General features: G+C 45.9%; 2 protein-coding genes across 6 annotated transcripts; one reads left to right on the top strand and one right to left on the bottom strand.

Moving 5' to 3' along the window:
- The first annotated feature begins 10,080 nt into the window (after positions 1-10,080).
- Positions 10,081-50,052, top strand: LOC310837242 (uncharacterized protein). Its single transcript, XM_083723457.1, has 17 exons — positions 10,081-10,129; positions 11,733-11,879; positions 12,829-12,909; positions 15,597-15,679; positions 18,223-18,349; positions 20,408-20,488; positions 21,477-21,801; positions 24,583-24,902; positions 26,482-26,661; positions 28,094-28,349; positions 30,474-30,793; positions 32,990-33,169; positions 35,263-35,506; positions 41,103-41,422; positions 43,449-43,628; positions 45,907-46,263; positions 49,620-50,052. Exons 2-17 carry the CDS (start codon positions 11,846-11,848, stop codon positions 49,775-49,777), a joined length of 3,246 nt encoding a protein of 1,081 aa, XP_083579583.1. The 5' UTR covers positions 10,081-10,129; positions 11,733-11,845; the 3' UTR covers positions 49,778-50,052.
- Positions 50,053-54,498: 4,446 nt separating this feature from the next.
- LOC310837484 (uncharacterized protein) lies at positions 54,499-61,391 on the bottom strand. Of its 5 annotated transcripts, none has more exons than XM_083724137.1 (4): positions 61,188-61,346; positions 59,491-59,566; positions 56,788-56,969; positions 55,007-56,692 (listed from the first exon to the last, which is right to left on the bottom strand). In XM_083724137.1, the coding sequence occupies exons 2-4, from the start codon at positions 59,539-59,541 to the stop codon at positions 55,138-55,140; spliced, it is 1,788 nt and encodes a 595-aa protein (XP_083580263.1). In that variant the 5' UTR covers positions 59,542-59,566; positions 61,188-61,346; the 3' UTR covers positions 55,007-55,137. The 5 variants fall into 5 exon arrangements, with proteins under 5 accessions (XP_083580261.1, XP_083580262.1, XP_083580263.1 ...); XM_083724139.1 differs by having other exon boundaries at positions 56,821-56,969; XM_083724138.1 differs by having other exon boundaries at positions 56,788-56,966.
- Between the last annotated feature and the right edge of the window lie 202 nt (positions 61,392-61,593).

The following is a 61,593-nucleotide window of genomic DNA, read 5'->3' as shown; positions in this document are numbered from 1 at the left end:
TTAGAAATATCTAAAAAAAATATATCTGCATGGTGCTTGGGGAACAACTTGCACCTTAATAGCAGCAAGACAAAGGAGATGGTGTTGGACTTTTGGAGGAAGAGAGGAGAACTAGCCCCCCTGTACATCGGGGAGGCTGTGTGGAGAGAGTCTCTTCCTTTAAATTCCATGGGGTTTATCTCAGTGAAGATCTTACTTGGAAAATAAATACAACCCAGGTGGTTAAGAAAGCCCAACAGAGACTCCATCTCCTCAGAGTATTGCGGAAGAAGGATGTCCATCAACATCTGATGATCTCCTTCTACAGGTCGACAATAGAAAGTGTCCTTTCATACTGCATCATGGTGTGGTACCCTGGTTTGACATCATCTGATAGGAAGTGCCTACAGAGGGTGGTGAATACAGCACAAGATATTATGGGCTGTCCCGTGAATCTGCTGGATGAAATAGTGGAAGAACGTTGCCTCAGGAGAGTGAGGAAAATTCTCAGGGATGATTCACACCCTGGCCGGCACTTTCTTGATCTCCTGCCCTTGGACAGAAGATATAGAAGCATGATTAGTCACACCAACAGGGTAAAGAACAGCTTCTATCCATGGGCTGTTAGGCTGCTGAATGAAAAGATATCAATAGGGCAACTGACTTTCGGGTTTGGTGGGTGTGCATCAGTAAACGAGGAGAATTAAGACTAAGAGAGCTGAGTGGGGGGTGCTCCTGTAATCTCACTGTATACAAGTTGTACAAGTGGCAATAAAGTGTAAAGTATAGGTGAGAAAGTCCACTGGGATCAGCTCTTCCCTCCCCCCTGCCCCATGGAGGACTATAGGTCACTTCTAGAGAGTATATACCAAGTTGGTTTCTGAGGGAAGAGCAAAAGCATTGCGTTGGAAGATTCAGGACAGATAAAGTACTTCGCACGGGACAAAGTTAATCTGTGGAACTCACTCCCACAGGAGGTGTGATGGAAGAGGTTAGACATTTCATGGAGGAGCGGGCTATTGATGGCTACTAGAGGGAACTGAGGGGAGAGAGACTTTCTCCTGGTCATCAGGCAATGGCTTTTCCGCCTGCCTTGCCCCTGCGCCCAGCCCAGGCAGCCTTTCCCAGACTATGACTTCGAGAACAGAAGAAGAAGCTGGCAGAGAGAGGAGTTCAGGGATGTTTTTTAAGAAATAATTTTATAAGTTCTAAACAAAACCCCAACTTATTTTATAAGTTCTAAATATGGAAACAATGAGGAGAGGCAGGACTGAGATTTGGAGATATGCTTCAAGGTCCAGACTATGGGAAGTCCCAAAAAAAATAATAATTATAATTCGGATGATAATTTGGCTTTTTTATTTTAGTTTTTTATTTTAATTGGATTATGATTTGATATGTTAATTGGATGTTTTTTTATTGGAAAATTAATAAAAATGATTTAACAACAAAAAAGAAAGAAAGAATTTTATAAGTTCTATGTCCTTGTTTCTCCATTTGATCTTTTTACATGTTTTGCGGCATTTCTTTTTTCTCTCATATATTTTACTTAAATCTTACATTGCTACAATGTTACAATTAAAAGAAAACCATCATTTAACATTTTTGCATTACATTCTGTATATATATATTCAATTATCCTTGATCGATTTCACCCTTTTATATCCCTGTGGTATTTCATGCATTGTGATTTGCAGGTATATTTTCATTGAATAGATTAGTAATTCTTTGCTGTAACTGATAAGCACAAACTGTTTAATTATTATTTGCTGATGCTTAATTTCACTGTTTACTATTGGATTCTAATGGATTATTGAATGTTGCTTTGATTAACAAGTTGTTTATTTTAAAGTTATTGTGACTTTATTGGATCATATTGCTGCTATTAATGTTTTATCATTTTTATATGTGTTGGAAGCCGCCTAGATTGGCTGGAGCAAGCCAGCCAGATGTGTGGGGTATAAACAAACAAACAACAAGCCATGGTGGCTCTGCTCTCCCTGCACGGTCATAAACGCTCCTGCATACCAGTTGCCGCTTGGGCCAGTTCCAGCAAGGCTCTTCCTATGTATTTCCTTCTTTCACAATTCTCTTTTTAAAAATATTATTATATTAATATTAAACAATACATATTCAAACATAGGGGGGGAAAATAGAGTTGACTTCCCCCATTCCCTTCCTTGGTTCTATTGTTTATCATATTGCATATCTATTTTAAATTATAAAATCATTAAAATTACTTATCGTCCAGTCATAATATCTCAAAATCCTTCTAATGTATTAAATGTGTACATTGCTTCTGTATATATGCAGTAAAGTCCTTAAATCTTAATTTAAGAAGATTTAAGAATTTAAATCTTCTTTAAATTCTCTGTCGTCTCTTCCTCTTAGTTTCATTGTCATTTTTGCCATTTCAGCATATTCCATTAATTTCACTTGCCAATCTTCTTTAGATGGGACACCTTTTTCTTTCCAATATTGTGCTAATACAGTGGTACCTCGGGTTAAGTACTTAATTCGTTCGAGAGGTCCGTTCTTAACCTGAAACTGTTCTTAACCTGAAGCACCACTTTAGCTAATGGGGCCTCCTGCTGCCGCTGCTCCGCCAGAGCCCGATTTCTGTACTTATCCTGAAGCAGAGTTCTTAACCTGAAGCATTATTTCTGGGTTAGCAGAGTGTGTCACCTGAAGCGTATGTAACCTGAAGTGTATGTAACCCGAGGTACCACTGTAGTATTTGTGTGGCTGTTGTTGCATATTTGAATAAGAATTTTTGCAGTCTTGGTATATCCACTACTGTAATACCAAGTAGGAAAGCTCCTGGTTTTTTAACAAATGTTATTTTAAACATCTTCTTCAATTCATTATAAATCATTTCCCAGTACTTCTTAGCAATTTTGCAATCCCACCACATATGAAAAAATGTCCCTTCTGCTGATTTACATTTCCAACACTTACTTTCTTTATTCTTATACATTTTTTTCTAATTTTACTGGAGTTAGATATCTGTACATCATTTTCATATAATTTCCTTTAATCGCCACACATGCAGTAAATTTTATTTCAGTCTTCCACCTGTATATTGTGTCCCACATCTTGTGTCCTTCGTTAACAATTCTCAGTGAAGTGTAGGTGGGTTCCCACGAGGCAAGACACAGTGATAACAGCAAGAACCTTTATTGAACTACATAACTGGGAAACAGGGGCAAAGCAACTGCTTATATACAATCCTGAAAGCCTGGGCCACTCCCACTCCCAACGTGATTGGCTGTCTAAACTTCCAAGCTGCGAATCATGACTCAGAGTTCAAGGGCCAACGGCAGAGGCCCAAATCCTGAAATGTTCTGTGATTGGACATCATGTGTTGAATCAGAACACAGGAGCTCAGAATCCTTAGTCCAGACTCAAGCTCAGGCAAGGACAGACCACTGAATACACAACACTCAACACCTTCCCTCTCCTTATCAAATAGAGAAAAGCCTGCAGAGCTTGCCTGAGTGGCTGCAATTCCTACACTGCGGGGGGCTGGACTGGGTGACCATTTAGGTCTCTTCCAGCTGCACAATTTTATGATTCTGCGGTACCGTTTCTCAGTTGAGCAGGGCCTGCACTTCACACGAGGGCAGTGGCGATGGTCACAGAGGCCGGTGGGGAGCAATGCAGCGGCAAAAAGGGTTGAGTAATGTTTGCCAATGGAAGGAGGTATAATAATAATAATAATTTATTATTTATACCCCGCCCATCTGGCTGGGTTTCTCCAGTCACTCTGGGCGGCTTCCAATGGAATATTAAAATACAATAACCTACTAAACATTAAAAGCTTCTCTAAACAGGGCTGCCTTCAGATATCTTCTAAAAATATGGTACAGTGGTGCCCCGCAAGACGAACGCCTTGCAAGACGGAAAACCCGCTAGACGAAAGGGTTTTCCGTTTTGGAGGCGCTTCGCAAAACGAATTTCCCTATGGGCTTGCTTCGCAAGACGAAATGTCTTGCGAGTTCCTGCGGGGTTTTTTCCCTTTTCCCCCCCTTTTCCTAAGCCGCTAAGCCGCTTATCAGCTGATCCGCTAAAAGCCGCTAAACCGCTAATAGCGCTAATCCGCTAAGCTGTCAATGGGCTTGCTTCGCAAGACAAAAAAACTGCTATACGAAGAGCCTCACGGAACGGATTAATTTCGTCTTGCGAGGCACCACTGTAGTTGTTTTTCTCTTTCACATCTGGTAGGAGGGTGTTCCACAGGGCAGGTGCCACTACCGAGAAGGCCCTCTGCCTGGTTCCTTGTAACTTGGCTTCTCGCAATGAGGGAACCGCCAGAAGGCCCTCGGCGCTGGACCTCAGTGTACGGGCAGAACGATGGGGGAAGAGACGCTCCTTCAGGTATACTGGACCGAGGTTGTTTAGGGCTTTAAAGGTCAGCACCAACACTTTGAATTATGCTCGGAAACGTACTGGGAGCCAATGTAGGTCTTCCAGGACTGGTGTTATATGGTCTCGGCAGCCGCTCCCAGTTACCAGTTTAGCTGCCACATTCTGGATTAGTTGTAGTTTCCGGGTCACCTTCAAAGGTAGCCCCACATAGAGCGCATTGCAGTAGTCCAAGTGAGAGATAACTATATCATGCACCAGTCTGGAGAGACAGTCCGCGGGCAGGTAGGGTCTCAGCCTGCGTACCAGATGGAGCTGATACTGCAACAACATGTTAATGGATCATTAGTGCCTTGGCCCAAAGTTAGTAATTGCAAAAAGTCAAAAGGCAACCCCCCCTTCTTTTTTGTTTTTGTTTCTGTGTAGATTCTGTTTGCTTCTTTCAACTGTGTTGGAAGAGATGGAACAATGAAACAAAAGGCAAGAAACGTACGATCTAGGTAAACTTTCTCCGGCGTCAACATCTCTAAACCCAGTTTGAAGTGGCATGCAGTGGCGGAGCTTCCGGGGGGCAAAGAGCAGGCGGGGCGGGCTCCCAGTGCAGGGGGTGCAGCCGTGATGGCACCCTACTGGGATCACGCTGCCGGGGGTGGGGTGCTCCCCCCGCACTCCTCTTCCTCCGCCAGTGGTGGCATGGTTTTTTTATTTTAAAAAATGTATAAAACGCCCACAGATAAACATGCCCTCTGCCCAACTTCCAGGGGCTGAGGAGCAGTTGGCAAGCCTCCCTTCAAAGACAAGACAGTTGGCATAGACGATGAGTAGGCAAACTAAGGCCTGGGGGCTGGATCTGTCCCAATCGCCTTCTAAATTCGGCCCTCAGACGGTCCGGGAATCAGTGTGTTTTTACATGAGTAGAATGTGTGCTTTTATTTAAAATGCATCTCTGGGTTATTTGTGGGGCATAGCACTTTGTTCATTCCCCCCCCCCTCAAATATAGTCCGGCCCCCCACAAGGTCTGAGGGACAGTGGACCAACCCCCTGCTGAAAACGTTTGCTGACCCCTGGCATAGACCTACCTGCTTCCAGTAAAAATGCAGGCAAAGAAAAAGAATTGTTTGCGCAATTTCCTCCGGGAGGTAGCTCAGCCTTCACCCGCTGTCTGGATATATCCCAAGGAACAAAAGGGTAAGCAAATATGAATGGGGCACTTTTTGATTCGGGTTCTTGTGAGGAAAGAGTGTAATCATTTACCCAGCCTGCCTTCCCTCTCTTTGCAAGGCCTTGCAGCTTTGTGTCTCACTGTCCTCAGTCACAGTGAGAATAGGGAAGTGGACTGTATATTATCCACCCTTCACCCTATGGGCGTAGCTGGGGGGGCAGCTGCTCCCCCCCCCCAAAAAAATCAAGTCAATAAATAAAAATACTTAACTAAAAGTAGAAATAATCAGAATATTTGAAATTGAAATGCTCACTGAGATACACCGATCTCCCTCCCTGGTGAGAATTTCCCTAGAAAAAGGCAGTGCTTGCTTTTATTACACGTATAAAAGAAGCCTGCTTCTTGGGAGAAAAGCAATAACTAACCTAGACAGCATCTAGGTTATAAAAAGTAGACACATCACCTTGCCAACAAAGGTCCGTATAATTAAAGCTATGGTTTTCCCAGTAGTGATGTATGGAAGTGAGAGCTGGACCATAAAGAAGGCTGATCGCCGAAGAATGGATGCTTTTGAATTCTGGTGCTGGAGGAGACTCTTGAGAGTCCCATGGACTGCAAGAAGATCAAACCTATCCATTCGGAAGGAAATCAGCCCGGAGTGCTCACTGGAAGGACAGATCCTGAAGCTGAGGCTCCAAGACTTTGGCCACCTCATGAGAAGAGAAGACTCCCTGGAAAAGACCCTGATGTTGGGAAAGATGGAGAAGGGGACGACAGAGGACTAGATGGTTGGACAGTGTTCTCGAAGCCACAAACATGAGTCTGACCAAACTGCGGGAGGCAGTGGAAGACAGGAGTGCCTGGCATGCTCTGGTCCATGGGGTCACGAAGAGTTGGACACGACTAAACAAATAATAATATAATTTATTATTTATACCCTGCCCATCTGGCTGAGTTTCCCTAGCCACTCTGGGCGGCTCCCAATCGAGTGTTAAAAACAATACAGCATTAAAGATTTAAAACCTCCCTAAACAGGGAATGCAAGTAGCATATCGTTTCATCCTTCGTTGAAATGTGTGGGGCGTTCTCTGCAGAATGCCAGAATTTAGGATACTACAGCATTGGGTCTAACTGGCCATTTGCCAATTGTACCGCAAAGCAGTCATTCAGGACCTAGCAGAGTGTAAAGACCCGGCTAAGGTCAACGATGACAGGGGCTTTGCTTACTGAGAAAAACTGCATTGGAAATTGAGAAGGAAGTGTTGAAAAAGATCCTCTCTATTAAATTTAACTTCTTAGGTTTCAAATGACTGAAAATTTTGACAGGGTTTTTTGTCTGAGCACTTAGGGTCAAAAGAAAGTACCGCATTTTTCCATGTATAAGACGCCCCCTATTTTGGGGGGACTCCAAATTAAGAAAGGATGCTGGTGGCGCTGTGGTCTAAACCACTGAGCCTCTTGGGCTTGCCGATCAGGAGGTCGGTGGTTCAAATCCCCACGATGGGGTGAGCTCCCATTGCTCGGTCCCTGCTCCTGCCAACCTGCTCTGGTTCGCTGCTTAGTCCTGCTGGCCACATGACCCGGAAGCTGTACGCCGGCTCCCTCGGCCAATAAAGCGAGATGAGAGCCGCAACCCCAGAGTCGGTCATGACTGGACCTAATGGTCAGGTGTCCCTTTACCTTTATCTAAATTAAGAAAACACCCCTCAGCACTACCTGCGTATAAGACGAGCCTCAATTTCATACCTAATTTTTTGGTTAAAAAACCTACTCTTATACACAGAAAAACACGGGAATTTAAAATAACTGTTGTTGAGAAAATAAATAACCCTGGTTGTGTCCATGCTTCAGCCTAAGGTCCCAGGATGGGTTACAACATTGAAACAACAATCTGAAAACAGTTTAAAACAACTTGCCATCGCAAACATAAGATGGGTCCTGGCTCTGTCAACTCTAGCAGATTCGGAATGAAATGTCACAACAACAGCTGTTCTAAATTACCGTATTTTTTGCACCATAACACGCGCTTTTTTCCTCCTAGAAAGTAAGGGGAAATGTCTGTGCGTGTTATGGAGCGAATGCCTGCGGGTGGTGGGGGAGATCTGCTGCAGTCGTGAGCAGAGGATCCATGGTTCCCCTTCCTTCCCTCCTCCATGGTTACACAGCATGGAGCCACATGGATCCTCAGGATTTTTGCATTGGACTATTCCAAACTCACTGTCAGATCACATGTCTGTGGCCACAGCATGAACCACAAAAATCATATATCCACTATTTCGTTTAGAATATTTTTTTTCTTGTTTTCCTCCTCTAAAAACTACATGCGTGTTATGGTCTGGTGCGTGTTATAGAGCGAAAAATACGGGTACTTCCTTTTCACCCCATGCTCAGAAAAACCTGTCCAAAACTTTTCACAATTTCTACTTAAGTATTTTTATTTGTTTACTTGGATTGGGGGGGGGGAGAGAAGCTTCCCCCTTGCTCCCCCCCCCAATGTCTGGATCAGAATAGAAAGTGAAGGGGGTCAATTCTCTCTACAAAGTTCAGTAACAGGCACTCAGCTAGAAAGAGGCAGTGTGGTGTAGTGGTTAGCCTGACAGTCTAAGACCTGGGAGACCAGGGTTCAAATCTCCACTCTGCCATGAAGTTCATTTGGTGATTCTGGACCTGTCGCCCCCCACATCCGTGGACTGGAAAGTAGTCGATGTAGTAATAATAATAATTTATTATTTGTACCCCGCCCATCTGGCTGGGTTTCCCCAGCCACTCTGGGCAGCTTCCACAGAGACCAAAAATACACTAAAATGTCACACATTAAAAACTTCCCTGAACAGGGCTGCCTTAAGGTGTCTTCTGAATGTCAGGTAGTTGTTTATCTCTTTGACATCTGATGGGAGGGCGTTCCATAGGGCGGGCGCCACTACCAAGAAGGCCCTCTGCCTGATTCCCTGTAACCTCACTTCTCGCAATGAGGAAACCACCAGAAGGCCCTCAGAGCTGGACCTCAGTGTCCGGGCAGAACGATGGGGGTGGAGACGCTCCTTCAGGTATACAAGACCGAGGCCGTTTAGGGCTTTAAAGGTCAGCACCAACACTTTGAATTGTGCTCGGAAATGTATTGGGAGCCAATGTAGGTCTTTCAAGACCGGTGTTATGTGGTCTCGGCAGCCACTTCCAATCACCAGTCTAGCTGCCACATTCTGGATTAATTGTAGTTTCCGGGTCACCTTCAAAGGTAGCCCCACGTAGAGCGCATTGCAGTAGTCCAAGCGGGAGATAACTAGAGCACCAATTTTTATAAAAAGGGATCCAGGGGAGTTGCAATGCTTTCTAAGACCAGTTGGTGGAAACCCCAGAAAAGTGTCTTGTCCCCCCTCCCCGACATTCAAAACCATAGCTGCTTCCTTCTATGTTGATCCATTTCAGCTAGCAGCCACCGGTAGCCCTCTCCCCCATGGATCTGTCGGACCCTCTTTTCAAAGCTATCCAGGCTGCTGACTGTGGCAGTGAGTTCCACAGTTTAAGGTAAAAAAAGGTAAAAGGACCCCCGCTGTGCGGCATGAGTGTGTGCTGCGGAGTGAGGAGTGGGAGGGAAAGTGCATTTTTCTCCCCCAGGAATACCCCTCTAGAAATGCAAGTTATGGCTTTAACGCGTAGCGAATTGAGCTCTGCCTTTTTAAAGAATATATACAGTAGATATATATAACCATGAGATGCTAAGCTATATATAAACACCCTCGCTAAGCATCTCAGGGTTAAAGGGAGAAAGGCGGGCTTCCTAGACAGGCGGCAGCCGGGGCGAGCGGGGGTAGGGGGGGGTGCGTACGCCTTGGAAAAAACACTTTCCCTTCCGGCCCGGCCCCCGCGTGGGAAAGGAGCGTCGGATTTTCCCACGCGTGGCTGCGCTAGCCCCGCCCCATTCCCCGAGAGCGCCCGGTGAGTGCAAAGGGCATTTGGGGGGCAGAGGAAGCCCCCCAGGACAAAGAAAGGGGGCTTGGGGAAAGGGGGGAGAGCCGAGGAATGGAGGACAAAGGCTAGGGAAGGAAGGGGAATGATTTCCGGTACAAGGGCGGCGAGGGGGGGTGGTGGCCGGAATTGGAAATTCCTACCGAGCACCCATATTTTTTTTGGGGGGGTGTCTTTCTTTGCTCCTCGCTGCAGAGCAAAGGAGCCCCCACCCCTCTCCCCCACTCAGGATATTCCTCCCACTCCAGACCAGAAGCAGGATTGCACTGCAAAGCTGCTTCTATACCGAGTCCGAACCTTGGGTCCACCTAGCCCAATACTGTCTGCACAGGCCGGCAGCGGCCCTCCCCGGCTGGCAGGCAGGCAGGCAGGCAAGCAGGGGGTCTCTCTCCCTAAAGATGCCTGGGATTGACAGCGGGACTTCATGCAACTGCTCCGCCTTATATTGAATCAGGCAATTCTAGTCCAGTGCTGCCCACACTGGCTGGCAGCGCCTCTCCAGGCTTTGCAGGCAGGGGGCCATCTCCAGGCCTGCCTGTTCCAGCTGTTGGCAATCGCAGGGGCTGTTTGGCATGTCCCCCCCCCCCTTGGCTTTTGCTAGGCTCTGCAGTTCACCAGACACACGACTCGCAGGGATGAAAGACTACGGTCCTCTGGTGAGCAGAACCCTGCGCAGAAAGGTTGCGGCGTAATTGGGGAAAAGGCAAATAAGAGGCGGCCCACAGGGCATTGAGAAAGCGGGGCAGAGGAAGGCTTTTCCTCTGTCTCTCCTAATGCAAGAACGTGTGGAATGTTGGAAGATTCGGGAGGGAGAGAGAAAAAACACAAAAGTCCTTCTCGGCTTTAAAAAAGATGAGAAAAATTCAGAGGACGAGAGGGCAGTCAATGGCTAGTGGCCAGGATTGCTGTTATCTTCCTTTATGGCCAGAGGCAACGATTCTTCTGGGTACCAGTTGTCTGAAGCCACAGGAGCGGATCCTATCCGTGGTTGGATCCTGTCCATGTTTCTCCCACAGGCATCCACTGTGACAACAGGATGTTGGACTAAATGGGCCATTGACATCATCCTGCAAACTCTTGCTATGTTCTTCTACCTACCATCTTGATATATTTTTACGAAACTGCAGATTAGAACTCTGTAAATGAATAGTAGATAGATAGATAGATAATTTATTACGGTCGGAGGCCAGCTTATAAAACACACTTGTGGGTACAATCCCAGAAGGAAAACAAACATTTAAAACAATGTACAACAATAAATCTAAAATCTAAAAATGTGATAAGCGTATAGAAGCTTAAAACTTTAAGATAAGCTAGGGCAGAGAGATGACTCAGGGAACCGAGTTTGGGGTTTTTCTTAACTAACTAGTTTGGGTCGGAGGATGGTCTGTACACAGAATCTGGCGACCATCCAGGTCATCTTATGATCTTTGCCTAACAGGAAAAGGTCAATGTTTTGCTTTTGCGGGAGTTCAGCGAGCCTCAAAAATAGTAGTTTCCTTTAAAAATATATAGGCCCACCCTTCAATAATGTGCCTTTCCAACACCAGGTGTAAACTTTTTGTTCAGATTCAACTAATGTTTACTCGGCGTAGACCCACTGAAATTAAGGGGTTGAAGTTGGTCATGATTAATCCATTCAGGGGGTGCAAAAGTTAGATGAATGCAAGCCAGATTATACTACTGCTTCTTTATTAGTTAATTTTTTTCTTTACATAAACTAGCAAAGGAATATGGTGGAATGGCTGTATGAAAACATGGCTTTAATATTAAACAAATGTAAGGTTTAGATGCAACGCCAGGGAGTACTTTTTCAGAATGCAAAGATCTGCAGGTGACTAATACTGTTCCTGGCATCCCTGAAATGAAAGAATGTTTTTAGCAGCACCCGAACTTCGGAACTCTCTGCCACTTGACACCAGGCTAGAGCCTTCACTGTACTTTTTTGGGCAGCTGCTGAAAATATTTCCGTTTAGGCGAGCCTTTTCAGAGCCTGCAAAAAATGTCTGTTTTTCAACCTGCTTCCAGCTTATCGTTGGTTTTAATCGTTACTTCCTGAACGTTTTAGATAGTTGCCTTTAAAAACAGTTGTTTTATTCTTTTCGTAAGCTGCTAAATTGTTTTGCCGTGATTCCTGCAAAACAGGGGTTGGAGTGGGTAACCCATCGTGTGTCTCTTCCAGCTCTGCAGTTCTGTGATACGAACACGTCTGCCTGTCTGTTCTGTGTCTGGTGAGAACTGTGTGCTTTTTCCTTTCAGCTTCCTGTTTCCTTAAAGGAGGTGGCTGTTCAATTCACCAAAGAGGAGGAAAAGGAAGAAGCAGAGTGGGTTCTGTCGAGTCCAGTCCAAACAACTCTCTGTACAGGGGAGTCATGCTGAAGAATGATTGGGATGTGGAGTCTCTAGGTAAGAATCCCGTTTCCCCCTCTTCCAATAGGGAGCTGGGCATGTTTAGCCTGGAGAAGAGGAGGTTAAGGGGTGATATGATAGCCATGTTCAAATATATCAAAGGATGTCACATAGAGGAGGGAGAAAGGTTGTTTTCTGCTGCTCCAGAGAAGCGGACACGGAGCAATGGTTCCAAACTACCAGAAAGAAGATTCCACCTAAACATTAGGAGGAACTTCCTGACAGTAAGAGCTGTTTGACAGTGGAATTTGCTGCCAAGGAGTGTGGTGGAGTCTCCTTCTTTGGAGGTCTTTAAGCAGAGGCTTGACAACCATATGTCAGGAGTGCTCTGATGGTGTTTCCTGCTTGGCAGGGGGTTGGACTCGATGGCCCTTGTGGTCTCTTCCAACTCTATGATTCTATGATAGATCAAAACAGCCTTCCTCCATGTTGGATGTTTTGGACTACAACTCCCATCATTTCTTTAAATTTATATTCCACCCTGCTTCCCAAAAGGAGCCCAGGACAGCAAACAGTTCTGTAATTACACTTATACACACACACACACACACACACACACACACACACACGAAATAAAAGCATATTTTAAACACCTGAAAGCTATTTAAAACTTCTGAAAGCTATTGAAAACATATTAAAACATCTAAATACAACACAGTGAAACATCTAATACAAATTTAGGAACAGATGCATCCGAATCATCTGTCTGGGTCTGCCAAAGGAAAAGTTTTCAGCAGGTGTCTGGAAGAAGACTGTAATGATTCCTGCCTAGTAATCAAGGGGCAGGGAGTTCCAATGTACAGGAGCTGCTTCAACAGGGGTGATGGACTAGATGGGACTGATCCAGCAGCCTATTCTCATGCTCTTATGTCTCGGAAGGTAGGTGTTGGGCATCCCAGAGAATCCACAAAAACAGCATGGTTTTTTTTTCCTTTTTCTTTTAAAGAAGGACCTCAGATTCCACGGCCAAACCTCATCTCCTGGTTGAAAGAAGTAGAGGAGCAATTTGTCCGGGACGGATCTGCAGGTAGGGCCTTTTGACGTGCTCTGGGACTCTGTTCGCGTCTGGTTCCCTTGAGAGGCCAAGCTCATTCTGGGGGTTCATTAGGCAAGGAACTGAAAATCACACTGCCTTTAGATAGATCTATGGTGTGGCCAGATATGGAATACAGTGGTACCTCAGGTTAAGTACTTAATTCGTTCCGGAGGTCTGTTCTTAACCTGAATCACCACTTTAGCTAATGGGGCCTCCTGCTGCTCCGCGCCGTCGGAGCACAATTTCTGTTCTTATCCTGAAGCAAGGTTCTTAACCCAAGGTAATATTTCTGGGTTAGTGGAGTCTGTAACCTGAAGCGTCTGTAACCCAAGGTACCACTGTACATTGTGCAGTTCTGGCCTCCTCCCCTCAAAATAATAATAATATATATATATTTATATGTCCTTCCAGTATAATGTCCTGCTTGGGGTTTGTGTGTGTGTTTTATATGTGAAAGATCAGAGGCAACTCGGATAAAATGTTATATGACAAAAGGAGCATGTGGCTGTGCTTTTATGTAGAGCCCAAGTTGTTAGCGGTTCTTCTTAATAAAAGTTAGCCCTTCAGTTGAAACGCTGAAGAAAATGGATATGCGAGAACCATTGCTGGCATCCGATTGTCTCAGAAAACAATGGAGTGCGCCTCAGGGGTGGGGGGGTTGAAGTCAAGTTAGCAGCACTGAAGTGGGGCAAAACAACAACAATAACAACAACAACAATTGTTTATTGTTTATACCTTACCCATCTGACTAGGTTTCCCCAGCCACTCTGAGGAATATTATTATTAATAATAATAAAACATCAAACATTAAAAACTTCCCTAAAAGGGCTGCCTTCAGGTGTCTTCTAAAAGTCAGATAGTTGTTTACTTCCTTGACATCTGATGGGAGGGTGTTCTACAGGATGGGCGCCACTACCAAGAAGGCCCTCTGTCTGGTTACCCATAACCTCACTTCTCGCAAGGAGGGAACCGCCAGAAGGCCCTTGGAGCAGGACCTCAAAAGGACACTGCAGAGTTCATATTATTGAGAAAAGGGCAGCCAGAAAAGTTGCAGCATTTGGGACCTTTTAGCTCAGAGAAAAGGCAAGTGAGAGGTAATAGCTTTATTCAACTATCACAAAGGCTGTCACGTGGAAGATGGAGCAAGCTTGTTTTCTCCTGCTCTGGAGGCAGGATTCGAACCCATGGCTTCAAGTTACCAGAAAGGAGGTTCCGACTAAACATCAGGAAGATCTTTCTGACAGTAAGAGCTGTTCATTAGTGGAATGGTCTCCCTCCGGAAGTTGTGGTCTCTCCTTCATTGGAGATTTTTAAGCGGTGGTTGGGTGGCCATCTGTCATGGATGGTTCAGTAGAGATTCCTGCATTGCAGCGGGTTTGTCAAGGTCCGGTTCATGGGCAATCGAAGTCCCGGCTGGGGACGTCAGGACCGGGGGCAAGATGGTGGGGTGGGAGCAGGAACGGGGGCCCAGGAGTCAGGAAGCCAAGAGTCCGAGGGTCAAGAAGCAGGGAGTCAAGAAGTCGAGGTTCAAAGATCAGGAAGCAAGAAGCCCAAGGCAGAAAGCGTGTTGCTGTGGCAAAGAGCTGAAGGGAAATGCTCTTGCTACCAATCGGCCTCACCTGTGCGGCCACATCTTGCCTCTTCAGAACAAACTTAGGAAGGCCCCAGTCCTGCAAAGTCCTACTGGTCACAGGGCCTGACTCCTGCACTCACTCCAGACAGGTTTGGGCTAGATGACCCCCTCAGGGTCCCTTCCAATTCTACAATTCTGCTATTCTAAGATTATAAAATAAGGGAAGTGGGTGGCGCTGTGGGTTAAACCACAGAGCCTAGGTCTTGCTGATCAGAAGGTTGGCGGTTCGAATCCCCGCAATGGGATGAGCTCCCGTTGCTCGGTCCCTGCTCCTGCCAACCTAGCAGTTCAAAAGCACGTCAAAGTGCAAGTAGATAAATAGGTACCGCTCCGGCAGGAAGGTAAACGGCGTTTCTGTGCACTGCTCTGGTTCACCAGAAGCAGCTTAGTCATGCTAGCCACATGACCCGGAAGCTGTACGCCGGCTCCCTCAGCCAATAAAGCAAGATGAGCGCCGCAACCCCAGAGTCAGCCACGACTGGTCAGGGGTCCCTTTACCTTTTAAGATTATAAGATGGAACATGGCATGGAGAGAGTAGGGGCAGAACCCGGCTTTCCGATCTCCCACAGGTGTCTGGTGGGCCACCGTGAAAACAGGATGTCTATTTTTCATTTATGTATAAATGTTGTAAACCAGTCCGATATTTCTGAAATGAATAGCGTCATACAGTGGTACCTTGGGTTAAGAACTTAATTCGTTCTGGAGGTCCGTTCTTAACCTGAAACTGTTCTTAACCCGAGGTACCACTTTACCTAATGGGGCCTCCTGCTGCCGCTGTGCTATTTCTGTTCTCATCCTGAAGCAAAGTTCTTAACCTGAGGTACTGTTTCTGGGTTAGCGGAGTCTGTAACCTGACGCGTCTGTAACCCGAGGTACAGCTGTATAAATATTTATCTCAGCAAATATACAAATCAAACCAAATTCCGCAGCCTCTCCTCAGGGCAGTTGCGCCTTAAATTGTGTCCTGCAGCAAATAGGGCTTCTCCAGCAAGCGACGCTGAAAATATCTCCGCTGGTGTGCTTTTCTTCTTGTCACCCTGACAGGCAGGGGACAAACGTCACTGGCGCGTTCCGGATCCTTTCCTCCTTGTGGCGAAGTGGAAAGAGCTGCTTTGCACCCAGCGCAGGTAGGGGAAGGATCCACGCTGAGTGGAGGTGATCGTCCGGAGAGGGTTGCTCCTCCCACTTGCCTCAGAGGCGGGGCTATGCAAATAGGTGTTAGGATATTTCCGTTCCACCTTAAAAGGGAGCAGGCTTTGTGAGTCACAGAGTCTGTGTATTTCCTGTTCACAGGATGTTTATGTTTTCTATTGCTTTTGTTTCACTCTCTGTGCCTGAGCATACCGAAGCAGGCAGTCATGTTTTTTCTTTGTTCTGTCCAACGCTGAATAAACTTCTAAATGATACTCTCCTGCGTGCAACTTTCGCTGTGCGAATTCTGCTGATAGTGCGTGCATCAGTTCTGGAATGTGGCAAGCTATTTTCTGGAGCTCATGTCGCTAATTGCTGATTCTGTATCAACGGGAGATCGATGGATGTCCAGAGACGACGTGGGGGCCATGATGGGCCATATCTCCCTGGCAGTATCCCAACAATAGGTTCCTTCGCTCCTTCAGTGGGAGGAGCCTCCCCCAGTTGAGTCCTGCCTGTTTCAAGGCAATGGGACTTCCTACAGCGCTCAAAATTTCAGGGTTTTGCGACCTGGCATGGTCAGTTTGAGATGTGTGCCGAGATGTGAGACTCGAGAGTAAAACTGCAGCCCCATGCGTTGCGCCGCAAGTCACCTGGGTGGCGCCGAGAGTCAAAATGGCACACCATGCGTCGCAAGAGTAAAATTGCTCTAGAAAAAAACCTTCAAAAACCCAACAACGTGGGACTAGACTTTCCATAACCAAGGTTTAAGGCTCCATTTGGCGAACAGCTTACATATCTGAGTTTCTAACACTGGGCTTATGGATGCACGGTGATGTGGGGTAAATAGGGAATCAGTGAAATTCACCTCTTCTCTTCCATGAGGGGCAGTGGGTTGTCAGCACCCGGGGCAAGGCAAGTAATTTGAAGAGTCGGACACGACTAAACGACTAAATAACAACAATTATTATTTATTATTAGTCTTTATACTTCCCTGGGCAATCAGCCGGGAGCTGCTGACAGCATGCAGACAGTCCCACAGGAGGCAGTGATGGCTGCCAAACTTTAAAAGAGGATTAGACAGATTCATGGAGCAACAGAGGCCTCAATGCTTCTGAATACCAGTTGCTGGAAACCGAAGAAAGGGAGAGAGCTGCCATGTCTGGTCCTCCTTGCTGGTTTCCCACAGGCATTTGGTCGGCCACTGTGAGAATAGGATGCTGGACCAGGTGGACCAGTGACCTTATCTGACTGGGACGACTCATTCAAATGGGTGGCATATAAATAAATTATTATTAGGACCCTTGTACCTACGGGACCGCCTCTCCTGATATGCCCCACGGAGGACCTTAAGGTCCATAAATAGCAACACCCTAGAGGTCCCGGGCCCTAAGGAAGTAAGATTAGCCTCAACCAGAGCCAGGGCCTTTTCAACACTGGCCCCGGCCTAGTGGAACGCTGTCTCATGAGACCAGGGCCCTGCAGGATCTGATTTCTTTCCACAGGGCCTGTAAGACAGAGTTGTTCCGCCTGGCCTTTGGCTTGGAATCAACTTAATTCCCTTCCCTCTTTCTTTTTTCCTTTCTCCTTCTGTGATGGAACTCCTATTTGGGGATTTCCCTGGCTTTTTTCTCGCCCACATAGGACCAGTCCAGATAGCTGGCCTTGGTGAAGACTTGAGGTTTTTATCCCCAAAAAAGTTTTTGAATGAGTTTCCACTGAAATGAGGCTGTGTTTTAATGTTTTAATGTTGTATTGTAATCTTGTTTTTTTAAGCTTATCAATTGTTTTTATGTTTGGTGTTAGCCGCCCTGAGCCCGGTCTTGGCTGGGGAGGGCAGGATTTAAATAAATGTTATTATTATTATCATTATTATTATTATCCAGCAAGCTGTTCTTTTGTTTTGTTTTGTTCTTTTGCTTTTCTGCTATTGCTTTGGTGAGTTGTTGTTGTTGTTGTTGTTGTTGTTCCGCCCATCTGACCAGGTTGCCCCAGCCACTCTGGGCAACTTCCAGCGCTATATAGAAATGCCATAAAACACCGTGTCAGGGAACTGCCATTGGAGCCAGAGGCGGAGGGAAGGCTCCAGAGGGATGCCGGAGAGGGTCCCAGTAGGGAGAGAAGCAGCCCATCTGCTGGGGAAGGAAATCAGCGTAGCACCAGTGGAGATGGGGGGCAGAAGGGGGAATCGGACTCTTCGCCGGAGACCAGCGGGGAGAGCATGGGTCCTCCGCTGCCCACACCCTCCCTGCGCGGAAGCCTTCCGCGCAGGGAGAGTAGGCGGAGACTTGGTGTCAAAGAACTTCTTTGCTGGAAGAAGTTGAAGAAACGCCCACTGACGGATCCTGCCAGCGACTGAGACAGCCACGGGTGAGTGGCTGTCCAGACAGAAAGGGTTCGCCCAGGTAGCCCAGCCAGGTGTGGCGACGATTTACGCACGAGCAACCCCTAGAACCATTACACCCCAGATGTTAAAAACATAGAAAAAGCAACCTGGGATAATGGTATATATTGCAGTAATTCTTTCTTCTTCTTTTAGGGTCTGGTGTCCTTTGAGGAGGTGGCTGTGATTTTCACGGACGAGGAGTGGGCTCTGCTGAATCCCGGCCAAAGGGCTCTGTACAAGGAAGTCATGCTGGAGAATTACCAGAATGTGTCCTCTCTGGGTAAGGACCCCATTTCCCCTTTTTGGATAGTCCTCCTGGGATTCTTATAGCTTACTAGTTAGGATGTTTCCAGGGAGTAAGGATGCAGTCAGTGGTCCATTCTGACTAAGCTTAGGCCTCGGGTCTTGCTTGTGGGCTTCCTGACGAAGCATCTCGTTGGCCCCAGTGAGAACAGGATGCTTGACTAGACAAATCTATAGCCTGGTCCAGCTTCATTCCTGACGTGATTCCTTCTGGCCTGGCCAATAAGTCAATGGCTTTTTAAAGTTGTGATGGGGAGTCAGTTGAGAAACCAGACGATGCTACCTGGGTCTCCTTTGTGTGGGATGTATCATCGCTGAAGCAGTCAAACACAACATTTCCTGTTGCCTAGAGTGGACACACAGGGGAATGTTGCTCCAGACAGGGAGGACTTCCTGTCATACCTGCTCTGGAGCCTCCTCCCCCTGTGTGTGACCAGGTAGATGGGCGTGACCCTACCAGACCCTATAAAAGGGCCAGCCACGCAGCCATCTTTGGCTTTTTGGCTCTTCTGCCATCTTCCTCTCTGCTGGCTCTTAGCCAGCCGCACACGGCTCATCCTGACAAAGGACGGAAGCCACGCGGTAGAAAGTCTGAGGACTTCTTTTCTCTACGAATGTAACTGTAACCACAAGACAAAGCCTGTCTTCCGAATACTACTGTGAACTGAATGTAAGTACGGTCATACCTTGGAAGTCGAACGGAATCCATTCCGGAAGTCCTTCGACTTCCGAAACGTTCAGAAACCAAAGCACGGCTTCTGATTGGCTGCAGGAAGCTCCTGCAGCCAATTGGAAGCTGCGGAAGCCCTGTCGGACATCTGGCTTCCTAAAGAACGTTAGAAAAGCGGCACAGTCACTTCCGGGTTTCGATCGTTTGGGAGCCAAAATGTTTGAGAACTAGGCTGTTTGACTTCCAAGGTACGACTGTAAACTTTACTTTTACTTTCATACAAGACTGCCATGTTGTTATTATTTTAAGAGGGAAATAAAACGGGGAAACTTACCAGGAACAATCCAGACTGGATTGCTTAACTTAAATGATTCTAATGAATCCATCAGGTTGCTTCCAGCAATCTGCAAGGGAATGTGTGCTGCTGCTTGCTCACTAGTGTGAGTGAGGACGGATAATAATAATAATAATAATAATAATAATAATAATAATAATAATAAATTTATTTATACCCCGCCCTTCCTGGTTCAAAAACCAGGCTCAGGGCGGCTAACAACAAATTGTAAACAATTATAAAAGCAGCATAAAATACAGTATAAAAATATGAATAAGAATAAAATTCAAAATTCAAAAATCAATTTAGGGGAAATAAGCATTAAATAATCCCCAGGGATAGCTGTCTGAATTGATCCTACTTGGGCCAGTGAGGAGGCCAGGGGAGAATTAGCTGTAGGGTCTCAGAATGGGTAATCTTCATAAAAGGGGAGGGGGAGGGAAGAGAAGGGAAATCAAAGATCAGGCTGAATTCAAATTAAAGGCCAGGCGGAATAGCTCTGTCTTACAGGCCTGACAGAAGGAGGTTAAATCCTGAAGGGCCCCATTATCATGGGACAGAGCATTCCACCAGGTCGGAGCCATCACTGAAAAGGCCCTGGCCCTGGTGGAGGATAGCCTGACTTCCTTAGGGATTTATTTAATCAATAAATCCTCTCCTACCTTCCTCAACATTCTCCTACTTTGGAGGTGGTGGGCTGGTCCAAACAGGAAGTCTGCTCTTCTCTCTGCAAAGGGGAAGGAGAAGTGTGATGCGAACAGAGCTGACTTGTCTTGCTGGGTTCCTGCCTCGCATTGCCAGACGGAGAGCTTGAACTCCCAGCTGAGTTTAATGCCTAAATCAGGGCAGAACGAAAGCAAGGCAAGAGGAATAGATACCCGGCAAGGCGCAAGCTAAGGTGCCGACCCAACAAGCAACACTCCCACCTCACCTTCCTTTTACTATTTATTTGCTTTTTATTGTTTCTGAATAATTTTGCAGCCACGACTACCATAAGTAAGAACTTAATATTTCTCCATTGTCCCTCAAAGAAGGGCCTCTGGTGCCCAAATCTGATCTCGTCTCCTTGCTTGAAGAAAAAGAAGACCTGTGTGGCCAGGAGACCTTGACAGGTAGGTCTGTAGATCTTTTTGAGTCTGTGCATCGGCCAGAAATGGCGGGACGCTCTCAGATAGATATAGGCCTGGGGAAATCCATCTGATAACTGAGGGGTTTCAGAGCAAAGCCTGCCTTTTCAAGCCATCTAAAAGCCTTGAGTTTTACAGATACGCCATTTGAAAGCCTTTTGTGTGTGTGTGTGTGTGTGTGTGTGTTGCTTTTAGCAGGGTCTGCAAGAGGCGGGAACAGCCAGCATCTTGTGGTTCATATTATGTATATTTTTTATACAGTGGGATCTCGGTTGTCGAATGTAATCCGATCCAGAAGACTGTTCAGCTTTCGAAACGTTTGACAACCGAGGCGTTTGACAACTTCTGAGGTGCGTTCGAAAACGGAAGCATTCACTTCCAGATTGTTGGTGTTTGAAAGCCAAAAAGTTTGACTTCCAAAGCGTTCGATGACCGAGGTTCCACTGTACTGTAAATAAAATCAGAGAGCACACACACACACACACACACACACACATATTTACACACTTAATTATCTAGTGTAAACCAATTTGAGATCTTTCAGATAGCAAGCGATCTATACATGGAATAGATAAATATGTGAGTTGAACATTCCCCCAGCCTTTGTGGTCATATCACAGTCCCCATCATCTCCTATTGGCCTGGGAGAGAATAAAGGACAGACAAAAGAGCCAATCAGTTGTGCTGGGGGCTGGATCAAGGCCAGGGGAAAGACCCATTGGTTGGCATTACAAATATTAGCACTTCCTTCGGCTTCCATTTCTTGTCAGGCGCAGCTTTCCTAGCAAGCAACTGTCCTGGCTGAACTGTTTTCCCAATTAATTTTCTATGAACTGCAAATCAACCAGCAGGATCTAATTTGTGGCAGGATTGGCACCCCCAGCAAGACTTGGAAAGCATGTCCAGTCAGAGCCATTTTTATTGTTTATGGAATTGTCCGCACTCATGTCCAGTTTCTCTCTTGGTCTTTCAGCTGGGGATGTTTGGGAGACGGACAGCGAAAGCAAAGCTCCTCCGGCGTCCGAGGAAAGCAAGAATGGCCCAGAGACCGACGTTGGGCCTCAAGGGGCAGCGAAGGAGCAGGAAGGAAATAAAAACAAGGAGAAGAAGACGAAACCCGCTGCTCTCTTGGATAGCGACTGCTATGAAGTTCCGGTCCACCCCAAAACTCGTAGGAGGCAGAGGAAAAAAGAGTGCCCCGCCTGTGGGAAAAGATTCGCTCGTAATTCAACGCTCAACGGCTACACAAAAAGCCGAATAGGAGAGATACCATGTCTGGAGTGCGGGAGCAGACTCAGGTGAGGTTTTCCTTCTAGAGATGCTCAAGGGACCTGTTTCCAGTGGTTATTTTATGTAGATTTGTGGATCAAGCTTTATCTCCTCTCAGGTGGAGCTGCTGAAGGTCACGGTGGTTTCTATGCAGTTTATAATACAGCCATACCTCATGTTACTTTTGCTTCATGTTACGTTTTTTCAGGTTGCGTCCTGCAGTGACCCGGAAGTACTGGAAAGGGTTACTTCCGGGTTTCGCCGCTCGCTCATGCGCAGAAGAGCTAAATCGCGCTTCGTGCATGTGCCAAATCGTGCCGCGCACCTGCGCAGGTATAACGCTTCAGGTTGCAGGCTTTTCATGTTGCGAATGGGCATCCAGAACGGATCCCGTTCACAACCAGAGGTACCACTGTATAAGTCAATCTGTGGTTGGGTTTTTTAATATAACCTCCCCCCACCCCTTAAAACACACACATCGTATTGGGAGTAAAGACAAAAGCATGTATCATACAGATAAATATGCACAAGGTCATGCACATCTTCCATATTATATGCATTATTATTATTATTATTATTACTACTACTACTACTACTACAGTGGTGCCCCGCAAGACGAATGCCTCACAAGACGAAAAACCGGCTAGACGAAAGGGTTTTCCGTTTTTTGAGGCGCTTCGCAAGACGAATTTCCCTATGGGCTTGCTTCGCAAGAAGAAAGCCCATAGGGAAATCTCCGGGGACCTCTTTTAAATGCTGGTGGTGGGGAGCAAAGCCTTTCCCCCCCCCCTCCGGCCATCAGAAAAGGTCCAGGAAGGCCGGCGGGGGCCGAAAGGCTTTGCTCCCCACTGCCAGCATTTTAAAAGCGGTCTGGGATAGCAGGGAAGCGCTTCCCGCTATCCCGGATGGCTTTTGAAGGCAGGCGGGGGGGAGCAAAGCCTTTTGCCCCCCGCCCGCCTTCAGAAGAGGTCCTGGACCTCTTCTGAAGGCTGGCGGGGGGCAAAAGTCTTTGCTCCCCCCTGCCTGCCTTCCCGGGAGAGCGGAGAAACGCAGCGCAGCGTTTCTCCGCTGTCCCGGAGGGCTTTTGAAGGCAGGCGGCAGGGGGGGGGCAAAGACTTTCGCCCCCCACCGGCCTTCAGAAGAGGTCCAGGACCTCTTCTGAACGCCGGCGGGGGGCAAAAGTCTTTGCTCCCCCCTGCCTGCCTTCCCGGGAGAGCGGAGAAACGCAGCGCTGCCTGCCTTCCCGGGAGAGCGGAGAAACGCAGCGCTTTCTCCGCTTTCCCGGACGGCTTTTGAAGGCAGGCGGCGGGGGGGAGCAAAGACTTTCACCCCCACCAGCCTTCAGAAGAGGTCCAGGACCTCTTCTGAACGCCGGCGGGGGGCAAAAGTCTTTGCTCCCCCCTGCCTGCCTTCCCGGGAGATCGGAGAAACGCAGCGCTTTCTCCGCTTTCCCGGACGGCAGCGCTGCCGCCCGCCAGCATTTTAAAAAACCCCGGGACAGCGGAGAAGTCCTCCGCTGTCCCGGGGGTTTTTAAAATGCTGGGGGTGGGAAGAAAAGCCCTTGTCCCCCCCCCAGCCTTCAGAAGAGGTCGGGGGACAGACTGTCCCCGGACCTGGACTGAAGGCGGTTTCCTTAGGAACGCATTGATTGATTTTCAATGCATTCCTATGGGAAACCGTGCTTCACAAGACGAAAAACTCGCAAGACGGAAAAACTTGCGGAACAAATTAATTTCGTCTTGCGAGGCACCACTGTACTACAATTAATGTATTCATGGCCTTCTGAACTGTCTCATAGCAATGTACCCTACTCTCCAACATTTCTCCAATGAAAATAGAGATGTCCTATTCCATCATCATAATTTTATTATTTATACCGCGCCCATCTAACTGGGTTGCCCCAGTCACTTTGGGTGGCTTCCAACAAATTAAGACACACTAAGACATCACCGTCAACAACAACAACAACACTCATCTGACTGGGTTTCCCCAGCAACTCTGGGCAGCTCCTAACAGAATATTGAAAAGACGATAAAACATCAAACATTAAAAGCTTCCCTAAACAGGGCTGCCTACAAAGTCAGATAGTTGTTTATTTCCTTGACATCTGATGCGAGGGCATTCCACAGGGCAGGCGCCACCGCCAAGAAAGCCCTCTGCCTGGTTCCCTGTAACCTCACATTTCGCAGTGAGGGAACCGCCAGAAGGCCCTCAGAGCTCAGCCTCAAACTTCGGGCTGAACGATGGAGGGTGGAGATTCTCCTCCAAACATTAAAAACTTCCCTATACAGGGAAACAATGTATTGCAAACAATATGTAGCAAGAACAGAACAGAACATCACATAAACCGTATAGAATAGTTAACAAATCATCAGTAAAAAATTTGCGGCCTGGAAGTGCTGGAAGTGCTGAATCGCAAGCCGCACGTTCGCAGACCTGCTGCTTCCCGCACAGATCACGTTTGCAACCCAAGTATCCACTGTATTAACAAAACAACTTAAAAAACCAGCACAATTACAGCAAAATTTATATCATGGGATTCACAAAGCACTACAGCATTCATAACCTGTAAAACAATCTTAACAACTATAACAAAAGAGTGACCAAAAATAAACTAAGCACTGTTGAATTCATACACGAACTCTTTTCAGCCCTCATGACTCAGCCATACTAAAGGGTATTCAGTCTCCGCTACCTGCACAAAGGTGAACTGAGCAGGTGCCACAAACTAGCTAGTCTTTGCAAGGGGGTTTATCTTGTTTGTCTATTGCATAACAACCATAGTTTCTTACTCCTGCCCGTTGCCGTAGGTGGACGAGAGAAGAGACCCAGAAAATGCTCTGCATAATAGCACATAGCCCTGGCATAAAGGTGTTCATGAGCAGCAGCTCGGCTACCAACGAAAGATACTGGAGAGCCTTGCAGATCGATATGCTGGCTGAGGGCTACGTCCGGTCCACCTGCCAGCTGCGGGCCAAATGGAAGCGCCTGAAGATCGACTTCTTCAATCAGGGCTTAAAGGCGGCCGACGGAGACGTCCGGGTGAGGCACCCCCCTCCCTTCTATAAAGAAGTGACGTCCATCTGGCTTGCAGCTGGGAAGCCACCGTTCGGGGAACGGAAAAAGCCTGGTAAGTTTTTAAAAGAGGGGGGACCTGATTTGCAGGGTTCCCCCCTTTTTTGCCAATTATTTTGTATTTTCCATATTTTTAACAAATTAATTCAAATTTAACACAAATTTAAAAGTTGACTATCCCCCCCTTTCAAGGTGCTTCTTTTCTGCCCCCGCCCCCCTTTGCTGCTCATAATGAAGTACAGTGGTACCTCGGGTTACATACGCTTCAGGTTACAGACTCAGAAATATTGCTTCAGGTTAAGAACTTTGCTTCAGGATGAGAACAGAAATCGCATGGCGGCGGCGTGGCAGCAGTGGGAGGCCCCATTAGCTAAAGTGGTGCTTCAGGTTAAGAACAGTTTCAGGTTAAGTATGGACCTCCGGAACAAATTAAGTACTTAACCCGAGATACCACTGTACAGTGGTGCCTCGCAAGACGAAAATAATCCGTTCCGCGATTCTCTTCGTCTAGCGGTTTTTTCGTCTTGCGAAGCAAGCCCATTGACAGCTTAGCGGATTAGCGCTGCAGCTGTCAAGCGGCTTCCAGCGATCAGCTGTTAAGCGGCTTATCAGCGGAACAGCTGATAAGCGGCTTAGCGGCTTAAGAAAAGGGCGAAAAAAGCGAAAAAAACCCACGGGGGGATGCAAGATTTTTTTCGTCTTGCGAAGCAACCCCATAGGGAAATTCGTTTTGCGAAGCGCCTCCAAAACGGAAAACCCTTTCGTCTAGCGGGTTTTTCGTCTTGCGAGGCATTCGTCTTGCGGGGCACCACTGTACTTTTTATTTCTAATACTTTCCCCTGCGTTCTATTTCCATCGACTGTGCTTGTTCAATTTCTGCTTAGACTTTTATCTATCTTCCCTGTTAATCAAGTAATCTTCTTTTATCCATCCATATAAATCATTAAATGGAACGTGGGTGGCGCTGTGGGTTAAACCACAGAGCCTAGGGCTTGCCGATCAGAAGGTCGGCGGTTCAAATCCCCATGACGGGGTGAGCTCCCGTTGCTCGGTCCCTGCTCCTGCCAACCTAGCAGCTTGAAAGCACGTCAAGTGCAAGTAGATAAATAGGTACCACTCTGGCGGGAAGGTAAACGGCGTTTCCATACGCTGCTCTGGTTCATCAGAAGCGGCTTAGTCATGCTGGCCACATGACCCGGAAGCTGTATGCCGGCTCCCTTGGCCAGTAAAGCGAGATGAGTGCCGCAACCCCAGACTCGGCCACGACTGGACCTAATGGTCAGGGGTCCCTTTACCCTTTACCTTATAAATCATTAATGTTAATTTTAAATCATATTTCCTCCAACGCAACATTCACCACGTCTTTATACGTTCGCAACATTCTAATTAATAATTCTAATTACAGTGGAACCTCGTTTGTCGAACGTAATCCGTTCCGGAAGACCGTTTGACTTCTGAAACCTTCGACAACCAAGATGTTATGCAGTCCTCTAACCCAAACAAACCTTGATCTCATCCATATTCCTCATCCCAGTATCTTACCTTTCTGTCCTCTGCTAGAATCTGTAAACGGTTGATTTGGCTTGTTCGCTGATTTGACGTTCCACTCATGCTGGATTCTCTCTCAATTTCAGTGGTGGATGTGTGGGAGACGGACAATGAAAGCAATTCCACAAATGGGGAGCCGCCGTTCAGAAGGCCCTGTCACTGGGCAGCGCCAGCCGGGCAGCAGACAGAAGCAGCCCCACCAGCAAGACCTCCCTTACCAACTGTAGGCTCTGAGATCAGTGATACCCAGAGAGTCGCTCCTTTGGGTACTTGTGTCCCAAAATACTTGTTTGTTTTATTTAAGAATCTACAGGCCGAATAAAATGCCGACATGGCAAAACTGGTAGGAAAGCTCAGGAACAAAATCTTCAATAAAGAAAGGGGGCAATTTATGATTTATTTAGGGGAACGCTGTAAGCAGATGAAAACACTAGCAGGATTTTGATAACACTTGTAATGTAGCAAATATCATGGACAATATGGAGAAGTATAAAATATGGATTATGAAATAATATGCAGTAGAAAAGGTTGACAGGGTGTTTAACTAGAAAACTCTCAGGGTCCTTTCCATCTCCACAATTCTATGGTTCCACATTGAAATTGAAATACTTTATTGTCACTTGTACAATATGTATACAGTGAGATTACAGGAGCACCCCCCACTCAGCTCTCTTAGTCTTAATTCCCCTCGTTTACTGACGCACACCCACCAAACCCGAAAGTCAGTTGCCCTGCTGTTATCTTTTCATTCAGCAGCCTAACAGCCCACGGATAGAAGCTGTTTTTAACCCTGTTGGTGCGACTAATCGTGCTTCTATATCTTCTGCCTGAGGGCAGGAGCTCAAGAGAGTGCTGGCCAGGGTGTGAATCATCCCTGAGAATTTTCCTCACTCTCCTGAGGCAACGTTCTTCCGCTATTTCATCCAGCAGATTCACGGGGCAGCCCATAATATCTCGTGCTGTATTCACCACCCTCTGTAGGCACTTCCTATCAGTTGATGTCAAACCAGCATACCACACCGTGATGCAGTATGAAAGGACACTTTCTATTGTTGACCGGTAGAAGGAGATCATCAAATGTTGATTGACATTGTTTCTTTCGCAATATTCTGAGGAGATGGAATCTCTGTTGTTATCTCTATGATAATCATAAGACTAATCTATCAATGAAATTCTGCTCAATGTTGATCCAAAGCAGATTCCAATGTACAGTTAGCAGAGTAAAAACTTGCAAGATTTCCCCAAAATAGACCAATTATATTTCATCCAGCAGAGCTTTACTGCTACTGAAGGCAAACAAGCATAATGGTCACAAATCCAATACATTCAGGATTGGCACTGTCCACAAGAAACCCAGTTGCAGCAGAATTAACTTAAACTTACAATAACTTCTTATAAAACTAAACGTTAACACTAAGCATACTTAGCATTCCACACCAGAAGGAAAAGAGAGAGAAAGTGTAAAACCCAGGCTCCTACTTTTATAGCCAGCATGATCTTGACTGAAAGAGATAACAGACCCAGTTTAAGCCAGCTTCTCTGAAGGAATAACCCAAACATCATGGAGTTTCTTTCACACAGAGAACCTTCCAGAACCCTCTTGTATGAATTAGAAAAGATCTCTACACATCAGATCACTACTTTCTGCACCGAGAAATACAAACTGACATCATCTTCACGTGTTCTCTTTTATTTCAGGAGGGGATGTCTGGGAGACAGACAACGAAACCAAAGCGCACCCAGTGTTTGGGGAAGGCAATAAGTGTCCCGACACAGAAGACGACGCCTGGAATCAGGATGGAATGAAGAAGCAGGAGGGAAGTAAAAACAGTGAGCGGAGTCACGAGCCACTTTCTTGCCCGGACGGCAACTTATGTGAAATTGCGGCGCAGTTACGAGCCCAAAGCAGCCTTCGGAGGGATGGAAGGAAAGAGTGCCCTGCGTGTGGGAAAAGGTTTGCTTGTAAATCAGCATGTTGATACCCATACGGAAAACCTCTGACAGGGAGCCAACAAAGAGAACAGGCCATTTGCAGATTAGAGAACAAACGACACACACAGACTTCTGAAGGTTGATTCTGTCTAGATCAGCAGTTCTCAACCTGTGGGTCCCCAGATGTTGTTGGACTACAACTCCCATCATCCCTGAGCTCTGGCCTTGTTAGCTAGGGATGATGGGAGTTGTAGTCCAACAACATCTGGGGACCCACAGGTTGAGAACTGCTGGTCTAGATGAAGAGGTTGGCTTCTAACTCCCCCTTCACTTGCCCTCTGTGTCAGTCCCCTCCTTCTATCTACGGTGACCTCCAAGGTACCCTCTCAGTTAGGGTTGCCATATGTCCTCCTTTTCCAGGACATGTCCTCTTTTTCTGATCTGGTTGCCATGTGTCCTCTTTTTCCAGGATTAAAATTTCTGTCTGGGCGGATTTTTAAAAATTTGGCAAAATGTCCGGGAGGGGGGGGGGAGTTGTTTAGTTTTTTTGTAACTCAAGAAAAATTGTCTAGTGCATCAGGCTCAGATCTAAGGCCCCTGGCTAAGCTAATTTGCAGCAGAGAATCACAACAGAGCAACACCTTAAACTAACTATATCCTGTATAAATCCCTTCTTTTGTGGCTGAACTGAAAGGCCGCTGGCTCAACTATAAGATCTTTGAGAAGGAGTCTGGGAGGGCAGGAGTTCACATCCCCCTGCCCTTAAGGAGAGTCCATAAAGGTAAAGGGACCCCTGACCATTAGGTCCAGTCGTGGCCGACTCTGGGGTTGCAGCGCTCATCTTGCTTTATTGGCCGAGGGAGCCAGCGTACAGCTTCCGGGTCATGTGGCCAGCATGACTAAGCCGCTTCTGGTGAACCAGAGCAGCTCACGGAAACGCTGTTTACCTTCCCACCAGAATGGTACCTATTAATCTACTTGCACTTTGATGTGCTTTTGAACTGCTAGGTTGGCAGGAGCAGGGACTGAGCAATGGGAGGTTTTCATATTGCATTTTCATACAAAATATTCCAGCTTTGATCCAGACAGTGGTCAGAAAGCTGCTCCTTGACTAATAAGATAGTAAAAAGGTAAAGGTCCAGTCATGGCTGACTCTGGGGCTGCAGCATTCATCTCGCTTTATTGGCCAAGGGAGCCAGCGTACAGCTTCCGGGTCATGTGGCCAGCATGACTAAGCCGCTTCTGGTGAACCAGAGCAGCGCACGGAAACGCCATTCACCTTCCCACCAGAATGGTACCTATTAATCTACTTGCACTTTGATGTGCTTTTGAACTGCTAGGTTGGCAGGAGCAGGGACTGAGCAATGGGAGGTTTTCATATTGCATTTTCATACAAAATATTCCAGCTTTGATCCAGACAGTGGTCAGAAAGCTGCTCCTTGACTAATAAGATAGTAAAAAGGTAAAGGTCCAGTCATGGCTGACTCTGGGGCTGCAGCATTCATCTCGCTTTATTGGCCAAGGGAGCCAGCGTACAGCTTCCGGGTCATGTGGCCAGCATGACTAAGCCGCTTCTGGTGAACCAGAGCAGCGCACGGAAACGCCATTCACCTTCCCACCAGAATGGTACCTATTAATCTACTTGCACTTTGACGTGCTTTCGAACTGCTAGGTTGGCAGGAGCAGGGACTGAGCAATGGGAGGTCACGCGGTCACGGGGATTCAAACTGCTGACCTTCTGATCAGCAAGCCCTAGGCTCTGTGGTTTAACCCACAGCACCACCCGTGAGAGTCCATATGTACATGTTAAGCAGCTTAATAAATTGTTCTGTGCACACTGTGCACAATTGACTTCCTGTAGCCAATCAGAAGCCGCGCTTTGGTTTTCGAACTTTTTGGAAGTCAAACAGACTTCCGGAACGGATTCCGTTCGACTTCCAATGTACAACTGTATATATTTTGTGGTTTTATATTTTGTATTTGTTCTCTGAACTGCCCTGAGACCTCTGGGTTTTGGGCGGTATATAAATTCAATTAACAACAGCCAACTGGACTCCTCAAACCAGCTAGTTTTGTTAGGGAGAGAGAAAGAGCTTCTCCTGCTGCCCTGCTGTATACAATGCCTCACTCTTGCATGTTGCCGTAGGTGGACCAGAGATGAGACCCAAAAGATGCTCTCCATAATAGCTCAGAGCGCCGGCACCAAGGTGTTTATGAGCAGTAGCACGGCTACCAACGAGAAGTACTGGAAGTCCTTGCAGGACAGCATGCATGCCCTGGGATACTCGAGATCCACCTGCCAGCTCCGTGCAAAGTGGAAGCGCCTGAAGATCGACTTTTTCAATCGGGGAATCAAGGCAGCATGTGGACAAATTCGAGTCAAGCATCCTCCTGCCTTCTACAAGGAATTAACTGCGATCTGGATCGCGGCAGGGAAGCCGCCTTTCGGGGAACGCAGAAAGCCTGGTAGGTGTTTATTTGCAGGATATTCTATTTCTGGGTGTGGTTCCCTCCCATATTTCTCTCTTGTTTTATTATATTTTTATTGATTTTTACATATAATTTCCAAAAATAATAAAACATATTTTCATATCTTATACAATGTTTTGGGCATCCATCAACCACATATGAAGATTTTTCAATCTTTATCACTTAATCTACATTTCATTAATTTCCTTATTACTTTTAATAATCCTTAACTAATAATTCTCTTCATAATCTTCTCTGCAATATTTCACATAGTCCTCCTTACAGAACTGTCATGTCATAAAAAGATCCTTCTTTTTCTTTACATTTCCAACATTTATTACTTGTTTTGTACATTTTAGCTAATTTCACCGGTGTAATATACCATCTGTACATCGTTTTCATCACATTTTCTTTCAAGGCATTGCATGCTGTAAATTTTAATCCTTCTTTCCAGTTTTTCCCAGTCTTTTAACTGTATGTTATACCCAAAATCCTTGTCCCAATGTAGGTTTTTCCCATATTTCTCATTCCAGCATTCCGCCTCCTCCCCCCCACAAGCCTATAAGCTCTTACAAGACTACAGAACTTTAGTTGTCGTTCATGCATTGCAGTGGGTTGGACTAGATGACCCTTGGGGTCCCTTCCAAGTCCAATTCTATCATTCTCATGACCCAGGGGTTTATCTAGGCCAGCCTTCGCCAATCTGGGGTCGATGGGAGTTGTAGTTCAATAGATATAACAACACTGAAATACAATGTGTGACTGGAAAAGTTTGGTAAACGGTCACAGAAATCAGACAGCGAGTAATATTCAAACATACAGTCAGCATCAGAAACCCATGAAATGCTCACAGTTGTGTACAGAGATGAAACTATAACTCAAAAGACAGCATATGAGTGGTTTAAGCCCTTCCGTGAAGGGCAGCAAACGATCAAAGATGACCCACGGTCTGGCAGACCGTCAACAAGCAGAATGGCAAAGTTTGTGAGTTATTGATATCGGATTGGCGTTTGTCCATCCAAATGTTGGTGGAAGAATTGCATATTCGGTCTGAAACCGTTACTGAGGTTACTGAGTTGTCCCACCCTCCATATTCTCCCGATCTGGCCCCACCAGATTTTTCTTTTTCCAAAACTGAAATCTGCACTGAAAGGGCACATATTTTCCAACATTTCGCACATCCAAGCTGCTGTGAAGAGGGAACTGAAAGCAGTATGAAAAGAGGACTTCACCAGAAGTTTCCAACAGTTCTACGAACATTGTCAACGGTGCATTGTATCAAAGGGGGGGCCTACTTTGAAGGCCATCACCTCCTGGCAAATAGAAGGGGAAGAAATGGAGGCAGTGAGAGATTTTACTTTCTTGGGCTCCATGATCGCTGCAGGTGGTGACAGCAGTCACGAAATTAAAAGACGCCTGCTCCTTGGGAGAAAGGCAATGGCAAAGCTAGACAGCATCTTAAAAAGCAGAGACATCACCTTGCCAACAAAGGTCCATATAGTTAAAGCCATGGTTTTCCCAGTAGTGATGTATGGAAGTGAGAGCTGGACCATAAAGAAGGCTGATCACCGAAGAATTGATGCTTTTGAATTATGGTGCTGGAGGAGACTCTTGAGAGTCCCATGGACTGCAAGAAGATCAAACGCATCCATTCTGAAGGAAATCAGCCCTGAGTGCTCACTGGAAGGACAGATCCTGAAGCTGAGGCTCCAATACTTTGGCTATCTCATGAGAAGAGAAGACTCCCTGGAAAAGACCCTGATGTTGGGAAAGATTGAGGGCACAAGGAGAAGGGGATGACAGAGGACGAGATGGTTGGACAGTGTTCTTGGAGCTACAAACATTAGTCTGACCAAACTGCGGGAGGCAGTGGAAGACAGGAGTGCCTGGCGTGCTGTGGTCCATGGGGTCACGAAGGGTCGGACACGACTAAACGACTAAACAACAACAAAGCTATGTATGTTTGAACATTTCTCGCTGTCCGATTTCTATAACAACATTGAGGAAAGCCAGATAGCAAAGGTGATGTAGAAAGACCCATCATTTGCTCCATGCGAAGATCTATCTATACCAGGTATGGGGAAGCTTTAGCTCAACAAGAGCACTTTCCCTGGTATCCGGAAACCAGTATTCAGAAAGCCTTAAGGCCTCCAGCCGTGTTTCCACTCATTTTGGTTTCTCTCTCAATTTCAGTGGTGGATGTGTGCGAGACGGACAACGAAAGCAATTCCACAAATGGGGAGCTACCCCCAGTAAGGCCCTGCGACAGGCCAGCAGCCACTAAGCAGCAGCCCAAAGAGGCACCAGCCACCAGGCTTCCCCTGCGGATCGTGGGACCCGAGGTGGTTGATACCGGCGGAGTCGCTCCTTTAGGTACGCCAGTCCCAAGCCATATTTATTTATGCATTTTGCTTAAATGTTTGCAGGCTGCACTTTCATGTAAAATGCCATCCGGCGGAATGCAGTCTAAAAAGACAGTGCTGTGGTAACAACAATAAAAGCATCAAGCACGTCACTAGAAGTGGCAGTCTGCAATTATTCTGGAATTCCCACTGTTCTGTTACGATACAATAATCTTTGTTGTCATTGTCCCATACAGAACAACGAAATTGAAAAAATCTACATCAGACATTCAAAAACCAACCAGCCTGCTATCCCAGCCTGTTTAGCCCCCTAAAAACTCTGATACCCCATAATTAAATACAATATACTCCCATAGATACTACCTTACACTGCATTTAAAACCAAAACCGCGTTTGGATAGAAGCTGTTTCTCAGGTGGCTAGTCCTAGTCTTTATAACCCTGAACCTTTTTCCAGAAGGCAGAAGCTGAAAGAGACCATTTCCGGGGTGCGCACTATCCTGCGCTATCTCTGCAGCTTTCTTATGGCACCTGGAAGCATAGATTTGACCCAAGGTGGGAAGAGTGCACCCAATTATTCTCTCCACAGTCTTTACAACCCTGGACAGCATTGGTTTTTCCCTGACCGTGTTCTTACGTTTCCTTCTCTCTTTTTTTGTCTTTCGTGGAATAACAAACTGGTTTGATGTTGTTGCTGTTGTAAATTTTTATTGAATTTTCAAAAGTTTAAACTATGTACTTCCATACATAGAAGATTTGTATTTTCCCAACTTCCTGCCCCATATTCTATGGTGTTTTAATCCCACCCCACTTCTGCTGCACAGTACCTTCTATTTCTTTTCAACCAGTGTGCCCTGGCACCCCCCGGGGTGCCTTGAAGGATGGTCAGGGGTGCCTTGGGCAACACCCGCCTCTTTCTTTCTTTCCCTCCTCTGATGCCCTCCCTGCATCTCTACCTCCCAAAGGCTTGCACAGCTGTTTGTGGCAGCAGCCCTGGCTATAAGCTCCCCAGGCAAATGGTCCCTCTGGGGCTGGCCAGGGGGTGCTGGGTGCCATGAGCTGAGGCAGCCTCAGAGTAAGCAAGCAAGTGGACGAGGGCACACAGCTCCCAGCCAGCCCTTGCTGTTGGGGATGGACAGACAGGTGTGGGGCCAGGCAGGCAGGTGCTTTGCTAGCCTTTCTTGTGCCTGCTGTGTGTAATGCCTGCCTGGGAGCTGAGTGCCCAGTGCCAAAGGGGAGTCTTTCCACCAGGCAGGCCCGGCGGTGCCCGCTGCTGCTGCTGCTACTGCCTCCCAAGGTGAGTAAGGTGGTGGCCTCATACGCAGCTTTGGCCAGTCTCCGTTGGGCCACTGAGGCTGGGGGCATCCTCTTCCCAGGCTGCTGCGGGGGGTGTGACATGAGGAGACCCCTCTCTTTGGAGCAGGAGGGGCAGCCCAGAGACCAGGAGTGGTGGCGGCAGCTGGCCCCAGAGGACTCCCAAGGAGAGGGGAGAATAATAATAATAATAATAATAATAATAATAATAATAATAATAATATTTTATTTATACCCCGCCCTTCTCGGTTCAAAAACCGGGCTCAGGGCGGCTAACAACAAATTTAAAACACTTAATTATAAAAGCAGTATAAAAACATGAATAACAATAAAAATCAATCATCAATTTGATAATCCCCAGAGCTAGCTATCTGAATTGGTCCTACTCGGGCCAGCGAGGAGGCCAGGGGAGAATTAGATGTGGGATCTCAGAGCGGGTGGCTGAGGGAACAATACACAAGGGAGGGTGTTTGAAAAGGGGTGAGGGGCTGCCGGCAAGGGGGGACATAACTGGGTTTCTGAGCCCCACAGGGGTGCCGCAGAAAGAAGGAAGTTGACCAAGAGAGCCATGGACTCAAAAAGGTTGAAAACCTCTGTCTTGCGCCAATACATCAAAACTGTGTTCCCCAGTTCCTTCTGTTGCTCATGTTTCAAATCCTGCTCACGAAATAGTCCTTTAATGTCCATCTGAATTTGTTAAACCAATGTTTATAGTGTGACGTTGCTTTGATATGCCCTGGAGGATAAATAGATAATCGCAGCAGACACGTTTGCCTCCTCTCTCTTTCAGGAGGGGATGTTTGGGAGACGGACAACGAATGCCAAGCCCATCCGGTGAACGAGGACTGCGCTAGCTGCCCACACACGGAAGAGGACGACTGGGATCAAGATGAAACGAAGAAGCGGGAGGGAAACAGAAGCAACGAGAGTTCTGCTCATGTGTGTGGCAACATCTCCGGAATCGCAGGCCGCTCGCGAGACCAAGCACCGCAAACCCCGGAGGAAGGGGAAGAGTGCCCTGCCTGCTGGAAGAGGTGATTTGCAAGTACAACTGGTTGATATCTATACAGGAACCCAGCTACCGGGAAGGGGAAAATGTATCTGGAGTGTGGAAAGAGCTTTGAGTCAAGGCAACCCACTTTCTTCTAGGGACACGCAAGGAATCTGTTTCCGAAAGGCTCTTATAGAAATTTTGGGGTTAGGATGTTCTTGAGCGTTGTCGCCTCTCAGATAAAGCTGCTCATTGTTGGGCAGGGGGTGGGGTTTACAAAGCAATAGTAATCGAGGAAGCATAGGCAAAAAAATCCCCTCCATATTTAATAAATACACCCAAGACTAAAAAAACGTGCATGTCCCCCTTTGCAGTGCATGCACAAATCCGCCTGTGTTTCTGCATGTGGGATCCTGTTGTCTGCATGACCCTCCACTGCGATTCCATTTAGGAACTGCTTTGCATGAAGTATAGTGGTACCTCGGGTTAAGTACTTAATTCGTTCCAGAGGTCCGTTCTTAACCTGAAACTGTTCTTAACCTGAAGCACCACTTTAGCTAATGGGGCCTCCTGCTGCTGCCGCACCACCGCCGCACAATTTCTGTTCTCATCCTGAAGCAAAGTTCTTAACCTGAAGCACTATTTCTGGGTTAGCGGAGTCTGTAACCTGAAGCGTATGTAACCTGAGGTACCACTGTATCTCAAAGGTAATTTCACAATGAAGGAACGTCAATATTAGCCCAGCGCTCTCACAAACACCCACTCACCCCCTTCATACCCTACGCTATGCAAGTCTTGGGGTGAACAAATGCGTTTTTAACACAGGTCGCTCTCATAACTGTTGGTTGATCTTGGTACTGCGCACACCAGGGTGGGGGCCAGATATGTGGCCCTCCAGCTGTTGGACTGCAACTCCAAGTATTATGGAACTTATTGGCCATGGCAGGTGAGACTGAGGAGAACTGTAGTCCAACCTCAGTGGGAGGGAAATAGGTTAGCCATCCCTGCTCAACACTGACTGGCTGTAGCTCTCCAAAGATTGTGAATGGGGTGCCACCCTGTATGGGGTGCCACCCTGTATGGGATCCCGATGTCAGGGAGATAAAGGACTACACAACTTTTAGAAGGCATCTGAAGGCAGCCCTGTACAGGGAGTTTTTTTTTAATGTTTAGTGTTTTATTGTGTTTATTACGGCTGGGGCAACCCAGCCAGATGGGCAGAATATAAACAATACATATTAATAACAATCATCATCATCATCATAATTCATTATGGGTTTCCCCAGCCACCCTGGGCGGCTCCCAACAGAATATTAAAAACACAATAAAACATTAAAAACTTCCCTAAACAAGGCTGCCTTCAGATGTCTTCTAAAAGTTAGATAGTTGTTTATTTCCTTGACATCCGATGGGAGGGCGTTCCACAGGGTGGGCGTATTAGTATTATTTGAAGTAGGGTCTCTCCCAGCCCTATTTAGTGAGCAGGGATATAGGTCAACAACAACAGCAACAAATACCCCGCCCATCTGGCCAGCAAAATAATAATAATAATAAAATGTAAAACATTCCTGATACAGGGCTGACTTCAGATGTCCCCTAAAAGTTGTTTTTTGTTATTGATGATGATGAGAAGAAGAAGAAGAAGATGATGAAAAAAAAGACGACGACATTACAGTTATCATTTATATAACATATACTGTGTTGGTTTCTGAGGGGAAATTAAAGGCATTATGTTGGAAGACGCAGGGTAGATAAAGTGCTCTTCACACAGCACATAAACTGTGGAACAGAAGAGGATTAGACAAATTCATGAAGGAGAGGGCTCTTAATGGCTGTTAGGCATGGTGACTCAACTCTGCCTCTGAGTCACAGTTTCTGGAAACCACAGGAGAACAGAGTGTTGTTATGCTCAAATGCTACCTGTGGGATTCCCAAAGATATTTGGATGAGCACCATGAAACCAAAATGCTGAGCTAGGTGGGCCATTGGCCTGATCCAACAGGCTCTTCTTATGTTCTTACGTTAACCAGCCGAATTCCCCAAACCAACTACTGTATTTTTCGCTCTATAAGACGCACCAGACCATAAGGCGCACCTACTTTTTGGAGGAGGGAAACAAGAGGGAAACAAGTCCGTCAGTCCCTTCCCCCACCTCCCGGAAAAGCCCCCAAGAGCTGTGCTCCCTTTATTTATTTTATTTTTTTTAATGCTTTTTATTGACATTCTTCCAAAAAACAAAACAAAAGAATCTTTACAATCATTCTTAGTGTCATCTTATTTACAATGCGTAGAATCACGCCTCGACTTCCTTCCTTCCCAGTTGCGGTTTTCTTAATATACATCTTCTCATACAGTTTCTTCTACATTTCTATACACGTTACAAGAGTTATGTTAACCCTGCTGTAGTTCTTAAACTTCTACAGTTGATTCCTATAAATGTTACAAATTTACCCCATTCTTCTACAAACTATGCCCCTTTTTGGTGTCGAATTTTATGTCATTTTCGCTAATTCTGTGTATTCAAAAAATTTAGCCTGCCATTCCATAACTGTTGGGATCTCCGGTGACTTCCATTTTGGGGCTACAAGAACCCTAGCTGCTACCATGGCGTATTGGAATAATTTATGATCCTCCTTTTTTATTTCGTCCCCTATTATCCCTAGTAAGAATGCCTCCGTTTTTTTCGGGAAAGTGTACCTAAAAAGTTTCTTAAGTTCATTATATATTAGATTCCAATTTTTTTTCATTTCGTCACATACCCACCACATATAGTAAAGATCCCCATCCTTACGTTTGCATTTCCAACAGGCTTTGTTACCCATTTTGTACATTTTCACCAATTTGACCGGGGTAATATACCACCGGTACATCATTTTTTCCAGGTTTTCCCTTAAAGTGGAACACGCTGTAAATTTCATCCTTTTGTTCCATAAATTTACCCATTTATCGTATTCTATGTTGTAACCAAAATCAATTGCCCACTTTACCATCACTTCTTTTATTAACTCATCCTTGGTATCCCATTCTAACAGGAAATTGTACATCTTAGACAAAAGTTTTGTTCTTCCTTCCAAAATTTCTATTTGGTATTTAGATTTTTTTTAGCTGTGCTCCCTTTAAAGAGCCGCGTGGAGCTGCCTTTCTCCCTCCTGGGGGAAAAGCCCCCAAGAGCCGCACACATGCTCCACGCGGCTCCTTAAAGGGAGCGCTGAGCAGAGCCTCCCGCCTGCATCCGCTCCATAAGACGCACACACATTTCCCCTTACTTTTTAGGAGGGGAAAAGTGCATCTTATAGAGCGAAAAATACGGTCGTTTTGCTAGAGGGAGAGAGAAGTCATCTTGATTTATAGTGCCAATGCACGGTGGTACATGACACCAGTCAAGCTTGCAAAAATATATCATTTGCCCAATAATAAGTGTTGGAAATGTAAAGAAAATGAAGGTACATTCTTTCACCTTTGGTGGACGTGCCCAAGGATTGAGGCTTTCTGGGAGATGATCTATAATGAATTGAAAAAAGTATTTAAGTATACCTTCTTGAAGAAACCAGAGGCCTTTCTCCTGGGCATGGTCGGCCAATTGGTGTAAAAGAAGGATAGAACTTTTTTTATGTATGCTACAACAGCAGCAAGAATACTTATTGCAAAGTATTGGAAGACACAAGATCTACCCACCCTGGAAGAATGGCAGATGAAAGTAATGGACTATATGGAATTGGCGGAAATGACTGGCAGAATCCGAGACCAGGGAGAAGAGTTGGTGGAAGAAGATTGGAAGAAATTTAAAGATTATTTACAGAAACACTGTAAAATTATCGAATGATGTTGGAATGAAACGAAGCGGTTTTAGCAATAAGGTTAAATAGGAATATGTAAAAATGGATTGATATGAGATGAAAATACGAAGTTATAGTATGTGAAGATAAAGAACTAAGATAAAACAAAGAGGGTAAGGATTTGCTGAACTATCTGAACTGGAATACAAAAAAGGGAGGTGTGAGGAAGTCATGAAAATAAGTAAATGAATTGTAAGATATAGAAAGAGGGATTTATTTTTAACTGGGTTTTTTGGGGGAATTTGTATTTTTTGTTTTTTATTTTTACCATTTTTGTAACTTTTTTCTTATTGAAATTTTAATAAATATTATTTTATATATATATATATATATATATATGCTTTCGTAGATTTTCACGGGTACAGGAATGCAGGTTTTGGTGTCCTCGGGTGTCTTCCCGTGTAAAAGTTGGGGTGTCTAGGCGACGTTTCGACGAGGTCTCACTCGTCATCTTCAGGCTGGTGCTTTCGGCTTCTTGTTACTGGAACAGAGCGGGATCTCAATGTTTGAGTTCCTATAAATACTGTAGAGGGGGTGTGGTGTCTAGCCTCCAATGTTCTGGGCAGAGAGGAAGTTCCCAGGCTAGTGTGCCTTTTCTTCTTTTGTTCCTTAATTACTTGAGAGATACCTTGAGTGATTTCTTGAGTGATATCCTGAGTACCACTTAGGTGGGTTATTAGGTGTGGATTAGTTGCTAAAGTCTTTGTGTCTTGACCTCTTGAACTTTGTGAAGAGTTTTCCTGAGAAGATGGCTGTATTGCACTTAGTTGTGCTTTGGCTTGGCTTCGTGTATAGGGGCGAGCTGTGGTTTTGTGGCTTGTGTCAGCCAGATCTGTGTAGGGATTGCAGGGGGGTGCAGCATCCGGAGGTGCCACCATGGATTGGCTACTCTCTTTTCCAACACATGAAAGAAACAGGACACGAAATTAATTTTGCAGATTCCAAATTGCTCTTTAACACGGAACATCACCACAAGAGAATAATCATGGAAGCCATCGAGATAGAGAAACACCCTCACAACATGAACAAGCGTGACGACACATCCCGCTTGCCAGACATCTGGAAATTAGCCCTCTCCACAAAAACTGACACCAGATCCAGAGGCACACAGAACGCCAACACCAATCAACCACACCAGACCCAAACCCAGACCCTCTCCACAGATGAATTACTGACACCATCCAGTAGCCAATCCATGGTGGCACCTCCGGATGCTGCACCCCCCTGCAATCCCTACACAGATCTGGCTGACACAAGCCACAAAACCACAGCTCGCCCCTATACACGAAGCCAAGCCAAAGCACAACTAAGTGCAATACAGCCATCTTCTCAGGAAAACTCTTCACAAAGTTCAAGAGGTCAAGACACAAAGACTTTAGCAACTAATCCACACCTAATAACCCACCTAAGTGGTACTCAGGATATCACTCAAGAAATCACTCAAGGTATCTCTCAAGTAATTAAGGAACAAAAGAAGAAAAGGCACACTAGCCTGGGAACTTCCTCTCTGCCCAGAACATTGGAGGCTAGACACCACACCCCCTCTACAGTATTTATAGGAACTCAAACATTGAGATCCCGCTCTGTTCCAGTAACAAGAAGCCGAAAGCACCAGCCTGAAGATGACGAGTGAGACCTCGTCGAAACGTCGCCTAGACACCCCAACTTTTACACGGGAAGACACCCGAGGACACCAAAACCTGCATATATATATATATATATATATATATATATATATATATATGTATATGTATATATATAGTGCCAATGCGCTTCTTTGACTCTTGCATGTTGTCGTCCTAGATGGACCGGAGACGAAACCCAAAAGATGCTCTCTATAATCGCCCGTAGCCCCAGCATCAAGGCCTTTATGAGCAGCAGCACGGCTGTGGACGAGAAGCACTGGAAAGCCCTGCAGGATGAAATGCTCTCTCTGGGATTCTCCAGATCCAGCTGCCAGCTCCGCGACAAGTGGAAGCGCCTGAAGATCGACTTTCTCAGTCAGGGCATCGAGGCGGCTTGCGGACAAGTCAGAGTCAAGAACCCTCCTCCCTTCTACAAGGAAGTGACTTCGATTTGGATTGCAGCTGGGAAACCACCTTTCGGGGAGCACAGAAAGCCCGGTATGTTTTAAAAGAAACCTTCTGATTTTCAGGGTCTTCTGATTTTTTTTTCCAGATTTATCACTCCAGTATCTTTAAAAAAAGTAATAATAATAATTAATCTATGTAAAGCAGAGCTTTGAACTAGACTGCTGCCCAGCAGGATGTGGATAACAAAGCTTAAAATCCAGTGATAAATGATATAAAGATAAAAACAATGCAAATTTTTAAATTGAGAAATATAAAATACAGTGGTACCTCGCAAGACGAATGCCTCGTAAGACGAAAAACTCGCAAGACGAAAGAGTTTTTCGCTTTTTGAGTTGCTTCGCAAGACGAATTTCCCTATGGGCTTGCTTCACAAGACGAAAACGTCTTGCAAGTTTGATTTTCAATGCATTCCTATGGGAATCCGTGCTTCGCAAGACGAAAAATTCGCAAGACGACAAAACTCGCAGAACGAATTAATTTCGTCTTGCGAGGTACCACTGTAATTATATTAAATTGGTAAAAAACACACAATGTAAAGTGTTAATAATTTTAAAATTAAGGCAAAATCCTGTGCCAGCAAGATTGAGTCCCATCAAGCTGCTTTGAATCACATCGGGGGGGGGATATAAATAAATAATGACAATAGATTTCGCACTTTTGGAATTCCCGGTAGGATCCTGTTGATCAGGTTCTGAGTTCAGAGGTGCAAGATTCAAGTTCAGCTCCTATAGGAGTCCTCCTTTCTGATCACAAGCCATGGGAAGTACCAGCTAAAACAATGGCTTTGGAGATTCAATTGGTTGTGGTTATCAAAGGGCTCAGTGATGGCCTCAGCTTTTTGGATTGCTTTCTCTAAGGAGACGCAGGCAGGTCCCAGCCCTGCAGGTGCAAATTAGCAGGGGACAGGTCTCCTGAATCTTAAGGGTTGTGTAGAAAGTGCAGATTTTCTCACCAGTTGCTGTTGTTTAGTCGTTGAGTCGTGTCCGACTCTTTGTGACCACCTGCACCAGAGCACGCCAGGCCCTCCTGTCTTCCACTGCCTCCCGCAGTTTGGTCAAACTCATGCTGGCAGCTTCGAGAACACTGTCCAACCATCACGTCCTCCATCATCCCCTTCTCCTTGCGCCCTCCATCTTTCCCAACATCAGGGTCTTTTCCAGTGAGTCTTCTCTTCTCATGAGGTGGCCAAAGTCTTGGAGCCTCAGCGTCACGATCTGTCCTTCCAGTGAGCACTCAGGGCTGATTTCCTTCAGAATGGATAGGTTGGATCTTCTTGCAGTCCATGGGACTCTCAAGAGTCTCCTCCAGCACCAGAATTCAAAAGTGTAAATTCTTCGGCGATCAGACTTCTTTATGGTCCAGCTCTCACTTCCATACATCACTACTGGGAAAACCATGCCTTTAACTATACGGACTTTTGTTGGCAAGATGATGTCTCTGGTTTTTACCTCTGTCGGCAAGGTGATGTCTCTGGTTTTTACCTCTGTCGGCAAGGTGATGTCTCTGGTTTTTACCTTGTGGGGTATAAAGTATTATTATTATTATTATTATTATTATTATTATTATTATTACTATAAAGAATGATAAGTAGGACCTGCCAAAAATACTACTTCCCTACTCCCTATAGCCACTGCTGCCTCAGACTGAGGGAATAGTAGGGCAACCCCAGGCATTCACTTGCTTGCACCACAGCAGCTGCCTAAATTATGGGCTGCAAGGTGGAGGCTTCATTCCAGTATCTTGACTTTCCTGGGCTGAGTGCATAAAGCTAAGGGAGGCTGCTGCAAGGCAATTTTTATTAATTGGCTCTTCAAAATAGACCCGCCTTCGGCAACCTGGTGGCTTTCCATGTAGTGCTTTTTTCTGGGGCGGGGGAAAGGGTCTGGCACTCAACATGAGGTACTCACCACAGGCGGGGGGGGCACAGTCTCTCCCCCTCTCCCCAAAACACTTTGTCTGGAAAGCTTTGAGGTTAGCCACCCCTGCTCTGTACTGATTGGACAGTCCCTTCCGCTTCCCCCTCTGCCACTCACGTCGGTTTCTCTCTCCGTTTCAGTGGTGGATGCGTCAGAGACCGACAACGAGAGCAATTCCACAAATGGGGAGCCACCGCCGATAAGGCCCTGCCACAAGCCAGCAGCAGCCGGGCAGCAGCCGGAAGGGGCACTGCCAACTGGGCCTCCCTTGCCGGTCGTAGGGCCCAAGGTGGTCGATACTGGCGGAGTTGCTCCTTTAGGTACTCGGGAGCTGAGCCGTTTATTTATTTACATTTTTTTTAAACAATGTTTTTTATTTTATTGGTTTAGATTTAAAACATATACACATAACAACATTTAGTACAAAAGCAGAAAAAAGGAAAAAGGGACGAAGAGATATAAAGCATTATACACTTCCACTACGTAAATACAATAACATATTAACACTTAAATTCATACAAATACAAACTCACAAAAAGAACAGAAAGGGTTTCTATATCTTTAAAATGTTTCATAGACTGTATTTTCATACAAAATATTCCAGCTTTGATCCGGACAGTGGTCAGAAAGGTGCCCCTTGACTGATAAGATAGTAGTGAGTAGTTTTTATGGGTGCGTTTTTAAAAGGAAAGCATCCTTTAAGACTAGGTATTTTGTAACTTAAGGCCATCGGAAGAGTCTGCTGCCTCAGAAATGCCCACAAATTCTAGTGTTAGGAGAGAGGGAGGAAAAAATACTGATCTTTTGTCATTTTAACAGCTTTTGCTTTTCCAATATTTTGTGTTCTTTTATTTCTGTTTTCTAAAATCCATTCAGGTTTTATTATAAGAACAGTGGTACAAGCAGTTAAAGGCAAAACAAATAGAGACACCTTCGAATAAACGTGGACCCCTTTCTTTAACCATGTTAATGACCAAAATTAAGACTTCCTGTTACCAACCGCTCAGTATTCTCAGTGGAGAGGTTACAATAAGTAATATGTCTGAATGTTGGATCTGTAAGTGCATGTCTAGAGACAATGGATGAAACAAATACCATTAGATATACTGCTGGATAAGTGTTTAATGGTTATTGTATTTGTTTAAAAAACAATAAAAATTGTTTGTTTTTGCGCTGTGGGTTAAACCACAGATCCTAGGACTTGCCGATCAGAAGGTCAGTGGTTCAGATGCCTGCGATGGGGTGAGCTCCTGTTGCTCGATCCCTGCTCCTGCCCGCCTAGCAGTTCGAAAGTGCAAGTAGATAAATAGGTCCCTCTCTGGCGGGAAGGTAAACGGCGTTTCAGTGCGCTGCTCTGGTTCGCCAGAAGCGGCTTAGTCATGCTGGCCACATGACCTGGAAGCTGTACGCCGGCTCCCTCGGCCAATAAAGCGAAATGAGCGCTGCAACCCCAGAGTCGGCCACGACTGGACCTAATGGTCAGGGGTCCCTTTACCTTTACTTTTACAAAAGAAAATCTGTAACCGCCCCATGCTGTTCTATTTTCCAATAAAATTAGATTTTCTCCTGCTGTTCACATAACAAAACATTTGGTGAAGCTTACACGTCATATGAATTATAAATAATATAAATATTATAATAATGTGTATATCATGACTGAAGTAGTGCACGTTCAAAGAAGCAGAACATTGGAACGTTCGGGATAGATAAAAGAAAGTCTGTTGTGCAGTACATAGTTAAACTATGGAACTCACAGCCACAAGAGGCAGGGATGGCCACCAACGCTAGATGGCTTTAAAGGCAGATTAGCCAAATTCATGGAGGAGAGGGTTTTCAGTGGCTACTAGCCATAACTGTTGTGCTCTACCTCCACAGTTGAAGCAATGCTTCTGAATCTCAGTTTCTGGAAACTGCAGGAAGGGGCTCTTGTGTTCGAATCCTGGTTGCAAGCTTCCCACAGTGGTTGGCCACTGTGAGACTAGGAAGCTAGACTAGATGGGCCATCGGCGTGGTCCAGCAAGCTCTTTCTACATTTTTATGCGCCGTGTCTTAGATACGATTTTTAAAATAATAATAATTTATTATTTATACCCCGCCCATCTGGCTGGGTTTCCCCTGGGCGGCTTCCAACAGAACACTAAAATACAATAACCTATTAAACGTTAAAAGCTTCCCTAAACAGGGCTGCCTTCAGATGTCTTCTAAAAGTCTGGTAATTGTTTATCTCTTTGACATCTGCTGGGAGTGCGTTCTACAGGGCAGGTGCCACTACTGAGAAGGCCCTCTGCCTGGTTCCCTGAAACTTGGCTTCTCTCAGGGAGGGAACCACCAGAAGGCCGTTAGCGCTGGACCTCAGTGTCCGGGCTGAACGATGGGGGTGGAGACGCTCCTTCAGGTATACAGGGCCGAGGTCGTTTAGGGCTTTAAAGATCAGCACCAGCACTTTGCATTGTGCTCAGAAACGTACTGGAAGCTAGTCTAGGTCTTTCAAGACCAGTGTTATATGGTCTCTGCAGCCGCTCCCAGTCTCCAGTCTAGCTGCCACATTTTGGATTAGTTGTAGTTTTTAATTAACACCACCTCCGTTTGTTTCTGTAGTTGAAGTTGCAAGGAGGGTGACCATATGCAGAGAAGAGAACGAAGGATGGGAGCCGGACGAGCCAATGACCCCGTCTTCTGAAGAGGAACCTCAAGGGACTCCTCCTTCTCCTACCTTCCACCACCAGCAAACCCCTTCCCTTCCAGAAGAGCAGATTGAGTTCAAAGAGATAAAGGAGGAGGTGGAAGATGCAGATGAATCTCTTTTGGGGTGCCCTCCTCAAGGACTTCCGGAAGCAGCTCGTAGCAGTGGTGGTCTTCTCACGACAACTGCAAGTAGCAGATCAGCACCTGCCACAGAGAGGCATGTGAAGCAGTGGTATATCAGCCAACAGTGCTCTACCTGTTCCTCAATGAGTAAGTCAAGTTACTGAACTAAGTTTTCCCATTCAAACTGTTGTGGGTGGCGCTGTGGCCTAAACCACAGAGCCATTTGGGCTTGCCGCAGGCAATAGAAGCTTTTGTGTTCCACATATGTACAAACAAAAGAACTTAAACGTGACAAGGATTCCCAGAATACCACCTTGTTTTGCCTTGCCAGGTTTCGGCAGCTGAGCATACTCATATTTTGTGTATCAGAGACATGGAACAAGTGACATGGCGGATACCGCATACAGTGGTACCTCAGGTTACAGGTGCTTCAGGTTACAGACTCCACTAACCCAGAAATAGTTAATAACTTTGCTTCAGGATGAGAACAGAAATCATGTGGCGGCGGCAGTGGGAGGCCCGATTAGCTAAAGTGGTGCTTCAGGTTGAGAACAGTTTCAGGTTAAGAACAGACCTCCAGAACGAATTAAGTTCTTAACCAGAGGTACCACTGTACAGTGGTGCCCCGCAAGACGAACACCTCGCAAGACGGAAAACCCGCTAGACGAAAGGGTTTTCCGTTTTGGAGGCGCTTCGCAAAACGAATTTCCCTATGGGCTTGTTTCGCAAGACGAAAATGTCTTGCAAGTTCCTGCAGGTTTTTTTCCCTTTCCCCCCCCCCCTTTTCCTAAGCCGCTTAACAGCTGATCCGCTGATAAGCCGCTTAACAGCTGATCGCTAAAAGCTGCTAAACCGCTAATAGCGCTAATCCACTAAGCTGTCAATGGGCTTGCTTCGCAAGACGAAAAAACCGCTAGACGAAGAGCCTCACGGAACGGATTAATTTCGTCTTGCGAGGCACCACTGTATTATTCCAGGAATGCTTGTCACGTTTAAGTTTTGTCGTCTGACACCGGCATACAACAACTATATTTTGCAAAGGCATATGTTAAGATCTTTCGTATCCTTCGTCTGATACCTGCATACAGCAGCTGCAGACAACAACCATACTTTGCAAAGGCAGATGTGGAACATTACAAAGAAAAGTTCGTCTTTTGCAAGTACTGCTCCTTAAAGTTGTTACGTTTGACACTTGTATTCGCTAAGACATACGTGGAACACAAAAGCTTCTATTTGGACATTACGTATATAAGAACTGATCTGTTTGTATTTCCTGTTCTAAATGTTGGTCCTTAATTGCTTCTACTCGATTAGATAATGTGAAAAGAGTTAGGTTTATATAATGTATAAAGAATTTATATAGTTAAACACAGCCAGTTACGGTGTGGGTATATTTGTTAGTTGAATTTAAGTAACGATCGGTTTGAGAGTGTTGTGTGTGGACAAACACCGGCTCCCTCGGCCTGAAAGAGAGATGAGCGCCATACCCCATAGTCGACTTTGACTGGACTTAACCGTCCAGGGGTCCTTTACCTTTACCATATAGATTATTAATTTGTGAATCACCAGAACCCTTTTGTCCCAGCTTGGTCGTTAAGATCATCTGCAGGAGCATCATCAGTCGTTGTTGAGGGTCTTTGCTCATAACACCAGAACTCGCAGACTTCCAAGGAAGATGAATCCAGTCAAACTTCGGTTGTCAAACTTAATCAGTTCCGGAAGCCCATTTGGCTTCTGAAACGTTCGAAAACTAAGGCACGGCTTCCAATTGGTTGCAAGAGCTTCCTGCACTCAAGCGGAAGCCATGTCGGATGTTTGGCTTTTGAAAAACGTTTGAAAACTGTAGTGTTTACTTCCGCCTTTTGGGCATTTGGGAGCCAAAACGTTCAAAAATGGAGCCGTTCGGGAGCCAATGTTTGACTGTATTGGGAGATTCAGGACAGATAAGGCGAAGTTCTTTTTCACACAGTTAAACTATCCTCAGGAGGCAGTGACAGCCACCAACCCAGATCGCATTAAGAGAGGATTAGACAAATTCATAGAGGGCCATTGATGGCTACCAGTCATGGCTCAAGGCAGCCATGCTTCTGAACGGCAGTTGCTGAAAACCAGAGGACGGGAGAGATGTTCTTGTGCTAGAATCCTGCTAGCTGATTTCCCATTCAGACATTTGGTCAGCTGCTGTGAGAACAGGATCCCGGACTAGACAGGCCATTGGCCTGATCCAACAGGCTCTTAGTATGTTCTTGTGTACCAAATAACAACTAGAAATAGTTTTCAGAAATAGCGTATTTTTTGCACCATAACACTCACTTTTTTCCTCCTAAAAAGGGGAAATGTCTGTGCGTGTTATGGAGGGAATGCCTACGGGTGGCATGCCTACGGATTTTCCTCCTCTAAAAACTACGTGCGTGTTATGGTCGGGTGCGTGTTATAGAGTGAAAAATACGGTAGTTTTCTGAAGGAGTGTCTCAACCCCCATCGTCCAGCCCGGACACTGAGGTCCAGCTCCGAGGGACTTCTGGCGGTTCCCTCACTGTGAGAAGTGAGGTTACAGGGAACCAGGCAGAGGGCCTTCTCGATAGTGGCGCCCGCCCTGTGGAACGCCCTCCCACCAGATGTCAAAGAGAAAAACAACTACCAGACTTTTAGAAGACATCTGAAGGCAGCCCTGTTTAGGGAAGTTTTTAATGTTTCATGTTTTATCGTGTTTTTAATATTCTGCGCAGAGTGACTGGGGCATAAATAAATTATTATTATTATTTCGTGTAATTGGTCCAGTTTTGTGCAAAATTCTGCCAACAGAGATCCAGCAGGCACCTTCTTTTCCAACTTTTAAACAGCTGCAGGAATGGTTAATCAATGTCTTTTAAACACATGTTTTTACCTTACGGTTTTATGTATTTTTTCCGTAAACTTCTTTGATATCTTTAGGAGATAGTGGTCTGTAAATAAAATAAAACAATGGCACATCTCAAGCTGATTTGCAACTTAGCATTATAACTGCTCAGGATTTTTTTAAAAAAAAACAAAACCAGAGCAATCCCTACCCCCAAAACAATGCAAAATGTGTATTTAAGGCAGAAAGAACTTTCTATCCAGCAGGAAAAGTTTGTTGAAACAAATTGGGTTCAGAAAGTACAGTGCGGATATACCATCAGGCTGATCTGCAGCACGTAAGGAAATCTATTTCAAAATTCATTCAATATTAGCGTATTTCCCGTTTTCCCTAGCATCCTACATTACTGCAGCAGACTCACCATGGCCTGGAATTAAATCTGTGTGCATACCTTACATTTAAAGCTGTGGCGCGTGTATGTAGCCTTAAACTCCCATGCGCCACTGAGTTGTAACTTGGGTGGGACAGATCTCTCTTAAGTCCCACAAGGGGAAAACTGACTGCATTCCTCACAACACAGTTCCTCATTGCAATAGCTCCCACCTTGGTAGCCTTTAGCAATAAAATGTCTTCCTATTCTCATTTTTTATAATAATAAAAACAGGTGGAGAAATTGAGAAGCTGAAGAACGAGACAGAGGCGTTAAGGAACGAGACAGGAAAATGGAAGGACGAGATGTTGGAGGCGCTGCAACGGATTGAGAAGAAGATGGACGCTGTCCTGTCTGCTGTGGCCCCTGGACCACCCACCCATGAGCACTGATAGTAGAGCACTTGATGAGCACAAATAGATTCCCTAGCAATGAGGCATAGTTCCCCCTGTATTTACTAGGTCTTGAGAGTGTAAATTGTCTTCTCATTCATGTTTGGAGTTCTGGGCTGGAGACTGGTGGGGAGGTTAGTAGCTGTGCATAGAGTGAGCATTTATGTTTGGAATTGTTATCTGTGTAAGGTGCCGATACCTTTCTGTGTTTTCTGTTGCTGCTTCCAATCGCCTTGTTTCAAAATGCCTGTGCTAATAAAATACACATCATTCCAGCCGTTCCACTCTGTGTGTGTGTGTGTGCGCGCGCGCACGTGCGTGCGCGCACTGTAGCGTTCCCAAAGCAAAGGAAGGACTGGACCCTGATTAATAAAATACACATGAGGCTTGGCCAGCAAGACTCTGGGAGGAGTGCCAATAATAATTCTCTCCCCACCCCTTGGCCCAGGTCGTTTTATTCACAAAGAACTTTTTACACAGTGTTTGTAAGAACCAATCAGATTTCCTCTGAACATTTAAAAAACCCCACGTGGGGACAAAGTTAAACTACAAAAAGCTAATTTAAGCATGCATACATTCTGGGGTAAATAAAACAGGACTAAAAAGGAGGAACGCATTTAGCAAAACCCCAGAGGTCATAAACAGGCAAGGAAAGAGTATTTACCATCTCCTTGTGAACTCTCTTCCTGGCCTTAAGATTAACAAAACTAGCAATAGCTACATCAAAGAAACCTACTATCTTTATGACCCAGGATGCCTGATGAACAACTAGCAACTGGTCTGTGTACGTGACTTGTCAAGCAAGAGAAATGGGACATAGATGCAGAGGCGTGAATTGATCAGAAATCATATCAAAATGGCTCAAACCCAGTCAACGCAATGCTTTAATTGCTGACACAAATGGCTCGCTCCATCTTTTTTATAATTCCTCATAGCAATCCCACCTGATCACTACAGCGCGCAAATCCCCAGGTTGCATATTATGAATGATCCAATCCTGACCTGCCGTCTTCATCCTTGCAGGGATGACGAGGAATAATAAATAATAATAATAATAATAATAATAATAATAATAATAATAATAATAATAATGTTGTTGTACCTTGAAAGTCAAATGGAATCTGTTCCGGAAGTCCTTTCCATTAAAAAACTGGAACCGATCGTTCAGGAGCCAAAACGTTTGACTTCCAAGGCATTCAGCTTCCAAGGTACAACAGTAATAATAATTTATTATTTGTATCTCCGCCCATCTGAATGGGTTTCCTCAGCCACTCTGGGCAGCTTCCAGCATATGGATTACCGAGATGACAGCTAATTTCCTGCTTAGTGTGATGAAGAGGAAAGCGGCACAAACTCCTTCTTTAATACCACAGATGTAGTCGATACGCCGCACAATCGAACCTGTTTTTGTATTCTCTGTCACTCGATGTTTTAAATCCCCCGTTACTTTTGTTATCCCCATTTTCTCAAAGTATTCGCCCAGGACGACATCCACTTTTATCTCCCCACCCCCATTTTATGTTGTTATTTCTATGTATATTATGCTATGGCCGCATGGCTAATGCAATAAAATCGATGTATAAAAACATGTAATAGGATTACCTTTCTAACTTCCCTCCCAAAGGAGCCCAGGTAGGCAAACACTTCAGTGCTAAAACACTACAATTAAAACAGAAAAATTATGTAAAACTAAAAGCAATCACATACTCTCACAGCCAATAATCATCTCTCAGGGGATGGATGGCACACCCCCAAGTTCCTGCCCTGCTTCAGTCTACTTCCAGTTTTGTAGGTTATGGTTTGAGGAAAGATTCCTGGAAGGCAGAGAGCGAGACAGCCATTAAGACTCTCGTCTGCAATGACTGATGTCATCCTCATCCCTTGTGATATTTGTGACGTGGTTTTTGCAAGAACCGAACATCTGAATGCAATAAAAGGACAACAGCAGAGGATCGTGCCAATACTTGGAGGCAATGAATTCAGTTTTATTTAAGCAAACACTGGTCAACACAGATTACAATGCAAACACGAAGACAATTACAGCATAAATCTAGAAATCATCTTAATACCTCTATGGGTCCCAATCACGCACTTGGCTTGGCTGCAATTGCATACAGTGGTGCCTCGCAAGACGAAATTAATTCATTCCGCAAGTTTTTTCGTCTTGCGAGTTTTTCGTCTTGCGAAGCACGGTTTCCCATAGGAATGCATTGAAAATCAATCAATGCATTCCTATGGAAACCGCCTTCAGACCAGGTCCGGGGACAGTCTGTCCCCCGACCTCTTCTGAAGGCTGGGGGGGGACAAGGGCTTTTCTTCCCACCCCCAGCATTTTAAAAAACCCCGGGACAGCAGAGGACTTCTCCGCTGTCCCGGGGTTTTTTGAAATGCTGGCGGGCGGCAGCGCTGCCGCCCGCCAGCATTTTAAGATCGCCCCGGGACAGCGGACTTCTCCGCTGTCCCGGGGCGATTTTAAAGCCCCCGGGAAGGCAGGTGGGGGGGAGCAAAGACTTTCGCCCCCCGCCAGCCTTCAGAAGAGGTCCTGGACCTCTTCTGAAGGCCGGCGGGGGGCAAAAGTCTTTGCTCCCCCCCCCCCCGCCTGCCTTCAAAAGCCGTCCGGGATAGCGGGAAGCGCTTCCCTGCTATCCCGGACCGCTTTTAAAATGCTGGCGGTGGGGAGCAAAGCCTTTCGGCCCCCGCCGGCCCTCCTGGACCTCTCCTGAAGGCCGGAGGGGGGGGGAAAGGCTTTGCTCCCCACCGCCAGCATTTAAAAGAGGTCCCCAGAGATTTCCCTATGGGCTTTCTTCTTGCAAAGCAAGCCCATAGGGAAATTTGTCTTGCGAAGCAACTCGCAAACGGAAAACCCTTTCGTCTTGCGGGTTTTCCGTCTTGCGAGGCATTCGTCTTGCGGGGCACCACTGTACTCACTTTCCTGTAAGTAAATGCCTCAGTGTGGCTTAGTACAAAGGTGGTTTTATGGAAGGGCGCCGCAACAATGATGTAGAATGCGTTGCAAGAAGTGGGGGAGACACTGGATTTTAGCGTTGGACAGGGTGCCGCTTAAATTTGAGAGCCCAAGTACACCACGGCTTAGTACAAAGTCAGCATATCTATGACTGGCCATTTAAGCATGATTTAGTTCATTGTGGCAACCATGTAAACCAGTTCTCCATGGCAGTCACTATCCCAGTTCACACTACTGAGCATCCCTCTTTATTCGCACCTCCTGCTTCTCGACCAGCAGTAATGCAGCCTTCAGAAAAGCATTGATCAGAGGTCACTAGAGCTGGGCTATATATCTTCCAAAGCCGGATTGATGTCCATATAATGATACCGGTTACATGATTTCCGATCCGGCAATATAATGGGAATCATTAAGTGTGTTAGGACTGGGCGATATATCATCCAAAACGGGTTTGAAGTCCATGTTATGATATCAGTTTCATGATTTCTGATATGGCAATATATTGCGAATCATGAAGTGTGTGTGATGATGACTTATTTATTTATTTATTTATACCCCAGCCACTCTGGGCAGCTCCCAACAAAATATTAATAATAATCATAATCATAAAGAGATAAAACGTTAAAAAAACTTCCCTAAACAGGGCTGCCTTCAGGTGTCTTCTAAAAGTCAGATAGTTGTCTATTTCCTTGACATCTGATGGGAGGGCGTTCCACAGCGCGGGTGCCACTACTGAGAAGGGGTGTGTGTGTGTGTGTGTGTGTGTGTGTGTGTGTTTGCTATGCAAAAATCACAATGTGGATAAAACCGGGAAGCCAGCAAATACCTCTACACATCTCCATTCTTATTTCATACATAGTGATATATCAGTATATCGCAATGTTTAGCGATATCTCCCAGCCTTAGGGGGTCATCCAGAAGCTAACATCTATATTGATTGTTCTACCCACATTTGCTTCTGACTCCACCTCCAAATGGCATGTGGCCCTCACAAGGAGGGCAATCCTCAGGCAGAAAAGGGTTGCCCACCCCCAACCAAAAACATCTGTTTGCTGTCCACACAAAAATAACCCGTGGCCTGTGTGCTGGTCCCGGGGGGAAGGTTACCATTGGCGTAGTCAAAATCTGGTCCTGGGTCACTAGCCTGGAAACAGTCCACAAGGAGCGGGGCGAGGTCCGAAGCAGGAAGCCGGGCGGGGACAGGAACACTGGAGGGTCAGGTCTGGGTCCGGGCAGGAGCAGGTACTCAACGACGTTGCTCCCACAACCTGGGACCGGGCTGACTGGCCTTTATCTTCTCTGAGGCCAGGGGCGGTCCCGGCCCCCAGGAGACCCGCCTCTCTTGGCCTTAAGGCGAGTACTCCTCCTGGGAGAAACCAGTTCCCTTCGCCTCTCTGCCCTGAGCCTCTGCAGTTCAGGAGAGGCTGAAGGGTTACTGGGCCCAGGGGGAGACTCACCTGTAGGCACTGAGTCCTCAACCACCTCTGGAGCCAGAGTGGATTCACCTGGTGCCTGCTCCTGAGGATCCGGCACAGGTTCAGATCCAAGGCCCTGCCCCAGTTCAGCCGGCCCTGGAGGTGGGGACTCCTGTGCAGGCTGGGATTCCTCCGGTTCAGCCTCTGAATCGGATTCCCAGGCCATCACAGCCTGCCTGTCAATGGTAGGGCCGGCGAGAATGGGATAAAAGGGATCTACAAAAGAAACATGGAAGCACACTGTTACTTAGCAAAAGAAAGTGAAAATCTATGGGGGGTCCTATTCACACCTTCTTTAGTGGGAGGGTTGCTAGACAGGAAAAAGCACCATCAGGCTACAGGAGAGGGAGGGAGATGGTACTGCAAGTCTTCTCTGTTGCCTCTGCTGAAATACCAACTGCAGCCTCTCCCATCAACTTTGCCAAAAGACCAGCCACGTTCGCTTCCTCCTCTCCGATTTTTTTCCATTCCAGATGGTAGTTACAAAAACCTTGCGCTCCCAGAAATTATTACCTAGCATCTGTCTGAATTCTTCAAAGTCATACCTTAGAAGTCAAATGGAATCCGTTCTGGAAGTCCCGTCAACTTCCAAAACATTCGGAAACCAAAGCGCAGCTTCTGATTGGCTGCTGGAAGCTCCTGCAGCCAATCGGAAGCCCCACCGGATGTTCGGTTTTCAAAAATAGTTCGCAAACCGGAACAGTCACTTCCGGGTTTGCGGCGTTCAAGAACTAAGCTGTTCGAAAACCAAGGTGTGAATGTATCTGAGTTATTCCATTAGAAACTCGCTATTCCAAACATGCTTATTGTTTCTAGGCAGTGTGAATCTTTTGAATACTTCTGGAGCAATTTCCACACTCCCTACATTTAGAAGGTTTCTCTTGCATGCAAATCCTCTGGTGTTTTACTACAAACCATTCCTAAGGTTTCTCTTCTGTGTGGATTCTCTGGTGTAAAATAAGTTGCGTGCTATTGCTGAAACTCTTTCCACACTCCAAGCATTTGTATGGTTTCTGCATTGTAGCATCTCTGTGGACTTTCCGGTGAGAAGAGAGACTTGAAACCTGACTGTACCTCTTTCCACATTCTGAGCATTTAAATGGCTTCTCCCCTGTGTGGGTGATCTGATGTCTCGTAAGGAGTGTGCTGTCACAAAAGCTCTTTCCACACTCCAAACACTTGTAATGTTTTTCTCCTGTGTGGGTTTTCCGATGCGATGCAAGTTGTGAGGTTGTACAGAAGCTTTTCTCGCACTCTGAGCACTTATACGGTTTCTCTCCTGTATGGATTCTGTGATGAGACGTAAGACTTGAATTCCAACTGAAACTCTTTCCACATTCCAAACATTTAAATGGTTTTGCTCCTGTGTGAATTCGCTGATGGGAAGTAAGGTGTGTTCTCTGATAGAAGCTCTTCCCACAATCCAAACACTTATATGGTTTCTCCCCTGTGTGGATTCTCTGATGTAAAGTGAGGTTTCGGCTCTGACGGAAGCTCTTACCACAGTCTGAACATTTATATGGTTTCTCCTCTTTGTGAATTATTTGATGCCTGTTAAGAAGTGTGCCATCACTGAAGCTCTTTCCACACTCCAAGCATTTGTAAGGTTTCTCTCCTGTGTGGCTTCTCTGATGTAAAATAAGCTGTGTGCTGTTACTGAAGCACTTCCCACACTCCAAACATTTGTATGGCTTCTGTCTTACGGCATCTCTGTGTATTCTCCGATGCGAAGTAAGACTTGACCTCTGACTGTAGCACTTTCCACATTCTAAGCATTTAAATGGTTTCTCCCCTGTGTGGATTATCTGATGTCTAGTAAGGAGAGTGCTATCTGAGAAGCTCTTTCCACACTCTGAACACTTAAAAGGTTTCTCTCCGGTGTGAGTCTTATGATGTGATGCAAGTTGTGTGGTGGTACAGAAGCTCTTCCCACACTCCACACACTTATGTGGTTTCTCTCCTGTGTGGATCCTGTAATGTGAAGTAAAATTTGAATTCCAGCTGAAGCTCATTCCACATTCCAAGCATTTAAATGGCTTCTCCCCTGTATGGATCCGTTGGTGAGAAGTAAGGTGTGTTCTCCGATGGAAGTTCTTCCCACAATCCAAGCACTTGTATGGCCTCTCCCCTGTGTGTATTCTCTGATGTAAAGTAAGGTTCCTGCTCTGACGGAAGCTCTTCCCACATTCCAAGCATGTAAATGGCTTCTCCCCTGTGTGGATTATCTGATGTCTAGTAAGGAGTGTGCTATCACAGAAGTTCTTTCCACATTCCAAGCACTTGTACGGCTTCTCCCCTGTGTGGATCCGCTGGTGTGAAGTAAGATTTGAATTCCAACTAAAGCTCTTTCCACATTCCAAGCACTTGTAGGGCTTTTCCCCTGTGTGGATCCGTTGATGGGAAGTAAGGTTTCTGCTCTGGCGGAAGCTCTTTCCGCACTCTGAACATTTATACGGCTTCTCTCCGGTGTGCGTTCTGCAATGGACAGCAAGGAGAGACCTAGAAATGAAAGCTTTCCCACAAAAAGGGCACTCATACCTCTTTTTCCCCTTGTGGTGTTTATATTGTACTGGGGTTTCATTAAGGTCACCAGCGTGACACACAATGGATTTCTCTCTCCAGTTCTCTGTATGGTTTTCTTCCTGCCTCTTTGATTCATCTTGAGGGTTGAAGGTCTTGTCCTCCAATTCATGCACAGATGCTTCTGGTAGCACTTGATGTGGTTCTCTACAATTCTCCTGTCCATCGCCTGCTAGAATAAAGAGGGAATCAAGGTAAGAAGAGCAATAAGAATCCGTTGGCTGTTCTTTTGGTATTTATTTCATATACTTGTGTGTGTGTGTGTGTGACATAAAACTAAGAAAGTCTGTGTGGTTTACAAAGCAACAAATACAATCTCAGGACCGCAATACCTCAAGGACTGCCTCTTTTCATATGTACCTACTGGGTCCCTGAGATCATCTTCTGAGGCCCTTCTTTGTGTGCCTCCTCCTCAAGAGGTCCGGAGGGTGGCAAGATGAGAATGGGGCCTTCTCCGCAGTGGCTCCCCATCTGTGGAATGCTCTCCCTACAGAAGTTTGCCTGGTGCCTTCATTATACACCTTTAGGCACCAGGCAAAAATGTTCATTTTTAACCAGGCCTTTGGTTGATCTCATTTACATCCTATGCCCTTTTAAAATGTGGGGTTTTTTTGGGGGGGGCTATTAGGTTGTTGCTTTTATTTTGTGGTTTTATATATTGATTTTATTCTGTGAACCACCCTGAGACCGCCGGGTATAAAACGGTATATACATTCAATTAATAATAATAACAACTACTATTACTACTAAAGGTAAAGGGACCCCTGACATTAGGTCCAGTCGCGGTTGACTGTGGGGTTGCAGCGCTCATCTCGCTTTACTGGCCAAGGGAGCCAGCGTACAGCTTCCAGGTCATGTGGCCAGCATGACTAAGCCGCTTCTGGCGAACCAGAGCAGCGCACGGAAACGCCGTTTACCTTCCCACCAGAGCGGTACCTATTTATCTACTTGCACTTTGATATGCTTTCGAACTGCTAGGTTGGAAGGAGCAGGGACCGAGCAATGGGAGCTCACTACGTCACGGGGATTCGAACCACCGACCTTCTGATTGGCAAGTCCTAGGCTCTGTGGTTTAGACCACAGCCCCACCCGCGTCCCTATTACTACTACTACTACTACTAAATAACTTCAAAATGTATTATAATATTATATTATAATGTCATATAACAGAGTAAACCCCCCCCCCAAGCAAAAACATTGCAGCACATTTCCAAACATTTTAAGATTCAGGGATCTCTTCTCTCTTCCAAACACACATCCTGACTCACAATACACAACACGTACCCAATGATCACATGCACATCACAGCCAAATTCCATCTTACATCTGGCAAATCATACAGTATCACTCATTCCATTCTAACTCTCACTTCTGTCACACGGATCCAGCCAATTGTTCCAATTACTCTCCCTCAGTCACCAAACTGCTTCTGCTCTACTAACGAAGTACTGCAACAACATCAGGACACAATGAAACTGCTCAGTGACCAAACTGTGTAAAATAATATATTGCAATGAATGGCCACTCGTCAATCACACAGATGTGCCGTCCCCAACAGTAATCTGCCTCTCACCCAAGCTTACTATCTCCCACCCGAGGGTGGGTGGAGCTGCAGAACACCCTCCTTGGGACTCATTCTGGGTGCCCTCAGACATTTCTGTCAGTTTGCATTTCCTGGTACAGAAAGTACTGATCTGATATGTAGAGATCTTTCCTATTCTAACTAATTCAAGAGGGTTCTAAAAGCTTCTGGAAGATTCTCTGTGTGAAAGAAGCAAGCAGAAGGTTATTCCTTCAGAGAAGCTGAGTACAGGTGGTTCAAACTGGTTCTCTTATCTCTTTCTGTCAAGGTCATGCTGACTATGATAAGAGGCCAGAAGGAGTTTCACACTTGCTCGTTCTATCTCTTTTCCATCTGGTGTGGTGTTCTGTACATAGTATGTTGAGGTTTAGACGTGTTCTAAGTTATTGTAAGTTTAAGTTAAGTCTGCTGCTACTGGATTTCTTATGGACAGGGTCAATCCTGAATGTATTGGATTTGTGACCATTATGTTCATTTGCCTTTAGTAGCAGTAAAGCTCTGCTGGATGAAATATAATTGCCTCTGGTCTATTTTTGGGGAATCCTGCAACGTGTTTTAAGTTTTTACTCTGCTAACTATAATAATAATAATAATTTATTATTTATACCCCGCCCATCTGGCTGAGTTTCCCCAGCTACTCTGGAATCTACCATATTTTTTGCTCTATAAGACGCACCAGAGCATAAGACGCACCTAGTTTTTGGAGGAGGAAAACAAGAAAAAAAATATTCTGAATCTCAGAAGCCAGAACAACAAGAGGGATCGCTGTGCAGCAAAAGCAGTGATCCCTCTTGCTGTTCTGGCTTCTGGGATAGCTGCGCAGCCTGCATTCACTCCATAAGACGCACACACATTTCCCCTTACTTTTCAGGAGGGGAAAAGTGAGTCTTATAGAGCAAAAAATGCGGTACATTGGAATCTACTCTGGATCAATACTGAGTAGAATTTCAACGACAATTTCAACCCACAGAAGAAGCATTCCGCAAGCAACACAACTACTACAGATATGGTTATTTCCTTGTCCCGTTCAACCTGATCATGAATTCGTCTGGAGAATGGACAAGTCGACTCCCTCTACAGCAATAACAAATAAAGACACAGGTATACTTACCCAGAGAGGTCTCATTCCCACAGTTCTCCGGCATGACTTCCTTGCATGCATTCATCTCCTCGGAGGATGGAGGAACCTGGAGAAAGAAAGCATAACAGAAGAAGAAGAAGAAGATGAAGAAGAGGAGAGGTTTGGACTTGATATCCCACCTTTCACTCCCTTTAAGGTATCTCAAAGCAGCTAACATTCTCCTTTCCCTTCCTCCCCTACAACAAACACTCAAGAGAGGTGAGTGGGGCTGAGAGACTTCAGAGAAGTGTGACTGGCCCAAGGTCACCCAGCAGCTGCAGGTGGAGGAGCGGAGACGCGAACCCAGTTCCCCAGATTACGAGTCTACCGCTCTTAACCACTATACTACACCATACTACGCCATTGCCGGTCCATGTGGAGTACAGTAGGGCTGCCACCTTTGTTCTGGCAAAATGCAGGACAGGTCGATGCGGTGGGGAAACGTGTTGTTGTTGTTTTTTAATCTGATGCTGAAGTGACTTCAAAGCAATCCATTACAAGCTATTGCAGGATGGCGCCTCTGGAATTTGTCACACACAACCTACAGTGGCACCTCGGGTTACAGATGCTTCAGGTTACAGACTCTGCTAACCTAGAAATAGTACCTCGAGTTAAGAACTTTGCAATATAAATATTGTATTATTTATATGATGTTAGCCGCTCTGAGCCCAGCTCCAGCTGGGGAGAGCAGAGTACATATGAAAAAAATATTATTATTATTATTATTATTAAATAAATGCATTCAATAAATAAGTAATAAATCTATGCAGGGCATCTGGGCCTGCGTCCCTGTATCCAACTATCCCGCTAATGACTCCTCCGTCTAGCAGAGCACCCCCTTCCAGGGCATAGCTGTCAACTTTTCCCTTTTCTTGCAAGGAATCCTACTCGGAATAAGGGAATTTCCCTTTAAAAAAGGGAAACGTTGACAGCTATGTTCCAGGGGTCCCAGAACGGTTGCCACCTGTCCTGTAAAATACAGGATTGTCATGTATTTCAGTGTAAAATGCTACATCCTGTATTGATAAAGTGGCTGGAGAATAAATAATAACATTAGTAGTAGTAGTAGTAGTAGTAGTAGTAGTAGTAGTATGATACAGTTTTGTCCTGTATTTCAGGTCTTCTCTCTCTTTCTCTCTCTCTCTTCAAATTAGGGATCTTCTCCAAATGCCTGTGTTTGGTAGGGTGAGTAAAAGGTCATGGAATTGTAGACAACCAAGGGTCATCAAGCCCAACCCTCTTCCGGTCATGCATTTAAGCTCTGGATAGCCAAGCACAGACTTAAGATGCATGTTTGTGTGTGACAAATTCCAGAGGGACCCATCCTGTTAGGCTGCTAAATTGCAATTTCGGTTGCTTCGGAGTCACCAGATGAAAACACAAAAAAAACCAAACATGCCCTGCAACCAGCTCGCCCCATATTTTGCCAGAATGAAGGTCCTGGGCAGTGAAGGGCCTTACCCAGCTTCAAAGAAGACCCCACCCCAGTTTAGCAAGAGATGTTGCGCTGGGAGGGGGGTCGGGGATTGAACCTGCAACCCTGCGCATTTTGGGAAAGCGCCCAGCCCCCTTCTTCCCCCCCAATCCCTACACACACACCCTCCTTTTCCTTGGGGTGGGGAGGGACGTCTCCCTCTAGAGCAGAGGTATCCCTTCCCTCACCCCCCCACCAGCCCCTTTCCACTCACCTTTCCAGCTTTCCCCCAAAAAAATGGTGGTTGGGGGGGCAGAGTAGAGGAAGGGTGAGAAGAAAGGACACCCACCCCAGCTGACAGCCTGTGGCCTCTCTAGGAATGCAAGAACCCCTCCCACTCCTCCTCAATAAAGAAAAATGATTGATGGAGAAGGAGGAGGCAGGGATGGCCGGAAACAGAGAGAGAGCGCTGCTTCCTAGAGAGACAGCACTTCCGCCCCCTCCCCGTGGGAAAGGAGCAGGGTATTGTCCCACGGGCCTCTGCTTCTGCCTTCTTGGCAAGGGAGCGTGTGGGTGCAAAGCGGCTTTTGGGGGTGCAAGGGAACTGGGGTGGGGAGGGAGGGAGGAAAGGATCCCTGCTCCAGGCAGGGGATGGAGGCAGTGGTGTAGCGTGGGGGGTG

The sequence above is a fragment of the Podarcis gaigeae genome, assembly GCF_964106915.1.
Source record: "Podarcis gaigeae genome assembly, chromosome: 2".
Lineage (NCBI taxonomy): Eukaryota > Metazoa > Chordata > Lepidosauria > Squamata > Lacertidae > Podarcis > Podarcis gaigeae.
Note: the sequence above shows the minus strand (reverse complement) of the source record. Positions and strands in the feature narration are given on the sequence as shown.

What these genes read in the sequence shown, in the direction of transcription:
- LOC310837242 (XM_083723457.1), top strand. Translation starts at nt 11,846, where the DNA reads ATGCTGAAGAATGATTGGGATGTGGAGTCTCTAG. An exon ending in TGTCCGGGACGGATCTGCAG is followed by an intron (nt 12,910 to 15,596) that starts GTAGGGCCTTTT and finishes TCACCCTGACAG; the next exon opens with GCAGGGGACAAACGTCACTG. An exon ending in CTCTACCTGTTCCTCAATGA is followed by an intron (nt 46,264 to 49,619) that starts GTAAGTCAAGTT and finishes TAATAAAAACAG; the next exon opens with GTGGAGAAATTGAGAAGCTG.
- LOC310837484 (XM_083724135.1), bottom strand. Translation starts at nt 59,545, where the DNA reads ATGAATGCATGCAAGGAAGTCATGCCGGAGAACTGTGGGAATGAGACC. An exon ending in TGGGAATGAGACCTCTCTGG is followed by an intron (nt 56,970 to 59,490) that starts GTAAGTATACCT and finishes TCTTTATTCTAG; the next exon opens with CAGGCGATGGACAGGAGAAT.